At 50.0% G+C, this 60,948-nt stretch overlaps 1 protein-coding gene across 1 annotated transcript; it reads right to left on the bottom strand.

Moving 5' to 3' along the window:
- Positions 1-519: 519 nt before the first annotated feature.
- Positions 520-30,753, bottom strand: LOC144095436 (uncharacterized). The gene is made up of 3 exons (XM_077629176.1): positions 29,223-30,753; positions 15,896-16,176; positions 520-672 (listed from the first exon to the last, which is right to left on the bottom strand). The coding sequence occupies exons 1-3, from the start codon at positions 30,751-30,753 to the stop codon at positions 520-522; spliced, it is 1,965 nt and encodes a 654-aa protein (XP_077485302.1).
- Positions 30,754-60,948: the final 30,195 nt, after the last annotated feature.

Here is a 60,948-nt window from a genome sequence, read left to right as displayed (position 1 = left end):
GCAAAGCCCATTTCTTCCTATTGATTTCGACTAGGATGTCATTAATCCGCCAATTGGGTGAACTGAAGGAAACGTCCTCTACAGGCTATTCTGCTGGCTGCCGGCACAGTAGTCTTGTCCATTACAAAATACGATACCAGCAGCAAGGCTCCTATGCCATGTTGGAACGAGGCATTCGTGAAAGACCTTATGTACACTTTTCTCAGTTTAACTGCTTCAATGATAGTACAGTGCAATCATACCTTAGAATTCATTTGAAATTCAAATACGAGCAATGTGCTGTCGTAGAAGTAGTGGAAAAAGTGTGCACTGATTCTCGCCGTGGCATGCGCTCCTCGTACCGCACCAGCTCCTCGTGTGACGCTATGAGCGAGCTATCGTGCTTGTTGCAGCTCCGCCCAGCATCCTGCTCGTCGCCGCTGCCTTTCACCCACGTTCCGCTGCCGCAGGGGAAGCTCCGCAGGTCGGCAAGCTGTTCCCTCCGGTCTGCAGCCATGGTCATTGTCCCAGCGGCTTCGGTCATTCGGACCCGGAACTACTCCACCGCCGAGACGGCGCGACGCCTATGCCCCTCCTGCCGGACGCTTTGCGCCTATGATGCTGTGAGTCGGCCATCGAGTTCCGGGTCTCTGAGACGGGCTTTGTCACCTCTGCTCCGTGCGCGCACTCCACCTGCGAAGGGGCATTGCGGCAGTGTCACCACCACTGCTCTGTGGTCTGCATTCCTGGACGCCGTCGGAGCTGCTGCGGTCGCCCACCCCCGCGCCTACGCCACCACCCATGCAGGCAGCGTGACTCCGGTGGCCCTGTAGCTGACTCTGCAAAGAGGTACCTTACGAACTCCATTGCCTGAATTGGCTTCTATACCTTCACATAGGAAACGATGCAAGATATGAGATCGAGGACACCGCTTCTCAGTACCCCGCCTCGTTCGCCGTCGCGAGAACTCGTCGCCAATTTTCAGTAGCAAGCGATTCAACGACCAGTTTTAGGCTACCATTTTACCGCCACACGGGGAACAAGCTCCGCTAATCGAGTACTGCACTCGCATAGCGCACGTGCTATCAGCTGAAATACACAGGTGACGAGATTTATCCTTAGGGTCCTCATTGTTCTGTGTTTTTCCAACCCTTTTTAGGAGATGGCTTTATATTTACCCAAATAGGCTGGATACGGCGAAATTACCACTGGGTCTCTTCAGTGGAATTCAATAACGACTTCATCATGACTAAGGGCGACTGTATAGGCCCAGTATGAGTGATTAGCAGTCGGATTTGTCAGTATTTCTTTGTCATAGCGAAGCTACGCAGCTCACAGTGCAATGAACCGCTTAGTGTGTTTTTTTTTCTCTCCGCGTTTTGACATGATCCCTCAGAATTACTCATGGGACACTTAAACTCTTCGTCAGGGGTATGACGCGATAAATAATAGGTTAATTCCCATATATCAAGAATTGGTCTTTTTCGTCTTAACATTAATAGATTCGCGGGAGTCCTCATAGTGTTCCTGGCGCAGTTTGCTCACAATCCGATTGGCAGGTTGCGATGACGCCACAAAGTCACGTGACCTAGGTGGCCAACCTAACTCCTGCGCTGTTTCTCTGGAGATTTTTCGTGGAATTTCCCTCAAGGTCAACAACGCCGACGACGACGCCGGGTTTTCTGCCACACGAGCTCCTTAACGCTATCGAGTTTAAGCGCGGCAAATGCGCTGCCGTTACACAAGACGCCATAGCTATCTCTCGCCGCTATACGCCCATCGAAATGTCTGCTGAAATGCTCGTTTTTAAAACCTAGGCAAGCTGTCTCTTTCATACATTTTTCAGCGGTATCTGTATCCCAGTGCACGCTGGAAACGACTTCACTGTTTCTGGGAAAGCCTTCCTGTTAAAGCTGCAGATCTGTGTTGTGCTGTTTTTTGCCGCATAATTGATTTAAGGTTATGTGCCAAACGCAGTGCAGAATTTGTGCGCTCTTTGAGAAGGAACAAATTTGTTTACAATTCCCGAGTTGTAGTTTTTAAGCTGCGTATACACCGAGACTTCTATCTACCTGAGTACTCTACAAGTGGTGTAGAGTTGGCACATTAGCACTCAATCACGAATCAAAGAAGCTAGAACACAAAAAATGGCTGCAGTTTAGCTCTGGGTAAACCTGGAGCGACGCGATAGCTACAGATGACCGAGAGGAACACGCTCAGTCGAATTGCCAAGTCAGTCTTTCGCCGCTCCGTTTTGCTGGGCGTTCCTCCTTCATCTTCGTCCCTGGCCGCGGATTCAATCCCCCCCGCTCCCCCCTCTCCACTCCTCCCCACTCGGTTTCGTCGGCGCGCCACGCCGCCGCCACGGTGAAGGCTCGAAATGCTAGCGCAATGTACGAGCGCGGCGCGTACACCAGCTGCGTGCTTTGACGTCACTCTGCGCATGCGCACAACTTACGAGGCGGGCGGGGTCTGCTCTGCCGTCGGCGCAGCGGCAAGGCGCGCGGTGCGCACACCAGCTGCGGGCTTTGACGTCACTCCACGCATGCGCACAACTGACGAGGCGGGCGGGGTCTGCTCTGCCGTCGGTGCAGCGGTAGGGTGGCCTAGCAGCGGCAAGGCGCGCGGCGCGCACACCAGCTGGGGGCTATGACGTCACTCTACGCATACGCACAGCTTTCGGAGCGGTGGTGCCACGGCTCTGCGCGCAGCCACGCTGACCTCGTGAAGTGGCAGCCGTAATGTAGCTATCGATACAAAACATAACTGCCCTTTCTGTTATGTTATGTACGCAGCCGGCGAATGCGGCCAATAGATGCTTGTTTGCACAAAGCAGATAACATGGACCACTAGGGAACGATTGATATGCCCATTCTTTCTCGTAGCGGGGCGGGTGCTTCTAGCAGTGGTGAAGATACAGTTAAACTAAGACTCGCGCCGCAATGAAAAGGCACAGTTGTTATCATTCCCCGGCCGTTGTTCAAGTGCTATTTTTGTCTGGCTTGCTAGGAACAAAAGCCGAATAGTCGTAGCTAAACTCATTGTTGAGCCCGTAGCCCATTACTTTCCTGAAACACAAGCGCTTGCTTCGTCTTCAAAGGCTTTGTATTAAGGAGCCTGAAATACTTGTTTACTAGACTGCCTGATCCTAGCCTACCGTAAACAAAAAACGTTTGTTTCCTTGGAACAAACTGAACATACAGTTTTCAGCAATTTATGACGCTATCGACGTAGCGTTAGCAGTTATAAGACTAACAGTGATAGTACAAGCACTGCTGTATGCAGGCACTACTGCTGCAAAATCTCGTTTGAAGTCGCATCATTTGCAATTCCTGTTAATTCTAACTAGCACTATGGTGCGGAACCATAGCCGTGTCCTTGAAACTCAGTCCTTGCACGGTAATGTGTGGGCATCATCTCTGTGTTCGACCTCACATCTGTGAGAAAGAGGCTTCAGATTGATGTCAAGTGGCTTGTTGACTGTGCTGCGGATTGGATTTCTTGGTCGTTCAGTTTGGTTTTTGCTGATGTTTTGTACGCTTGGTGGTAGTGTAGTTATCCAGCTTCGCACGAAGTTGTTGAGATCCGAAGCGTCCCAAGGCTCGGGAAGTGAGCTGGTCCCAGTGACTGGTGCGTGGTAGGCCAGATGTTCGTTTTCACATCGCTTGGAGCCATTTGCTTTCCGAGCTGGCTTTGTGCGGCATAAGCCTGTGCTAACTATGTATTGAAAATTGATAGAAGGGAAGAATGTTTTTGGCGAATTAAGGACTGAGCAGTCTGCTGCTGTGACGATTCTGCATATTTCTCATAGGACAAATCTTTTAAAAGCGCAAGGTACTTCGACAAGCGTATCCTAGGTTAACCGAGCTAAAAGCCGCGGATTGCGTTTGTTTCATTTAGAAGACTGGTGGCGACCGTGCATTGGATGCAGCAACGACTTCTAGCTCATGAATTATTTCACGCAGATACACGCATGTTGCACTTGTAAGCATAAATACAGCCGTCACTTATGGAGAGGAACTTCCGCTCCCGAATTCATGTTTTTATCTTGGCAATATCTGCAAGCGCAGAGCCAGAACACGGTCAGAGTCGGCAGTTAGCGCATACAAACTAGTTTCTAATAGAAAATCGAGGGATTGGGAGTTTCTCATGCCACGAACTATTGCCCATTCAAAAGCATGGGGCGTGAACCCACAGAGTGGGCGACACCAATGAAACACTTGAGAATGGATGTTTCTACAGCACTATTTTAAGCGTTAAGAATTATTTTAAAAGAATATTTGCGCTGAAAAGTGCGTCTTTTAAACGCACAAAATTGTTTTCGATGGCTAGATATGTTTGGCGGCATGAAGAGAGCGCCCTCTCTCACCATGGGCAAATTCGGCGCTCGTTTACGCCTATCCGCTTTTCTGCTCATTTATTGCAATATACAGTAATCATATATATATATATATATATATATATATATATATATATATATATATATATATATATATATATATATATATATATACATAATGAAATATACAGTAATCAATACACATGATATATTGATAGTAAAAAAAATGTTTTCTTGCATAATATGTTTTCGAAAATTTGTCGTTCGCAGTCGTAGTTAAGTTGTAGGGATACACTAGCCAAGCCAAGTACGATACCGCTGTGTCCTTGACATTTCCCGGTGGATGAGGTGCCATTTAAGAAACTGGCATAAAGGGTGGCGATAGCTTCTATGTATATAGCAACTAGGACTTCTATGGGGCGACCCACAAGCGCACGAAAACTCTCAGGCTCTGAAGGCACGTCTCCAGTGCGGTTATGTTCCCAACCATGCGCATCAGCCACTCGTTGCGCTCGCGTTGCCTTAGTTCGAACTCCAACTGGTTCGTACTGATGTTCTTTTTCCGTCCACTCTGAATTTAGACCCTTCGCTTTTAACGTGATAGCAGTAAAATCCGGTGTCGAAGTTGTCAGCGCCGGCGCTGTGAGCGAAACATCATGGGCATAAATCTGGCAGGTAGTCTCCAGATGGCAACCTAGGAGGCAGGTGGGCCAGCTACGCCAGGTGACCTTGCGACGTCATCACTCACAAGATAGTAAACTGCCCACCGTGGCAGGTGGCAGTTAAATTAACGGCTGGCCGCTCGGGAAGTGCATCTTGGACCCCATGCCCACCGCCGGGAGAACGTACCATCGCAGGGAAGAGGCGCATCGCTTCACCACTGCCACACTGCGCCAATAGTAGCATGAGGACCCGCCCTCATATATTGCTTGGACGAAGGGGCCGCATAACCGCTCCCTCCTCGCCTTCATTCGATCGGCTCACCTTTTTTGATTCATTTAACAATCTGTTTTTTTTTTGTAGCGATAGCTAAATTACTGTAGCATTCCGAACCTTCAGCGTGGCGGCGCCGCCACCTTGTGGATGCCACGCTGTCACGTGGTTGGTCACATTGTGCGGAGCAGCTGCCGGCGGCGCGGCTAATCACTTGCTCGGTCACGTGACCAGCCACGTGGTGCGGAGCAGCTGCTAATGCCGGCGGCGCGGCGCGATGGCGAACCGAGCTGCCACAGCTGTGTCAAGACACAGCTGTGCCACAGCTGTTGCTGTGTCAACCGAGCTGCCATGCGCCGTGTCAAGTGGGACGAATATGAAGAAGGAACGCGCAGCGAAACGGAGCGGCGAAAGACACACTTTATAATTCAACTGAGCAAGTTGAAAGCTCCCCCTTTAAATTTTAAGGAACATAATTCTCTGATTCCTCAGGTAGAAACTGTTCGTATTCTTGGTCTTCTCCTCCATACATCTGGGACTGGCACCCCGTGGCTGGCAGCCACCCGTAAATCGGCTCATGCTACTCTAGGTCTGATTCGTCGCATAGCTATGCGCTCTGGTGGCGCACGTGCTCATACGGCCCGCCAGCTTGTGCGCTCTATCCTTCAGCCACGGATAGTATATCAGGCACAATTTCAACGTCTCACCCGCAGACAGTGGGACTCCCTTAAAGCTATCAATAGTGAGGCTATGCGCGTCATAACATAGCTGCCTCGTTTAGCACCAATACCTGTGCTACAGGAGTTCGCACAACTTAATACACTCAGTGAAATCATCGACCAACGGGTGGCAAATAGAGCTCGAAAACAGTCTCTCCAACTTCATCGTTTAAAGACACTTCCACCGTGGTCCTATTGCCAGCTCACTGACAATCGCCCCGCCGTTTCCCCGTCGGTATCAGCAGCGTATCTGCCTGAAGGGTGCATATTATACACGGATGCATCGCATTCTGCAGAGAGGGGAGTTACTGCTGTGTATAGTCCATCTCATCCGCATCTCAACTCTCGCGCGACGTATACTGCGGATACGTGCACTCCCCTGGCATTGGAACTTCAAGCCATTTACAATGTCATTGCTTCCCTTCCTCTCGTTCCAACATTCAATACAGTTCATATTTACACCGACTCCCGCGCCGCCCTTAAACAGCTTAAAGCTGTTCGATGAACGTTCCAGATTTCACAATCAATTCATGTGCTCTGCGCAAAGTATCCATGTCCTGTGCGCATACACTGGATTCGCGGCCATGCCCAGGATCCACATAACATTCAAGCGGATGCTATGACTCATCTTCATACATTAGACGATCCGCCACCTTCCCCTCTTCCCCCAGATCCGTTCCTGTCCCATGTTTCCGATTCCGAAGTTCTGTGCCACGAACACGCGCTCTAATTCCTCCGTGTTCGCACCCTCTCCCCCGTAGTCTTACTCGGCAGGAGGAGGTATCCGTGCGCCGGATTCGGGCAGGGGCGGCTCTGACACCATCTGTCCGTCATCGGTGGCGTGCCAAAGATCTGCCAGCACCTGACAGGTGTCCTCACTGTAGCGCTGCACCGGACATTTGTGATGTGCGGCACTTGTTATGGACGTGCCCAGCGACGGCTGCTATCAGAAAACGCCTACTCAGGGAGGTGGGCCTGCGGTGGAACCGCGAAAGTGACTACGTGAAGTGGACTATGGACAACCGTTTCATTAGCAACCTGTGCGACTACCTCAGCGCAACGGTTCTTCACTCCTTCTTTTAACTTTCAATCCCGTGCATTCCCCCCCCCCCTTCCTTCCTTTTTTAACTTATGCCTCATGGCACACTTCTCGAATAAAAAAAAAAAACTGAGCAAGTCCCACCCGGCCAGCTGTAGCTATCGCGTCACTCCAAGCTTAACCAACGCTAAACCACCGCCAATTTTTTTTCTTTCTGTACTCCCACGCACGTTAAGCCCTGAGGCAATAACGTTATGCAAAAATGTGCCATTATGCCGCGAAAATTGGTTTCGACGAAAACAAAGCTGCGCCATTCCTTGATGGGCACCATCGTAAGGGAAGGACTTAACGAGGGAGAGAAAAATTAGAGAAATAAATGCCGTAGTTGGGGGTTTGGTAACAATTTGGAGCACCTGGGGATCTTTAAATTGCACCGATATCGCATGAAACACGAGCGCCTTTTGGAGCGAAAGCTTCATTACGCTAGGTACAGCTGCAAGGCTATAAGTTGCACCACAGCTAAGCCCCTCAGCCTAACCTTGTGGACCGTCATGGTGTCGCACCACATGGACACGACCTCTTACCTTGGACGCTGGCTTCTGACCTTTGATCTTGACCTTTCGATTCGCCGGTAGACGGTGGTAGAATAGTCACGTGACAATCGCGTGATGTCATGCGGTTGAAGCTGCCGTTGTGACATCAGTCTGGGGAGATTATAAGCCGGATGCGTGAGCTGACAGACCCCATGGAGGAGCGCGGCGAGGAGAGCACGTATAGCGTTCATTGCGTGACAGACCTCTCACGATCAACCCTTAATTGCCACCTGCCAGGGTGGCCTGGTGAGAGCGCTGCCTATCCCGTGTGCGGAACGCACTCAGTGCTATTGCCGCCAAGCCGCGTCTAGTTGCGTGATACACCACAGCTTTCGCTCTATAACGAGGTTGAGCAGTAGTTGAACTGTAGCTAATTTTTGCGTTTCGCCTGAGTCGCAAACATTTCGTCCCATAGTTGAGATGTGTTGCCTGTGGGACTGGCACTGGGCCTTCCAGGTTGGCAGGCGGGATGCGGACAGCTACGGCATTCCTCTTCCCTGTAACGGAAGGACGGGATATGTGTGGTTGCTTTTGCAACTCTCTTCTAATTATAGGTCGTTTTTATGCAAGCTCCCTTTGTCTAACCGTAGCGATATCGCTGCTCATCTTCAGAGAATTTAACTCATCGTGGAAACCAATTCTAACACAGGAATGCTGCCGGGCCACCAAGGTGGGCTCCGCGCCGGGAAAGCGGCTCCAGCGACTGGGACCCAGACCTCAGGTCCCGCAGCACGCAGACAGAGCCCGTTGCAGAGAGCAGTACTCAGACAGAAGGACTGCAATGGGCCACCGGCAATGGGCTGCCGGACATTGTGTTCGCTGCTGGCGCCATTCGTGGCGCGCATGAACATTGAAGATTTTTATTTTGGATTCAGTGCGTGAACATTGAATGAGATATGGCTTCTGTGTCGGGTAAGCCAGAAAAAATAAAAATAAAATCACAACGAAAGAAATCCAGTGCCGGATAAAAGAAAAAATGTCACTTTCTAAGTCCTTCCGTACGTGGTGTAGGTGCAGTATAGAAAAAAAATATTGAACCTGGAGTTACGCGATAGCTACAGCTGGCCGAGTGGAACTTGCTCAGTTGAACTGCAAATTAATGAAATGGCAGCGCACAACAAACACAGAAAGAAGGGGACAAGAGCTCAACACGCAACTGCAAAGTCAAAAAATTTCAGTCAGTCTTTAGCCACTCCGTTTCTCTGGGCGTTCCTTCATCTTCGTCCCACTTCACAGGGCGCATGCGCACAGCTGTGGCAGCTCGGTTTTGCCGGCGCGGCCGGCAGCAGCAGCTGGTCTGCACCACGTGGCAGGTCCCATGACCAACCACTTGACGAGCCACGCGATCAGCCACGGCGCCGCGCCGCCGGCAGCTGCTCCGCACCACCTGACCAACCATGTGACAGCGTGGCGGCGCAGCCGCAGGATGCCGGCGTCGCCACTCTGAAGGCTTGAAATGCTATCGTAATGTAGCTATCGCTACAAAATATTCCTTAGATATGCACGCGAGCACCAGGGTGTTTTGACTTATGGCCGGTGGTTGGGCTGGAAAGCACTACTGATGCTTCTTCTCACCCTAGAAATCTACTGCGGACGGCACTCCATACTGAGGTGCTCAGGTTTAAACATGAAGGTCATTACCAATTCATTACCCAGTCATTACAAATATGTGTCATTACCCGCAGTGCAACCTCTGCACAACTGTCAACGCCCCAGATGGAATCTCCTGATTTTTCTAGTCCTAGCGGGTAAAAGCTAACGTGCACGAAACCATGACAGCAAACTTGTGTTAAAAAATTGGCGGTGGTTTAGCGTTAAACCTGGAGTGGCTCGATAGCTACAGCTGGACGAGTGGAATTTGGTAACGTGACGAACCACATGACCAGCCACGGCACCGCGCGCAGCCGGCAGCTGCTCAGCACGACGTGACCAACCACGTGACAGCGTGGCGGCGTAGCCACGGGGTGGCTCTTTTACTAGGCTCTTGTACTAGAAAGAGTTTGTGTACACTGACTTGTGGTCAGTCTGGTGGGATGCATCGCCTCGGGGAAAAGTCACCGCAGAACGTCACTTCACATCGCAAGAAGTCGTCGTCCGGGCCAACTGATTTCTTGTTTGACCCTTAATAACACACCTCGGTATATAAAGGCAGTCAGTTTAATTCAGCGAAATTTAATATGTCCCGGTATTATTCGTTCCCTTGAAAGGCGTTTATAAAATTCGGCGGATCTGTGATGCAATGCCTTAGCCCGCGGCTGCTCGTGACATAAACTGCATATGACCCTCACACTGCGGCAGCTCTGGTGGCATTGCGCAGGTATTACTTCAGAAATCTAATCGCGATGGTCAGTTGAATCGAACTTATCTGACGTGCAACATACGAACCCGTAATGAGTGATGGATTATCAGGCTTTGCGTTCCCGAAACCGAACTTTCGAAAGGAGGCAGCTCTGCGGATGCGCCCTTGGCGTATGCAGCGAAGCTTGCACCTTTTTGAAAAGAAACTAGAGCTTGGTGATTCACTGAAGGAATGTGTTTAGCGGGGAATTTCTTGTTTAAAAATATATAGAGTGCAACTTAAAAGTGACAAACACAAAGACGAGACCAGACACACGAGCGCTTACTCTCAACTGACCTTAATTGACAGGAACAGTTACTTGTATGCTAAACACCAAAAAGCAAAAAAAAGATAAGAGACATACGGTCCCTAACTCTTCAAAAATTGCAACTCAGCTTCTGTCAGGGCAATCGAAGGCGCACTAAAAGAGGAATCTTGCATTTTTTGAAGAGTTAAGTTTCGTATGTCTGTTATCCTTTTTTTTTGCTTTTCTGGTTTAGCATAAAAGTAACTGTTTCTGTCAATAAACGTCAGTTGGAAGTAAGTGCTCGTGTGTCTGCCCTCTTCTTTCTCTTGTCGCTTTTGAGTTGCACTCTATATATATTTTAATCGTGGATTATCGACTAGCCCGCACCCTTTCCCTAGGATTTTCCTGGCTAGCTGAGTAGAATGCCCTCGCTGTCAGCCGATAGTTTGGCCGCCGCTTTCATCACAAGCGGCCACCGTTCCGAAGCACAGCGTTACAGCCTTCGACAACGCCACGTCGAAGATACCACCGGCGACCGTGTCTGGGTCTCGACTCAGTCCGTCAGCGAGGACTTGGCGAAAAGCTGAGCAGGTATTACGCACCGCATCCAGTTGTGCGCCACCTGTGTGACTATCAGTTACGGCCGTCAGAAAAGGACAACTGCGAAACGCCCACACCCCGACGCTGTACGTGCACTCAGACTGGAAAAGCTCTTTAACTGTGTGTGCATGCTGTACGACTCAAACGGAGTTACGAGAGGCAGGGTTACCGCGCCGCTACTCAAGTGATAACATGCTAACCGCAGCAGCAGAGCGCGACGCTCGGCACTGCTCTTAAGAACACGCCGATATCAGATGCGCCAGGTGTGTTCGCAAAGCACGGTGCCGCGCCAGCCGCGCGATGCAATTTTCGTCCCTTCAGTTACGTAATTGTGCTAATCTCTTACTCGCGACTGCACACATTAATGCGGAAGAGTTTCTCCTGTGATGAATGGCGTGTACAGAACCTGTCAGCAGAGCGGGTCGGCAGAGCGTGTCATCACAACTGCACTCATGATGATGACCATGCGGGAAAAGAAATCGCCGGTATTGCGGTTGGAAGCCATGCCCACTATGTGTCAGGTAGCTACGGAAAACATACGACACGAAGTCTTTTTCTTTTCTACACGGAAAAAGGGCCGAAAAGAAAATTTCAAGCATGCTTACGCCACAAGACACCAGGCCACCACACCCCTGCACGATGCCACCTTCCAAAACATCAAAAGTCTGGGAGGCACACACATGCATCCAGATAGGGGAGCCAGATAGGCGGCTCTTATAGGACTGCATATACCCCCCGAACCTAAGCGCATTGCTCACGAAATAAAGGTTTCGACGACCGCGGTGATTCCGCGTGGCCGTCTATCATGCGGCTTTTCAAGAGACTAAATAGTCCCAGCAACATGAAGAGATCATATGGCATAAAGCTGTTTTTCTCCACAGGCAAAAAACATAATCTAGGCTGTGACGTCAATGTCCTTCTTAATTGTTCGTTGTAATATGTCCCAGATGAACATAAAATCAATCCACAGAATAAAACAAAGGTCAATAGTCTCTGGTGTATTGCAGAGGTGCCAAATCACCGTCCATGGCGCAAGAATCTGCTTAGCATGAAGCCGTACCTTCACACGCAGCGTGGATGTGTGCAGTTTAAAGAAGTATGTTTCTTAATCAGAAGAAATGCACATTCGCCCAACACATTTTAAAACACTGGTGTCAAGCAACATCAGAAAAGCTTGTCGATACCACGGTACAGGAAACAAATACTCTAAGTGCCTGAGTCATCGGCCTTCTGGAGAGGCTATACAGGTAGCCTAAAGGAAAGCACACAGAGACGAAATAGAAGGTGTCAGCAACTTCCTTAAGGAATCCCCATAAAGGCCCCTCACGAGTGTGTCCCGCCGGTGCGAATAGGAAAGGCAAATGAGCACTGATGCGCCGGAAAAAGGGTGGTTTGCCGATTTGAAAAACAAAGAAATGCGAAAGAAATTGATACACAAATAATTGAACAAGGCCGATTCCACCAGACTCTAGAGAAAGAAATAGGTTATCGCGACGCATGGGTTGCCATTGGGAACGCCATACGAAGGTAGCAAATATTCAGTGCATCAGCTGCACTTTCTTCCTCGAACAGTGGATAACCTGCAGTACATAGGCAAGATATGCGATTAAAAAAATGTTGCAGACTTGAGCCCGTGGAAAGAGTGACAGGTCCCTACCCATCCAAGCCTGGGTTTGTCGCCTCATGGAAATTATATGTGAAGGTGAGCGAACTTTGCGAAGAGGAACCCCTAGGTACATAAGGGTCCCGCAGACCCAGCTTATGCCACCAAAATGACTTGGCGTTGTACCCCAGTGATCCAAGCAAAACCTCCTAGATTTATGTAAATTAAAAGCCGCGCCTGATTCCTCATAAAGCTGTTCAGTCAAATGTAATGCCTCAGATACACTCTATTTGTGAGAACAAAAGAGGGCCACATCATTTGCATAGGCTGAAGTCTTAATTTAACATTGCGCCGAAGAAACCACGGATAGTTGCACTGTCAATAATACTGAGGTTCAAGATAAAGGGCAAACAACAAAGGCGCCACTGGACAGCCTTGGCGAACAGATAATTTCAGTGGAATAGGTTTGGTTGGCTCTTGGCTCCCAATGGGCCTTGTATAGGACTACTTATAGCACACTCTTACTCCACTAAGTAAAACATCTCCAATATTTGCATGCTCCAAGACAGTGAAAGAGAAATCGTGACGATCTTTATCAAATGTCTTGGCAAGGTCAGTCTGAATTACAGCAACTTCTACGGTCTCATCTGATACTCTCTCCAATACTTAACGTGCAATATGAATATGGGTTTGGACGGTATGGCCTCTGATACCGCAGACCTGATGCGTGCCTATTAAGTCAGCGACAACTAGCTGCAGACGATTGCGAAGAACCTTTGCAAAAAGACTGTAATCTACACTGCAGGGAGAAATTTTACGATATACCTCAACTGTTTTCAACCTATTTGTATTTGTGCTTTTTGGAATTAATATAGTATGACCAGTACAGAACGTGGAAGGGAAAGAACCAACAACATAAGAAGCCTGAAAAACCTCCATCAAAATCGGAGCTAGGTAATTTGAAAACGTTTTTATAGAACTGGCTAGCAATGCCGTCTGGCCCAGGAGATTTCTGAGCCGTCAGGTCAGAAATTGCAGATTTAATTCCGTCCAAAGTGATGGGCCCCTCCACTACAGCACGCCGCTCATCGTCAAGTCGAGGAAATGCTTCGAATAAGTGACGGTAATATGATCTAATATTTATGTCCATACAACCACCAAACAGCTTCCGATAATACTAAAATAAAGCATCAGTAATATCAGGACCATCGGTGTATGTGCAACCACCATACGTAATCCCAATTTTTCTTTAGCAAGACTAGTCTGCCGTTCATCACTCAGGGCCCGACGAGATGGTTGCTCACCCAGAAACCTATGGGACCTAGACCTTATCAAGGCCCCAGTAAAGGTTTGCCGGTGGTGTTGGTCCGGTGATTTCCACAAACTGGATGCACCATTTGAAGGCTTCTCGATGATATGACTTGCAGGCGAAGCGATTTAGTGAGAAACGAACTTTTATACAGGCTATTTACAGATGGGTACAAACAAAAGTAAGTATACGGCCACAACTATCCGCGGCCGGCCTAGCCGACCGCCTGCACAGAGGCGAGGGACACCACGTCCCGACAGTCAAACTGGCGCGCCCTGCACCAGCTCTCAACAGTCACTCCCTCCGCACTCGGCCAGAACGAGCGCCTGCCAGCTAGGAGTTGCTAGAGACCAAAACACACGGGCCGGCTCCCTTCGCGGGTACACCCCGAAGATGCCCGCGCCCCTTTCCACACGTAAAAATAAACTGCTAACTGCGGCTCATCAGTTTTGACGAATAGGGAAGCTCAGAACTGTTGTCAGCGTTTTCCCTTACCCCCGAGGCCTCTCTAGGTGGTCTCGCAATCCTTTGCCAAGGGGACAGGGGTTCAAGGTCGAGGCCGGCAGATAGCCCCGCCGTCCGGAGCGACGAAGGAAACCGCAAGGACGAATGGGGAGACTAACCAAAAAGGCATGAGTCCCCTTCTAACGGCGTGCACCAAAGCAAAACAAAATAAAACAAAACCGGACGCGCAGCCTAGGTCACTGCCCTCTCGCGGAATATTCGCAACACATGTACAAAAAGATGCGACAGCGCACCGAACCCTACAGCGCCCTAGTACCTTTCGATTTCAAACTGCCGAACCTCTGCTTTTCCGGCAGTGATATCTTCTACACAGGCACCTGGGCTAATGCTCTCTATCTCATGCAGCTAAACCAAAGTACGGCCGAACTCTACACGTTTACTTCTCTTCAAAAACGCGATAGTTGCTTTAATAGTTGTTTTAATAGCCAATTTTTTGGTTTCTTGTTTCAATAAGTCGCATTTTTTTGCAAAACTGAGACGTCACCGCGTGACAACGTGTCCTTCAAGCAATTAGATACAGCCCGTTTTTCACCTGAGAGCAGGCAGCTATTCAGCTTCCACAGCTCCCATCATCGGTGGGGTATGCGCCGACTGTAGCTCCCTGTCTGTAGAGACACCGTGCAGTGATCACTGAAGAGTATGGGTCGCACCCAGTAACCAATAACGCTGGCTGACATGTCTGCTGAAAAGTAAATCTGGTCAAGCCGAGCATAGAGGAGCACTGAAAACTAGTGAAATGAATACTTTGTCCCTTATATTGCTCAACATCCACCAGGCTATATTCGCATGCCAAATCAAAAAGTAAAGAAGCACTAGGGTCATCACGTGTACTTAACACTGCTGGGCCTTCATCCCTAAAAACATGATTGAAATCACCCAACACCATATGTTCGCGATTCGTGCATAAATGGTCGACTTGTGGCAGGAAAAATAGCCTTCTATCACGCTGCTTTACAGGGGCATAAACACAAATAATTCGCCACTGTACACCCGAAATTACAAGGTCACAGCAGATAAGTGGCCCTTCACCATCTGTGCGATGCGACACGGCCGTAATCTCCAGTGAATTCACCAGGAATAGCATGCACCCTCCTGGTAAGCCTCTAAAGTGATTAGCGATAACATTGAATTCTGACAGAAAAGGCTCGAGTGCAGCTTCAGCCTCCTCATCACAGGAGAGCTTGGTTTCCTCGCTGGCTGCCACGCTCACACCCCATTTAAAAGATGCCGTAACTGTTGTTGCCTTCAACGGTTACGCAAACCACTAATGTTAAGGGTAGCGATCACAAATGCTGCGACGCAAGCCATTTTTGATGCTTGTCTTATGGAACGCTATCCCCTGTACTGGGGTGGCCCGCCTGCAAATCGAAGGCATGTAGGGCAGACATCGCCCTTCGTTTTGAGGTGACCCTTCCCAATGCCGCCACACCAGGTGCCTTCCGGTCATCGTCACTGACACACACCTCACCATGTGCAGGACGCTTCAAAGGTGCGCTGTTGTCCATCGCCTCTTCCGAGACAGCCAAGGCCGTGGATCGAGTGGACCACGCCGCTCGCAACCACGCTGAGAGCCGACGGGGCGCCAAACACATTAGAGGCTGACACTTCAGGCGACACACTGCTCCACTCCGGCGACGAAGGGGCATCGCTGGCGAAGAAGGCATGTCGCACATTCACTGGCAGTAGCGGCCCCATTGACTCTACAGAAGTAGTGTTCAGTTCTTGTGATCGCTGGGTGACAGATGGCTCCTGAGCAGTAAACACGGGACTAAATGTAGCAGGCCCACGCAGTCCCGGGTCCGGTGGCTTTGGGTCCGGAGACGGGGACTCCTGTTTGTCCGTACTTGCAGCTGGTCTCTTGCCGTTATTTGGCGAAGTCTTTGGTTCATCTCCTGTTGGAAGCACATGACTCAGCTCACCCGACGCCTCCACAACATCGACACATCCATAATCTGCTCAGACACCACTTCATCCACATGTGTCCAGTTGCCCTGGAGTAACCTGTCAACATAACTCATGACACAGTTGTCTACTGTGTGCCCAAAGCGTCGGAACTTGGTGCATCGAGGCGTACGACACTGACGCCGTACATGGATCACACGGCTACAACGAAGACACAGCGTAGGTCAGGCTGGAACGACAACTAAAGCTTGTGCCCCGAAAACGTTGAGCGTGTGAGGAATTGTACTTGCTGACAGTCCGTCCTTAAGCGTGAGCGAGATTTCACGGTTCGCTGTTTCCATGTGCTGCATTAAGGTCAGCAATCAGAAAGAGGCTGTTGAGGACACAACATTACTGGTAGGAAGTTGAGGGAGGACAACTTTGTACGAGCCCGTGGAAACTTAAGGTGTCGGGAGACCTCGGACAACGGCCGATGCGCTGTTTCCAGCTAGAGGCATTTCGAGACACTACCGTTCAGAACTTCTTCCTCTTCCTCTTCCACAAAGGCGCCACGAAGAGTCTTTACTTTTTAATTGCCTGTTCCGAGAGTTTTGCAACAGGTCACAAACAGATTATGCATGGACTGCACTCATAAACTTCAGGAGCGGGCATCCGTTCCGCTCACAGAAACTCACAACCGTTAAAAAAAACACTGCCCCATCAAATTGATAACTTATCTGTAAAACATAGCTCCGTGTGCACTTCACGCAGCTTAAATACGTGTTCTTTGAAGTAATCGCGGGTAGACAGCGCATCTTCACCGTAGTGTCGTATAGCCATTCTGCTTCTCCAAATATTTTGCAGGCCAAGGAGGAAGAATACAAAGGGTCGTTGGTTAATGGGTATTGAGGGGCACGAAATGAGCGCGTTGTCGTGTGTAGAACAGTAAAGTATGATGGGGATGGGTACTCGTGCTAGACAACGATTACTTGAGAAAAACTTGCTGACGTCATTCAGTGTTCACGCGATAAGTGTCACTTGACAGCGATGGCTTGCAAAATTTGCCGACGTAATCCAAGGGTAACGTGATAAGTGTTACGTGACAACGATAACTTGCAAAAAAAAAGGTGGTGACGTTCAAACGCAAATGTTTTCGCATTTATCGAATGCAGGGGACTGCAGTGCTATAGATTTTTCATAAACTGGTCGTAAAGCGAAATCTCTCTCGAAAGCAGAAAAGCACGCCATATGAAAAACATCTTGTCATTTCGCCAAGGAAAATGAAAGGAAATGTGTGTATTTCCCAGCAAGGCCCAATAAGCAATAATTATAGATTTCGGTTGAGAAGAGGAATCCGAGAAACAAATTCGACATATAGACGAAGCAAGTGAAAGGGACTCAGCAATGGCCCTATTTACTCGAGGACAACGGAGGGAAGTATTCGGTTTCCTCAATGCAGTTTTAAACTAGTTTATTCAGAGTGTAGTAACCCGCCGCGGTGGCTTAGCGGTTAGAGCGCTCGGCTAATGATCCGGAGTAGCCGGGTTCGAACTCGACCGCGGCGGCTGTGTTTCGATGCAGACGAAACGCAAAGTCGCCCCTGTGCTGTGCGATGTCAGTGACGTTAAAGATCCCCAGATGCTTGCTCGAAATTATTACGGAGCCCTCCACTACGGCACCTCTTTCTTCCTTTCTTCTCTTACTCCCTCCTTTATCCCTTCCCTTACGTCGCGGTTCAGGTGTCACATGTACTGCGCCCTTTCCTTTCCCCAACAGCCAATTCATTTCAGAATGTAGTACCATTTGTGAGAATACAAAGCAAGCATGAAGACAGAATGCATTTTCGTAATTCAGTCAGCATTACCGAATTCTTCAAACGTAGGATAGTATTTCTGACTCGCAATGAAAACTACGATCTCTCCCATCCGCGGCTTTCGCTGTCCCATGGCTTAAGCGATGGCGTAAATGCGAAATGATAAGAGAATGGGAGCTAACCGTCGTCTGGTTACCTTCCTCATGTGCCCGGAGGCGACAACAACAGATGCGTGTATATTGACGGGATTTTTTGTCTTGTGGAGAGTAAGCATTATTCCGTAAACTTCCTGCTTGCGGTAACTGTAGTTTCTGAATGCTTGAAGCGACGCCTCGTGGGTGTCGTGCATGAGTCGAATCCTAGGATTCGCCATATAAAAGGGAAGCTGCTGGATCTTTTCTGTTGGCCCCGCTTGGAAAAGAAAGCCGGAGACGTTTACGGACATGAGTCGTATACATGCCATGCAAAGAGTTGTCTACTCCGGCTGCAGCTTCACTGTAACCTATCCCTTGGCGAGAGAAGATTTGGGTTGCCTTTGAGACAAAGAACGAGGCCTTGTGATCAATCTTTTCGAGAATTTCGCTCTTAGGGACTATTGCACTAAGTGGCCGCAGAGGTAATTCAGATGGGGCATGTACGTGTTTAGGGCGAAGGGTATGGCCTGTCTTCAGCTGCTGATGCAGGCCAGCTTCTCTCCAGACGGGGGGGGGGGGGGGGGGGGGGGAGTAAACGCAGGTAGACCTTGCACCGCATGCGTAATATAGTCCTCGAAAGGCGTGTGCGCCGTGAGCCCCTGCTTCACATTTAGAGCGGTGCCCCTAAGTGCCCCCGAGCAAACCTTGATTCGTTGTTTGCTGGCAAGCTAGTATGTGCGCTTTTTTCCAGGGCGTAGGTGAGTCCGCTAGTAGTAGTACAGTGCGGTAGCAGCAAGCGTAAGTTTAAAGTTCAGAGGATGAGCTGATTCCATCCCTCAAATAACCGATATGCTCCACCGCAGCGTTGATGAACTAAACCGGCTGGATTAAACGAAGCTTCATAAATGAGTCATACCTACCACCACACCAATTGTCGACTCAACCAAGTGACATCAGATTTTTTTCAAATCCGTGACTGCTCTATGCGAAGCGACTGCACGTTTCGTGGGGGCTGTTGATGGCGATTAGCCGTTGTTAAGTATATGTGGCACCTGATAAGCTTGCGGCATAGTATGTGACTGTAGCTTTAGCAAGCTCGTCGACGTAAAGGGTTGTGGTAACCTTTTGTTCAGCGGCGATTGGTGCCGGCGAATTATCCGTGCTGGCCACTACAGTGATTCCACTCCTGTGCCCTTGGATCGCAGACCTTTTCCACATTACGCATGCTGAGGCCATGTCTCCATCATTGCTGCTCCTGTGGTGATGCAAGCTGCGCAGAGTTGTTTTCGCGGCTTGCTGTCTTTCTGGCTGCACATTTTGTGGGCATGAGTGCGACGCAGTTCCACGAAGACCGTCATTAGTGGCTCAAAATACGCGATCACCGGCTATCAAAGGGGCACAGTGGGTAAATTCACCGCGTCCCTACTCAGAAATTACACACCTCCATCCACCATCAACCCTGTATGGGTGCCGGCCCACTCCGGCTGCTCACGAAACGAGAAGGCGGACGAATATGCCCGAGGGCTAACCAACCGGGCCGTCTGCACGAATGAGCCACCGGCGGAGCCACCCACCATATGCAACGAGGTTACAAACATATATAGTGAAAACAGACGCCTTTACCCACGCCCACACCCAGAGCGTACCAGGGCACAAGGCACGGCTCTCCGAAGAGCTGAGACAAGAAGTCTTATGAGCCCATATCGATTGGCCTTACTTACAAAAGGTGAAGTTATCCTATTTGCCGAATTTGTGACAAAAGCCTCAGCGAAGATGATGATCATATTCTTTGGGGATGCGAGGAAAATTAATCCACCAAAAAGCTCCTGCCTTATCCCTCAGCTCACAGCTCGGAAAAGATCATACGCAGTGAAGACAAACAAGTAAAAGCCAACATCGCAGATTGGATCCTCGTCGTCGCCCCTTCATGGAGGCCACCTGAGGCGAAAGTAGGATAACGACGACCGAAAAGCCTAAAAAAGTTTATCCCTCTTCCTCCGGGATTGTAAGTAATGGAAGTCACCATCTGGAAATAAGTGAACCATCATAGCGACCAACCACCAGACCCGTTACGCCGAGGCAAAAGCCCTACCGAATCAAACAGCAGCAGAAGTAGCCAAATTTTTCGTAGAGTGGAATATTCTGCGACACAGCGCCCCCGATGGGCTCATCACGGACAGAGGAACAGCATTCACGGCGGAACTGACGCAATCCATGTTGCAAGCCATCCTGGACTACAACTGGATACCATCCGGCGGCGGCCGCAGCAGCAGCACCAATCATACCCTACCGTTCATTTTCTCCTCGATACAAGCAATGTGAACGTCTCGTAAAAGATGTGAAAGAAGTGCGCACTGATTCTCGCCGCTGCACGCGCTCCTTGTTCCGCACCTGCTCCTCGTGAGACGCCATGAGCGAGCTGTCGTGCTTGGTGCAGCTCCGCCCAGCATCTTGCTCATCGCCGCTGCCTTTCACCCAGTTTCCGCTGCCTCAGTGGGAGCTCCGCAGAGCGGCAATCTCTTCTCTCCTGTCTCCAGCCATGGTCGTGGCCCGAGCTGCTTCGGTCATCCCGACCCGCAGCTACGTCACTGCCCAGACAGCGCTACACCAATGTCCTTTCTGCCGGACGCCTTGCGCCTATGATGCTGTGAGCCAGCCATCGAGTTCCGGGTCTCTGCGACGGGCTTTGTCACCGCTGCTCTTGGCACGCATTTCACCTGCGAAGGGGCGTTTCGGCAGGGTCACCATCACTGCACTGTGGTCTGCAGTCCTGGACGCCGTCGGAGCTGCTGCGGTCGCCCACCCTCGCGCCTACGCCACCATCCATGCAGGCAGCGTGACTCCGGTGACCTCGTAGCTGACTCTGAAAAGAGGTACGTTACGAACGCCATGGGCTGAATTGGCTTCCGTAGCTTCACATAGGAAACGGCGCAAGATATGAGACAGCGATCGAGGACATCTCTGCTCACTACCCCGCCTCGTTCGCCGTCGCGACAACTCGCCGCCAATTTTCAGTAGCAAGCGCTTTAACGACGATCCAGTTTCAGGCTGTCGTTCTCCCACCACACGGAGAAGGAGCTCCGTTAATCAAGTGCTGCCCTCGCCTAGCGAACGTGCTATCAGCTGAAATACGCAGGTGACGAGGAGATATTTCCTTATGGCCCCCAGGGCAACTGCGTTTTCGCAACCCTGTTTAGGAGATGGCTTTATATTTACGCAAATTGGCCGGATACGGCGAATTTACTACTGGGTCCCTTAGGTGGAATTTAATAACGACTTCATGAGTAAGGGCGACTGTGTAGGCCCAGTATGAGTTATTAGTAGCCGGATTTGTGTGTATTCTTTTTTCATAGCGAAGCTACGCAGCTCACGGTGCAATGAACCGCTAAGTGTGTTTTTTTTCTCCACGTTTTCACACGGTCCCTGAGGATAAGTCGTATGATGCTCCTCGCAGAAAACTTGCAGGGGACACATAAGCTCTGCGTTAAGGGTATGACGCGATAACTAATAGGCTAATGCCCATATATGCAGAATTGGTCTTTCTCTTAACATCATTAGATCCGAGGGAGTTTTCGTACCACTCCTGGCGCAGTGGTGTAGCGGTTAAGCTATGAGCCGCTGCCCTGCGATGGCAGGTGCCGCCGTTGGCGGGACTTTTACGAACCAGTTTGCTCTTGCGAGCAGCCTCGCGCGACCAATTCTTAATTTGTGTGCGAACTGCGATGGTGCGCACTTTGCTCACAATCAGTTGGCAGGTTGTGATGACTCCACAAGGTCACGCTACCTAGATGGCTCAGCTGCCACCCATGTTGCTTCTCTGAGAATTGTTAGTGTATTTTCGCTCACGGTCAACGACACCGATGACGCGGATGACGGCACTGGATTCTCCGCGACACGAGCTCCTTAACGCTATCGCTTTATAACGCAGCGAATGTGCTGCCGTTACACAAGACGGCATAGCTATCTCTCGCCGCTGTACGCCTACGTTTTGTAAGAGTTCCCATTTTTACGGCATTGTTTAGCGATCATTAACTGTCTGTGGGAACGCTCGTGTTTAAAACCTAGGCAAGCTATCTCTTTCATATATTTTTCAGCTGTATCTGCATCCACCTGCAAACTTGAAACGACGTATGTGCTTCTGGGAAAGGCTTCCTGTTAAAGCTGCAGATCTGTGTGCTGCTGTTTTTTGCCGCATAATTGACTTAAGGCTAATGTGCGCCATACGCAGTGTTGATTTAATACTGTTTCTGGGAAAGAGCAAAATGGTTAATAATTTCAAAGCCTAGCCTTTTATGTCGAAGGGGCCGCACAACCGCTACCTCCTCGCTTTCATTAGATCGCCTCACCATTTTTCATTCATTTAACAATCTGTCTTTTTCTTCTTTCTATACTCTCACTCACATTTAGCCCTGAGTAGCCGCCGTGGTGGCTGATTGGTTATGGTGCTCGGCTGCTGGCCCGAAAGACGTGGGTTCGATCCCGGCCGCGGCGGTCGCATTGCTATGGAGGCGGGATGCTAGAGGCCCGTGTACTGTGCGTGTTCAGTGCACATTAAAGAACCCCAGGTGGTCGAAATTTCCAGAGCCCTTCACTAAGGCGTCTGACATACCCTGAATTGCTGTGGGACGTTAAACCCCCCATAAACCACAAACCATTTAGCCCTGAGGCAATAAGGTTATGAAAGAAAATCGGCGGTGTTCAGCTCTGGTTAAACCTGGAGAAACGCCATAGCTAGAGCTGGCCGAGTCGAACTTACTCAGTTGAATTGCTAAGTCAGTCTTTCGCCGCTCCGTTTCGCTGGGCGTTCCTCCTTCATCTTCGCCCCACTTCACACGGCGCATGCGCACAGCTGTGCCAGCTCGGCTGGTGGTGGTGGTGGTGGTTGCTATGATGGTGAGGGGGGGGGGATACTGGCCCCGACGTATGTTGGCCCTGTGGGCATCACTCTTGGGGCTCAGGGGAGGAGAATGGGATGTAGGGGGGGGGGATTGGGATGATGGCAAGGGAAGGGGGTCACTGTCCGCAGGGTCACTAATGGCACGGTACGCAATCCACGCACGTAATCCAGGAGCGCGGCGGGAGATGGACCTCGGCATTCCTGGGAGGCAGGTCACCGCAGCAGCACCAGTCTCGACAGGGAAGGGGAGGATGAACGGCGCGTGCTGGGAGTGGTGCGCGCGCGTCGGGGCTTGCGGGAGGCAAGCAGCCGTGGCCCCGGATCAGCCGGAAAGCTGACCAGAGGCGGGCGAGGGCTGCAGGGTAGCCGGGGCTGCCGGCAGGGAGCCATCACGTGGCGGCCGGTAGGAACCGCGAAGAAACTGCTGGGAGGCAGCGCGGCGGGGTACGCTGAAGACTGCCGTTTCCGGCGGCGCGTAGGAGCTGTTTCAACAGCTGGGGCGCCAGTGGGCTGGCGCACAAGGACCGGCGGCCGTGTCCAGGATCGCGGGATGCAGGCCTAGCCGTGCCGCCGGTGGCTGCGTCAGGATGGTAGCAGGGCAAAAACGCTGGAGACCGCCGTGGAAGGCGGCGCGTCGGGGCCCCGCGCGCAACAGGGAAGCCGCGCTTTCGCCCAGGACAGCACAGCAGGCGTCGGGGCGATGGTTGAGCCGCCGCCATCGTAGTCAGCTGTGCCGGCTGCAGGGGGTTTTCAGGAACATGGGCCGTCGCCGCTGCAGCTGACGACGACGGCCCGAAGAGGCTCTCCCGGCGGGCGAGGGTTACCTGACCGCCGAAGCGGCCGCCGGGTAGGAAGGCCTACTAGGAGTAGGGCGAGGGGCGCCTGCGCGGGCGACGGGTCGGCGGGGCGCCGGACGGCGCTGGGCGCGAGCGGTGCTCCTGGCGAACGTCCAAAGGGCGGGTAGGAGGGTGCACCAGGCGCGGCAGAGGCAAGACAGCGTCGTCGACGAACACGTGTCGGTAGGCGAGGCAGAAATTATCCTCAAATCTCGGGGGTCCCGACAGAACGGGGAAGCTAGCGACCGAGGTCCGCTCCTTTCGAATGCTCCGGAGAGACGAGCTCGACTCCGCCGGCGCGCCGAGCCGCTAGCAGCAGCAGCTGCTCCACACCACGTGGCTGGTCACGTGACCAATTAAGTGATCGGCCACGGAGCCGCGCCGCCGGCAGCTGCTGCACACCACGTGACCAATCACGTGACAGCATGGCGGCGCAGCGACCTGGTGGCTGAAGGCGGGAAATGCTACCGTAACGTAGCTTTCGCTACAATAGAAATGTGCCGTTATGCCATGAAAATTGGTTTCGAGGAAAGCAAAGCTGTGTCACTCCTCCATGGGCACCATCGTAAGGTACGGACTAAAAGAGGGAAGAAAAGAAAGAGATAAATGCCGTAGCGTGGGGGCTTAGTAACAATTTTGACCGCCTGGGGATCTTTAGCGGGCGCTGACATCGCATGAAACACGAGCGACTTTTGGAGCAAAAGCTTCACTACGCTAGGTACAGCGGCGTTTCGCGTGGCACTAAATTTGACCTTCACCGAGTAGGAGGTCATGCAAGGCTATAACTTGCACCACAACTAAGCTCCTGAGCCTAACCTTGTGGACCGTCACGGTGCCGCACCACATGGTCCTGACCTGTTGCATTTGTCGTTGACCTGTGACCTCTGACCTTTGACCCTCATCGTTGACTTTGACCTTTTGATTCGCCGGTAGATGTTAGTAGAATAGCCACGTTCCAATCGCTTGATGTCATGCGATTGAAACTACCGTTGTGACATCAGTATGGGGGGATTAGAAGCCGGATGCGCGCGCTCACTTAGACTTCATGGAGGAGCGCGGCGAAGAGCGCACGTATAGCGTTCATTGCGTGACAGACCTCTGACGATCAACCCTTAATTGCCACCTGCCAGGGTGGTGTAGTGAGAGCGCTGCCTATCCTGTGTGCGGTACGCACTGTTAGATGCGGGCCCCTGGTTCGCCTGTGCCGTCTCTCGCCAAGGTCGGTGTCCCCGGGTTCCGGATCGGGAGACTGCTGTAGTGGGGTTGACGAAGAGATGAGAGGGTCTTCGAGGTGAAGGAGAGACTGAAGGGTTTATTTACATTTATACAAAGATTGAAAGAGTGAATCGGGAGCTGGCGAACACACGCCAGATCGCTGCTTAAATAGGGTCCGCTGTCCCCAGGTCCCTAGTTGGGGAATCTAGTTCATTAAAAATGCGTCGAATCACTGTGATGTAGATCACGTGTCCAGTCTTCCGGGTCCGCCCCCAGCCACACACTCTTGCCACTTCTGGCAGATTGGGGTCCGCGCTGTCCAGGCTTCAGTGATGAATAGCCCGAAGGGGGTCCCACTGAGAGCGTCGAAGGTCAGTCACCTGCACTTCACAGCGGTAGCGTGGGGGCGAATGGATCCCACCGCAGTTCGCAGAAGCTTTCACGTAGAGCGTGGGAAAGCACAGTCCAAGTCGAAGTTGTTTTCGAAGCACGAAGATTCCAGAGACGTTGGCTTAGTTAAACCCGGCCGCATTTGTCACGGCTGATTTGCAGTTCCGCCGCTCGCCGGCTCCCCCGCCGTCCCCTCCGGGAGAAAAATGTCCCGGGTGGGTCCGGTGTTGAGAACAAAAGACGAGTTCACCAAAGCCTTTCTCAAACAGCAGGGGGGGGGGGGGGGGAAGGACCCTTGTAGACGCCACCACCTGCACTCGTAGCGCTGCAACCACATCGACGGCCCTTTGAAGCCTCGGTAGATTGATGATTCCCAGTGGCTTTAATATTCTTGGCATGTTGGCGTCTCCAAACGTAACAGCTCCTCCGCGGCCAGGACAATCTCGATCGGCCAGTGGTCACAATCACTGGTCGAGGAGAGATGACTTGAGTTGTAGCGTGGGAGGCCCTTCTTCATCTTGTCTGCAAGCACAGAGTAGAGTCCTAAACCTCGGACAACGGAGGCATTAGTCGAAATCAGCCACTCAACATGGCGCCACTCCCCAGGCAGTGCACGAAATTCACCCGAGAGCCGCCAGGCTGTTTTGCAATACTACTGCATTGTCAATGTAAACGTAAGCACAAAATTTTGTAGCTGACAGCAGTAATCTCGGCTACTAAGAACAGCTTCCATGTCTGCCAAATTCGCTGCCAAAGCCCGATTCGCCGAACACGGCTTGAAGAGAGGTGGCAAATTTGGAAGCAAAAGAGAAAGGATAATAGGACACCACGCCAAACAAAGCTAACTAGCACCTAAAAAAAATACGAAAAGGCACCGAATTGCCACCGAACGGATACCTCAATTATGGGAATAACCTGCTCAATCCGTCGGCATTGCCATGACATTTGCCCCTTTTGTATCGCACAGAAAAGTTATATTGCTGGAGGGCTAGACTCCATCGAAGCAAGCGGCCATTCTTGGGCGACATTTGACGCAGCCATGTAAGCGGACAATGATCTGTCTCGAAAGTAAATTTCGCCCCGTAAACATAACAGGCTAGCTTCTGTGCGGCCCAAACCAGACAAGCGCATTCCTTTTCCGAAGCGCCGTAGGCTTCTTCCCTTACGGTTAACTTCCTGCTGGCATAAAGGATAGGGTGCTCCTCATTGTCGTCTCCGACTTGGCTTAATACGACCCCCATACCCCGGTCGCTGGCGTCACACTGGACCACGAATTCCTTGCTGTAGTCCGGCGCGCGTAACACGGGCCGCGAAACCAGCACGCTCTTCAAGCTCTGAAACGAAATTTCTTTTGCTGCGTCCCAGATAACGCTATTCGGCTTTTCTTTGCGAAGCGCATCGGTCAAAGGACTTGCTAGCTGTGAATAGTTGGGTATGTACCTTTGGTAGTACCCCACCAGACCGAGAAATGACCGTACATCCGTCTTAGTTCGGGGCTGCGGGAATTCAGCGATAGGGGCTATCTTGAGGTCTGACGGTCTCCTCGTCCCTCTACCGACAACATGACCAAGATAGGTGACATGCGAGCAGCCAAAACTACATTTTTCGGCCTTAATGGTTAGCCCAGCGTCCCTCAAACTCGTCAGTACCCTCCTGAGATGGGAAACATGGTCTTCCCAAGAGTTAGAAAAAATGGCCACATCGTCAAGGTAAGGCAGCGCGAAATCCTGCATGTCCTTGAGGATGATGTCCATTAGCTTTGAAAAGCTAAAAGGTGCATTCTTTAGCCCAAAACTGAGCACCAAAGGTCGGAATACCCCCATGGGAGAAATAAATGCTGCATACCGACTCGCGCTTTCCGAGAGGGGGACTTGCCAGTACCCTCTCACCAGGTCAAGGGTGGAGATGTACTGTGCCGCGCTAACTGTCTCGATCCTTTCTTCGATGTTCGGTATCGGGTATAGCTGGTCCTTTGTTATGGTATTCAGCTTCCTGTAGTCCACGCAAGGTCGCGGATCTTTGCCTGGTGCCTCCACGAGTATCAGCGGGGAGGTGTAGTCGCTCTCTGCTGGCTCTATCACGCCAAGTTCCAGCATGTGTTTTATCTCCGCCTCAATTATTTCTTTCTGCCTTGGAGAAACTCTGTAGGCTTTTGATCTTACTGGATCGGTCGAAGTTAGCTCTATCTCATGCGTGATGAGATTTGTCTTCCCCGGCCGGTCGCTAAAACTCTCCCGGAATTCGCACAGCAGTTGCCTCAATTCTTGGAGTTGCTTTTGTTCTAGATCCATGGTGCTCGCGGATCGGGACACGATTTCCTCTATGCTGTTGGTAGCATTTTCTTTCATGCTGCCTTTCCACTCAGGGTTTTCGGTTTGTAGCTCTTCGGGGATATTTACGGCCATGTTTACAACCCCGCTCCTTTCTACATAGGGCTTCATTAAATTGCAGTGATAGATCTTTATCTGCTGTCCTCTCCCTGGCATTTTCAAAGTGTAGTTGGTTTCTGAAATCTGATCCAAAACTTCCACTGGCCCGTCCCAGTGAACTTCCATCTTATTTTTGCGTGCGGACCTGAGAATAAGCACACGATCCCCCGTCTTGAAGGTTCTCAGTCTAGCATTCTTGTCGTAGTACTTCTTCGCCGTGTCCTGAGCTGTTTTGAGATTTCGATCCACTAGTTCTCGTGTGGCACTCAGCCGGTTTAGTAACTGCAACACATACTCCACTACTGACTGACTCTCTCCTGTCCCCTCCCACATTTCTCTAAGCATCCTAAGCGGGGAACGAAGAGCCCTTCCGTACACTAGTTCTGCAGGAGTGAAGCCCGTCGCTTCGTGCGGTACTGTTCTCAGGGCGAACAGCGTTGCCGGGAGGCAACTTTCCCAATCGTCTTTGTGCTCATAGCAGGAAGCACGTAGCACTCTTTTGAGCACTGAGTGCCACTTCTCGACGCTGTTCGATTGAGGGTGGTAAACGGAGCTATGAATCAACCTCACCCCACACCTCTGTAAGAACGTGGTTGTGAGTGCGCTCGTGAAAACTGTCCCCTGATCAGCCTGAATTTCTGCCGGAAAGCCAATTCGAGCGAAAACGGACAGGAGACCGTCCACTATCTCTGCCGAGCTAAGCTCCTTTAGCGGCACCGCCTCCGGGAACTTGGTAGCAGGGCATATCATAGTGAGTACGTACTTATAGCCTGACTTAGTTCTGGGTAGTGGCTCGACGGTGTCAATGACCAGACGTCGAAAAGGCTCCGAGATAAGCGGCACCAGCTTTAGCGGGGCCTTCCATCTTTCTCCTGGTTTTCCGGTGCGCTGACACGCGTCGCATGACTGCACGTAGCGTTCAGCATCTCGGAAACATCCCGGCCAGTAGTATTCCCCAAGCAGCCTTTCCTTCGTTTTGTTTACACCTAAGTGCCCTGACCAACTGTTTCCGTGACAGAGGCCTAAAAGGTCAGAGCGGTACTTTTCAGGCACGACCAGCTGATCAAGCGTCTTCCCCTTTTTGTCCCTGTAATGGCGATACAGCAATCCGCCTTTGTGGTGCAATGTCACGTTACGCCTAGCAATACCCTCCTTGGCTATGAAGTGTAACTTTGACAAGCTCGGGTCTCTTTCCTGTTCTGTGATTAAGGAGTCTCTGTCAACGCGCAACAAGCGATCCATGCACAGGGAGGTGGGCAATAACATGGAGTCTGGACTGCACGCTTCTTGTAGGCTGGCATCGATGGGGCTACCTTCGGTAACAGGTTCCTGCTGCTGTTCATGTGCTCGAACTGCATTTTCTTTGCTTGGTTCCGCAATCTCGGGAATTCCCCCCCTCTCACCAGTTGCCTCTGATTCCTGGCTGTACCTAAGCTTGGAAGCAAGCTCGCGTGATTTGGACCTAGTCAGGGCTTTCACTGTCCCCTCAGCCAGCTTCTGACCTCGATCGCAAAGCAGCTGATTTGACTTATTGGAGAATAGATACGGGTACTGCAATGAAACAGCCGACGAGACGGCGGCTTCTGTCGCTAGCTCGCCGAACGGGCCGGAAATCACCACCCTTGCCATAGGGAGGCACACACTCTGATTTTCTAGTACCTGTCTTATCCATGCTACTTCCCCAGTAAAGTCTTCCTCCTTGACATATGAGGGGTGAACAATGTCCATTGTTGCCCCGCTGTCCCGAAGGACCCTGCACAATTTTCCATTTACTTGGAGTTCGTGAATATATGGACGCAGAAGTTCCAAATTCTCATCACTGTCGTTGGCATATGAGAAAGCTAATCGCGTCTTCGTACACCTTGCTGCAATATGTCCAGTTTCCTGACAGTTGAAACAAGGGAACGGCTTCCTGGCCTCGAACTCCTTCGTCAATGCTTTCTGAGCTCCGGCCTGCTTGGCACGATCCTCAGTTTTTTCTGGGGCCTGTTTAATGCCCTCAACTGTCTCGCGATTCCTAAATTGCGATCGATTTTTGGGAATGAAACGCTTCCTTAAACCGAACGCTTTCTTTTCAGACTCGCTTGACTCGGAACTCAGCTTTCTCCGTGTTGCATATTCGTCCGCTAGTTCTGCAGCTTTCTCCACTGTGCTCACATTTTCTCTGTCTTGCACCCATAACTTAACGGCCTCAGGGATACTGTTATAGACCTGCTCGAGGCCTACACATTCGACAACCTTATCTTTGGTGTCATATGCCTCCGCGCCCTTCAACCACTCTGTAAGGTTGGCCTTCAAACTGAAGGCGAATTCTGCATAGCTCTCGCTACTTTTCTTGCTGGCACCTCTGAACCGCTGTCGGAATTCTTCCGCCGAAAGCCGGTACTTTCTTAGCAAACTCGCTTTCACCTTCTCGTAATCATCGGCCTCTTTCGCATTAAGCCTCGCGACTATAGTGGCCGCCTCACAGGGCAACACCGTTAGTAGCCTTTGTGGCCATGTCTCCTTAGCGTAACCCCGTTTCTCACACGTCCTCTCGAAATTCACGAGGTAATAACCAAGATCCTCGCCAATCTTATACGGCTGCATCAATCTGTCCATCTGAAACGATTCGGCCTGACTCGCTCTCTCTAGGGTTGTGCTTCTCGAGCTCTCATATTCCAGTTTCTTTTGTTCATTCGTAAGCTGCAACCTTCTGAGCTCCCGTTCCTCTTGCTCGGCCGCTAGCCGTTGCTCCTCAATTTTTTTTTGCTCATTTTCCTTTTTCTTTCGCTCCGCTTTGATGAGTTCCCACGTATTGCTAACTGTTTCTTCCTCGGCGGATTCTAAGAGCAATGTGCAAATGTCTGACTTTTTCATCTTCTCCTCTACCTCTACACCCAACTCTTCGTACAGTGCCACCAAATCTGCCCTTAGCAACTTCATTAGATCCATGTTTGCTGTATTGAGCCTTGACTTTGCTGAACAACTGTTGACGTGAGCTACACACACTCGTCTCACTGATCAACTTCCCACGATTCCCAGCAGTTCAAAGTTTTAACCCAAACAATTGAAGCCTGGCGAATCTCAAGCAAAGTTCAAGCACTCACCCACGGAAGCAACACCACGCCGCATGGTCGATCCAACCGCTGCCAACCAGTTGTTAGATGCGGGCCCCTGGTTCGCCTGTGCCGTCTCTCGCCAAGGTCGGTGTCCCCGGGTTCCGGATCGGGAGACTGCTGTAGTGGGGTTGACGAAGAGATGAGAGGGTCTTCGAGGTGAAGGAGAGACTGAAGGGTTTATTTACATTTATACAAAGATTGAAAGAGTGAATCGGGAGCTGGCGAACACACGCCAGATCGCTGCTTAAATAGGGTCCGCTGTCCCCAGGTCCCTAGTTGGGGAATCTAGTTCATTAAAAATGCGTCGAATCACTGTGATGTAGATCACGTGTCCAGTCTTCCGGGTCCGCCCCCAGCCACACACTCTTGCCACTTCTGGCAGATTGGGGTCCGCGCTGTCCAGGCTTCAGTGATGAATAGCCCGAAGGGGGTCCCACTGAGAGCGTCGAAGGTCAGTCACCTGCACTTCACAGCGGTAGCGTGGGGGCGAATGTATCCCACCGCAGTTCGCAGAAGCTTTCACGTAGAGCGTGGGAAAGCACAGTCCAAGTCGAAGTTGTTTTCGAAGCACGAAGATTCCAGAGACGTTGGCTTAGTTAAACCCGGCCGCATTTGTCACGGCTGATTTGCAGTTCCGCCGCTCGCCGGCTGCCCCGCCGTCCCCTCCGGGAGAAAAATGTCCCGGGTGGGTCCGGTGTTGAGAACAAAAGACGAGTTCACCAAAGCCTTTCTCAAACAGCAGGGGGGGGGGGAAAGGACCCTTGTAGACGCCACCACCTGCACTCGTAGCGCTGCAACCACATCGACGGCCCTTTGAAGCCTCGGTAGATTGATGATTCCCAGTGGCTTTAATATTCTTGGCATGTTGGCGTCTCCAAACGTAACAGCACTAAGTGCTACTGATGCCAAGCTGCGTCTAGTTGCGTGATAAACCACAGCTTTCGCTCTCTAACCAGGTTCAGCAGCGGTTAAACCGCAGCTAATTTTTGCATTTCTCCTGAGGCGGAAAATTTCGTCCCGTAGTCGAGATGTGTTGCCAGTGGACTTGGCAATGGGCCCTCCAGGTAGGCAGGCGGGATGCGCACAGCTACGGCATTCCTCTTCCCTGTAACGGAAGGACGGGATATGTGTGGTTGCTTTTGCAACTCTCTTTTTTATAATAGGTCGTATTTATGCAAGCTCCCTTTGTCTAACCGCAGCGATATCGCTGCTCATCTTCAGGGAATTTAACTGATCGTGGATGCTTATTCTAACACAGGGAGGCTGCCGGGGCACCAAGGTGGGCTCTGCGCTCGGAAAGCGGCTCCAGCGACTGGGGCCCAGACCTCATGTCCCGCAGCACGGAGACTGAGCCCGTTGCAGAGAGCAGTACTCAGACCGACAGCCTGCAATGGGGCACCGGATATGGGCTCCCGGATCTTGTGCTGTGTGCTGGTGCCATTCCTGGCGTGCATCAACAATGACGATTTTTTATTTTGGATTCAGTGCGTGAACATTGAAGCAGATGTTGCTTCTGTGGCTGGTAAGCCAGAAATTATTAAGATAAAACTACGGCGAAAGAAACCCAGTGCCGGATAAAAGAAAAAAAAATGTCGTTTTCTCACTCTTCCGTTGGTGGTGTAGGTGCGGTATAGAAAAAAAAAATATTCCTTAGATATGCACGCGATCACCACGGTGTTCTGACTTATGGCCGGTGGTTGTGCTGGACAGCACTGCTGACGCTCTTTCTGCACCTAGAAATCTATTGTGGACGGCAATCCGTACTGAGGTGCTCAGGTTTAAAGATGAAGGTTTAATGTGTCATTAGCCGCAGTGTAACCTCTGCACAATAGTGAACACCTGAAATGGAGACACCCATACAATTTCTTACTATTAACTAGAGTTCCGGAAACCTGGTGGCGCTGCACCTGAACAATCATGGGCGCTCAAAGCCTCATGAGGCGACGAGCTACTTGGTACGGGACAATTTTTTTCAGGAACGCAGACTGACGTCACTGACATGTCCCATTCCGTATCCACGGCGCGCTCCGCGCGCAGACGACTTCGGCCTAAAAGTAGTGCGCAAAAGCCACAGTAGCGAAAACGCAAACGCACATGACGCCAATAAAAGGTTTCTGTTTGCCAAAATGCCTTGAGAAAACCTCTTAAATTCTTGAAGAAATTTTTTAAACATGTTTCTTTTTAGAAGTGCGCCTGTTAAGCACGAAATATTGATTTTTGTGGTCTGCAATACTTGTCCATGAGGAGAGCAAGCCATCGCTTATTTTTGGCAAACGTTCGATGCTTTTCTTCTCGTTTGCTGCAATTCATAGACCGTATGTTGAATGTTAGGACGTGTTTAATTATCGAACAACGTTCGTTTTTTCATTATTTTTTGGCCAAAGGTTGTGGTTCTGCAGTCGGTAGCTCTCCGCCCCATGACGCTTAGAGCGCCGAGGGTGGCTTAGGTGGTCTCGAGGAAGCTCCATGCAAACTGCCATGGGCGGGGAGCCAGCTTTCCGTCTAGTTAATAGTAAGAAACTCTATGGAGACACCAGATTTTTCTTCTTAGCGACTTATAAGATGCTTCCGAAATTGAGATGAAAAAAGCTAACCCGCAGGAAACCTTTAGACAGCAAACTTGGTGTTAAGTAACGTAAGCGTAGTCTTAAAATATGTCTGTAAAACCACTGAATTACTTTTACGCTATCAGACATTGGCTTCTATGCTCTCTGCGTATTTATGCACTCAAACTTGCCGCCGCTTCCCCCACGCTGTAAAAACTGCAACTGTTCAAATCTCGACGCAAAGGCAGCACTGCTTCTGAACAGAATACATTACATGAAAAAATGTACCCCTTAGCACTAGAACGAGTCCGATTGTGTACACTGATTTGTGGTAACTCTGGTGGCATGCATCGACTCTGTGAAAATTTCACCGCGGAAAGTCGGTTCACAAAGCATGAAGTCGTCGTCAGTGCCAACTGATTTCTTGTCTGACCCTTAATAATACGCTTAGTATGTAAACTTTAGGCAGTCAGTTTAATTCAGCGAAATCTGGCATATGCCGGTACTACTCGTTCTCTTAAAAGGCGTTTATAAAAATCTGCTGATCTACTTAGCCCGTGGCTGCTCGTGAGACAAACCTCATATGACCCTCACTCACACTGCGGCAGTTCTGGCGGCATTCCGCAGGAATTACTTCAGGCCTCTAACCGCGATGAACAGTTGAATCGAACTTATCTAACCTGTAATGTACAAACACGTAATGAGTGATGGATTATCAGGCTTTGTGTTCCCAAAACCAAGCTTTCGAAAGGTGGCAGCCCTTCGGATGCGCCCTTGCCATATGCAGTGAAGCTTGCGCCTTCTTGAAAAGAAATTGGAGCTTGGCGATTCACTGAAAGAATGTGTTTAGCGGGGAATTTCTTTAAATAAAAATATATAGAGCGTAACTTAAAAGTGATAAAACACAAAGACGAAAGCAGAAACACGAGCGCTCATTTCCAACTGATGTTTATTGACAGTAACAGTCACTTATATGCTAAAACAAGAAAAAAATGATAAGAGACACACGGGCATTGACTCTTGAAATATTGCAATTCAGCTTCTGTCAGGGCAACCGAGGGCGCACTAATAGAGGAATGTTGCAGCATGGCTGTCTCAGCAGTCTCTACGATCTCTCGCTCTATCTGGTCTGCCAATACACCACAGAACAGATTCCTTTATTAGTGCGCCTTCGGTTGACCTGACAGAACCTGAATTGCAATTTTTGAAGACTTAAGGCCTGTATGTCTGTTATCTCTTGTTTTTTCTTTTTCTGTTTTAGCATATAAGTAACTGTTCCAGTCAGTGAACGTCAGTTGGAAGTAAGCGTTCCTTTTGTCTTTCTTGAGTTGCGCTCTATATGTTTTTAATCATGGATTACGAACTAGCCCGCACCCTGGCCCTAAGAATTTCCAGGCTAGCGGAGTAGACTGCCCTCGCTGACAGCCAATAGTTTGGCCGCCGCTTTCATCACAAGCGGTCACCGTTCCGATCCATAGCGTGACAGCCTTCGACAACGCCACGTCGAAGATACCACCGCCGACCGTGCCTGGGTCTGGACTCATTCCGTCAGCGAGGATTTGGCGAACAGCTGACCAGGTATTGCGCACTGCATCCAGTTGTGCGCCACCTGTGTGACTATCAGTCACGGCCGACAGAACAGGACAACTGCGAAACGCCCACGCCCCGACGCTATGCGTGCACTCAGACTGGAAAAGCTCTTGATCTGTAGGTGCATGGTGCACGACTCAAACAGAGTTACGAGAGGCAGGATTACCGCGCCGCTACTCAAGTGCTAATCTGCTAATTACCGCCGTAGACCCTTGTGTGACCAAGGGGATAGACCGTTTGAAGGTAGAGCAAGTGCTGTCGCACACTTTGCGCTGTCAGCTGTGGTGTACAAATTGCCTGATTCATGTTTCTGGGTCAAAGCTCTGCAGAGTACAATCGCGATTAAAAGTGATTAGCACTAGTGACGTGCCACCGCAGGAGCAGAGAGCGACGCTCGGCACTGCTCTTAAGAACACGCCGATATCAGATGTGCCTGGTGTGTTCGGAATGCACGGCGACGAGCCAGCGGCGCGATGCAATTTTCGCCCCTTCAGTTATGTGCTAATATCTTTTACTCGCGGCTGCACATTATAATGCGGAAGAGTTTCTGGTGTGATGAATGGCGTGTACAGAACCTGTCAGCAGAGCGGGTCGGCAGAGCGTGTCATCACAACTGCACTCATGATGATGACCATGCGGAAAAAAAAAACGCCGGTATTGCGGTTGGAAGCCATGCCCACTATGTGTCAGGCGGCTACGGAAAGCATACGACACGAAGTCTTTCTTTCTTTATTGCACGGAAAAAGGGCCGAAAAGAAAATTTCAAGCATGCTTCCGCCACAGGGCATCAGACCACCACAACTCTGGACGACGCCACCTTCCAAAACATCATAAGTCTGGGAGGCACACACATGCATCCAGATAGGGGAGCCAGCTAGGCGGCTCTTCCAGGACAGCATATACTCCACGCACCAAAGCGCATTGCTCACGAAATAAAGATTTCGACGACTGTGGTGATTCTGCGTGGCGGTCTATCATGCGGCTTTTCAGGAGACTAAATAGTCCCAGCAACATAAAGAGGTCACATGGTACAACACAGTTTTTCTCCACATGCAAAAAACGAATACTGTAGGGTGTGATGTCAATGTCCTTCTTAATTGTTCGTTGTAATATGTCCTAGAAGTCAATGCACAGAATAAAACAAAGGTCAATACTCTCTGGTGTATTGCACAGGCGGCAAATCACCGTCCATAGCGCAGGAATCCCCTTAGCATGAAGCCATGCCTTCACAGGCAGCGTGAATGTGTGCAGTTTAAAGAAGAATGTTTTTTTCGCCAGAAGAAATGCACATCCGCCCAACACATTTTAAAGCACTGGTGTCAAGCAACACATGAAAAGCTTGCCGATACAACAGTACAGGAAACAAATACTCCGTAAGGTCCTGAGTCATCTACCTTCCGGAGAGGCTATACAGGTAGCCTGAAGAAAAGTGCACAGAGATGAAATAGAAGGTGGTAGAAACTGCCTTAAGGAATCCCCAGAAAAGCTCCTCACGAGTGTGTGCAGTCGGTGCGAATAGGAAAGGCAAATGAGCACTGATGCGGCTAATAAAGGGTGGTTTGCCGATTTCAAAGACGAAGAAACGCGAAAGAAAGTGATACACGAATAAGTGAACAATGCCTATTCTACCAGACTCTAGAGAAAGAAATAGGTTATCGCGACGCATGGCTTGGCATTGGGAACGCCATACGAAGGTAGCAAATATTCTGTGCATCAGCTGCACTTCCTTCCTAGTACAGTGGAGAACCTACAGTACATAGGCAAGATTTGCGAATAAAAAAATGTTGCAGACTTGAGCCCGTAAAAACAGTGACAGGTCCATACCCATCAAAGCCTCATGGAGACTACCTGAGAATCCTTCTAGGCACCACTGTTGCGAATTTAGTCAAGAGGAACCCAGAGGTAGGGAGGGGCCCGCAGTCCCAGCTTATGCCAGCAAAATGACTTGGCGTTGTACCCCAGTGATCCATTCAAAACCCCCTGGACTTATCTAAATTAAAAGCCGCGCCTGATTCCGTACAAAACTGTTCAGTCAAATGCAATGCCCCAAGCACACTCTTTTTGTGAGAACAAAAGAGGGTGACATCATTCGCATAGGCTAAAATCTTAATTTTACATTGCGCCAATGAAACCACGGATAGCTGCATTCTCAATAATACTGATGTTCAATATAAAGGGCAAACAACAAAGGCGACACTGGACAGCCTTGGCGAACAGATAATTTCAATGGAATAGGTTTGGCTGGCTCTTGGTTCACTCTTTATAGCACACTCTTACTCCTCTAAGTAAAACATCTCCAATATTTGCATGCTCTAAGACCATCAAAGAGAAATCGAGACGAACTCTGTCAAATGCCCTGGCAAAGTCAATCTAAATTACAGTAACTTCTACGGTCTCATCTGATACTGTCTCCAATACTGAACGTGCAATATGAATATGGGTTTGGACGGTGCGGCCTGTGATACCGCAGACCTGATGCGTGCCTACTAAGTCAGCGACAACTAGCTGCAGACGATTGCAAAGAACCTTTGCAAAAAGACTGTAATCTACACTGCAGAGGGAAATTGGACGATATACCTCAACTGTTTTTAACCAATTTGTATCTGGGCTTTTTGGAATTAATATAGTATGACAAGTATAGAAAGAGGGAGGCAAAGAACCAACATCATAAGAAGCCTGGAAAACCTCCATCAAAACCGGAGCTAGGTACTTTGAAAACGTTTTTATAGAACTCGCTAGTAATACCGTCTGGCCTAGGAGATTTCTGAGCCGTCAGGTCAGAAATGACAGATTTAATTCCGTCCAAAGTGATGGGCCCCTCCACTACAGCACGCCGCTCATCGTCAAGTCGAGGAAATGCTTCGAATAAGTGACTGTAATATGATTTAATATTTATGCCCACACAACCACCAAACAGCTTCTCATAATAGTAAAATAAAGCATCAGTAATACCAGGACCATCGGTGTATGTGCAACCACCATACGTAATTCCCAATTTTTCTTTAGCAAGACTAGTCTGCCGTTCATCACTCAGGGCCCGACGAGATGATTGCTCACCCAGAAACCTATGGGACCTAGACCTTATCAAAGCTCCCAATACCTTTCGATTTCAAACTGCGGAACGTCTGATTTTACGACAGTGATATCTTCTGCATAGGCACCTGGGCTAATGATACCTATCTCATGCAGCTAAACCATAGTACGGCCGAGCTCTCGACATTGATGTCTATTAAAAAGCGCGATAGTTGCTGAGGTTTTAATAGCCAATTTTTTGGTTTCTTGTTTAAATAAGTCGCATTTTTTTTGCAAAACTGAGAGGTCACTATGTGACCACGTGTCCTTCAAGCAATTAGATACAGCACGTTTTTCACCTGAGAGCAGGCAGCTATTCAGCTTCCACAGCTCCCATCATCGGTGGGGTATGCGCCGACTGTGCCTCCCTATCTGTAGAGACACCGTGCAGTGATCACTGAAGAATATGGGTCGCACCCAGTAACCAATAACGCTGCCTGGCATGTCTGCTGAAAAGTAAATCTGGTCAAGCCGAGCATAGAGGAGCACAGAAATCTAGTGAAATGAATATTATGTCCCTTATCTTGCCCAACATCCACCAGGCTGTATTCGCATGCAAAATCAATACGTAAAGCAGCACTAGGATCATCACGTGTACTTAACACTGCTGGGTCTTCATCCCTAAAAACATGATTCAAATTACCCAACAGCATATGTTTGCGATTCGTGCATAAATGGTCGACTTGTGGCAGGAAAAATAGCCTTCTATCACCCTGCTTTACAGGGGCATAAACACAAATAATTCGCCACTGTACACCCGAAATTACAAGGTCACAGCAGATAAGTGGCCCGTCACCATCTGTGCGATACGACACGGCCGTAATCTCCAGTGAATTCACCAGGAATAGCATGCACCCTCCTGGTAAGCCTCCCAAATGATTAGCGATAACATTGAATTCTGACACAAAAGGCTCGAGAGCAACTTCAGCCTCTTCATCAGAGGAGAGCTTGGTTTCCTCGCTGGCTGCCACGATCACACCCCATTTAAAAGATGCGTAACTGTTGTTGCCTTCAACGGTTACGCAAACCCCTAATGTTAAGGGTAGCGGCCTGAAATGCTGCGACGCCATCCATTTTTGGTGCTTGTCTTATGGAGCGCCATCCCCTGTACTGGGGTGGCCCGCCTGCAAATCGGCGGCATGTAGACCAGACATCGCCCTTCGTTTTGAGGTTACCCTTCCCAATGCCACCACACCAAGAGCGTTCCGCTCATCGCCACCGACACACACCTCACCATGGGCAGGACGCTTCAAAGGTGCCCTGTTGTCCATCGCCGCTTCCGAGACAGCCATGCAAGGCCGCGGACTGAGTGGACCACGCCGCTCGCAACCACGCTGACAGCCGACGGGGCACCAAACACATTAGAGGCTGACACTTCAGGCGACACACTGCTCCACTTCGGCGACGAAGGGGCATCGCTGGCGAAGAAGGTATGTCGCACATTCTCTGGCAGTAGCGTCCCCATTGACTCTACAGAAGTAGTGTTCAGCTCTTGTGATCGCTGGGTAACAGATGGCTCCTGAGCAGCAAACAAAGGGCTTTTAAAAGTAGCAGGCCCACTCAGTCCCGGGTCCGGTGGCTTTGGGTCCGGAGACGGGGACTCCTGTTTGTCCGTACTTGCAGCCGGTCTCTTGCCGTTATTTGGCGAAGTCTTTGGTTCATCTTCTGTTGGAAGCTCATGACTCAACTCACCCGACGCCTCCACAACCTCGACACATCCACAATCTGCACAGACACCACTTCATCCACATGTGTCCAGTTGCCCTGGCGTAACCTGTCAATATAACTCATGACACAGTTGTCTACTGTGTGCCCAAAGCGTCGGCACTGGGTGCATCGAGGCGTAGGACACTGACGCCGTACATGGCCCATACGGCTACAACTAAGACACAGCGTAGGTCAGGCTGGAACGACAACTAAAGCTTGTGCCCCGAAAACGTTGAGCGAGTGAGGAATTGTAGTTGCTGACAGTCCGTCCTTAAGCGTGAGCGAGATTTCACGGTTCGCTGTTTCCATGTGCTGCATTAAGGTCAGCAATCAGAAAGAGGGTGTTGAGGACAACATTACTGGTAGGAAGTTGAGGGAGGACAACTTTGTACGTGCATTGAATGAACATCAAGATCATCTTCCTCAGTTAAAGCCGAATATCTGTTTTGCAGCGCTATCCTAAACTCCTGTGCTTTCCCTCTAACCGCTTACTGGTTAATGGTCTTCTTCTTCACTAACTTCTTCCGTTCCCTCTTCACGTCTAAGCTAATTCTAGACCTTACCATTCTGTGGTCGCTACAACGCACCTTTCCGAGGACGGCCACATCCTGAATGATGCCAGGTTTAGCGCATAGTATGAAGTCGATTTAATTTTTAATCTCACCATTGGGGCTCTTCGAGGTCCACTTCCTGTTTTTTCGTTTGGCGGAAGAAGGTGTTCATGATCCGTAAATTATTTCTATCCGCGAATTCGACTAATAACTCTCCCCTGCTATTTCTAGAGCCTATCCCATAGTCACCTACCGCGTGGTCGTCAGCCTGCTTCTTGCCCACCTTCGTATTGAAGTCGCCCATTGGTACAGTGTACTGCGATTTTACTTTATTCAATGCCGATTCTATGTCCTCATAGAAACTTTCAACGGTCTGGTCATCATGGCTGGATGTGGGTGCGTCGGCCTGCACCACTTTCAGCTTGTACCTCCTATTCAGCCTAATTACTATTGCTGCTACCCTCTCGTTAATACTGTAGAGCTCCTCTACGTTGCCAGCTATATCCTTATTAATGAGGAATCCCACACCTAGTTCTCGTCTATCCTCTAACCCGCAATAGCACAGTATGTGCCCGTCCTTTAGTACTGTATATGCCTCACCTGTCCTCCTAACTTGGCTAAGCCCTATCACATCCCATTTAATTCCCGCTAGTTCCTCAAACAGCACTGCTAGGCTAGCCTCACTAGCTAAAGTTCTAGCGTTAAACGTTGCCAGGTTCAGATTCCAATGGCGGCCTGTCCGGAGCCATAGATTCTTGGCACCCTCCGCTGCGTCACAGGTCTGACCGCCGCCGTGGTCAGTTGCTTTGCAGCCGCTGGGGACTGAGGGCCGAGGGTTAATTGGTTTGATAATAGAAGGTTACGATTATTACAGAGTGCGCAGTAGAAGTAGGCGGTAGGACAGTTCGAAAAGATATCAGGAAGCTATCTCAGGTGACGAAAGATCTGATTAAGAAGCGCCAAAACATGAAGGCATCTAACCCTACCGATAGAATAGAACTAACGGAGCTATGAAAGTTAATAAATAAGCGCAAGGTAGCCGATATAAGGAAGTTTAATATGGAGAGAATCGAGCATGCTCTAACGAACGGAGGTAGTCTAAAAGCAGTGAAGAGGATACTAGGCTTAGGTAAATCCAGATGTATGCATTATGAGACAAGCAGGGCAATGTCATTAGCAATATGGATAAGATAGTTAACGTAGCCGAAGAGTCCTGCATAGACCTGTACAGTAGCCAATGTAATCAGAGCATTGATGAGAACGACAGCAGTGCACAGCAATGCGTCATCCCACCAGTAACAAAAGATGAAGTAAATAAAGCCTTAGAAGCAATGAAAAGGGAAAGGCAGCTGTGGAGGATCAGGTAACAGCATATCTGTTGAAGGATGGAGGGGACATCGTGCTAGAAAAACTAGCCACCCTGTATACGAAATGCCTTATGACCGCGACGGTACCAGAAGCTTGGAAGAATGCAAACATTATTTTAATTAATAAGAAGGGAGACGCCAAGGACTTGAAAAATTACAGGCCAGTCAGCTTACTACCCGTTGCCTACAAAGTATTTACTAAGGTAATCGCTAATAGAGTCAGGGCAACGTTAGACTTTAATCAACCAAATGATCAGGCAGGCTTTCGTAAATGATATTCAACAATAGATCATATTCACACTATCAATAAGGTGATAGAGAAATGCGCAGAATATAACCAACCTCTATATATAGCTTTCATTGATTACGAGAAAGCATTCGACTCAGTGGAAACCTCAGCAGTCATACAGGCATTGCGTAATCAGGGGGTAGAAGAGCTTTATGTCAAAATACTGGAAGATATATATAGCAACTGCACAGCTACTATAGTCCTCCATAAAGTCAGCAATAAAATCCCAATAAGGAAGGGCGTCCGGCAAGGAGACACGATCTCGCCAATGCTGTTCACCGCATGTTTATAGGAGGTATTGCGAAGCCTGAATTGGGAACAGTTGGGAATAAGAATAAATGGAGAATACCTAAATAATCTGCGATTTGCTGATGACATTGCCTTGCTGAGTCACTCAGGAGGTGAACTGCAAATCATGATCAATGAGTTAGACAGGCAGAGCAGATCGATGGGTCTAAAAATTAACATGCAGAAAACCAAGGTAATGTCCAACAGCCTAGCAAGGGAACAACAGTTCACAATTGGCAGCGAGAGCCTAGAAATTGTGACGGAATACGTCTACTTAGGGCAGGTAGTGACAGCTGATCCGGATCATGAGAGGGAGATAACTAGAAGGATAAGAATGGGGTGGAGCGCATATGGCAAATTCTCACAGATCATGAGTGGCAGTTTACCAATTTCCCTCAAGAGGAAAGTGTACAACAGCATAATCTTACCGGTACTCACCTACGGGGCAGAAACGTGGAGGCTAACGAAAAGAGTTCAGCTTAAGTTACGAACAACGCAGCGAGCCATTGAAAGAAAAATGATAGGTGTAACATTAAGAGATCGGAAGCGGGCAGAGTGGGTGAGGGAACAAACACGGGTTAATGACATCCTAGTCGAAATCAAGAGGAAGAAATGGGCTTGGGCAGGGCATGTAATGTGAAGGCAAGATAACCGCTTGTCCTTAAGGGTAACGGAGTGGATTCCAAGAGAAAGTAAGCGTAGCAGGGGGCGGCAGAAGGTTAGGTGGGCGGATGAGATTACGAAGTTTGCAGGCAAAGGGTGGATGCAGCTGGCAAAGGATAGGGTTAATTGGAGAGACATGGGAGAGGCCTTTGCCCTGCAGTGGGTGTAGTAAGGCTGATGACGATGATGAACTTTGTACGAGCCCGTGGCAACTTCAGGTGTCGGGAGACCTCGGACAACGGCCGATGCGCTGTTTCCAGCTGGAGGCATTTCAAGACACAACCGTTCAGAACGACTTCCTCTTCCTCTTCCAAAAAGACGACACGAAGAGTTTTTACTTTTTTAATGGCTGTTTCGGGAGTTCTGCAACAGGTCACAAACAGATTATGCATGCACTGCGCTCATAAACATCATGAGCAGGCGTCCGTTGCGCTCACAGAAACTCATAACCGTTAAAAAAAACACTGCCCCATCAAATTGATAACTTATCTGTAAAACATAGCTCCTTGTGCACTTCACGCAGCTTAAATACGTGTTCTTTGAAGTAATCGCGGGTAGACAGCGCATCTTCACCGTAGTGTCGTATAGCCATTCTGCTTCTCCAAGTATTTTGCAGGCCAAGGAGGAAGAATACAAAGGGTCGTTGGTTAATGGGTATTGAGGGGCACGAAATGAGCGCGTTGTCGTGTGTAGAACAGTAAAGTATGATGGGGATGTGTACTCGTGCTAGACAACGATTACTTGAGAAAAACTTGCTGACGTCATTCAGTGTTCACGCGATAAGTGTCACTTGACAGCGATGGCTTGCAAAATTTGCCGACGTAATCCAAGGGCAACGTGATAAGTGTTACGTGACAACGATAACTTGCAAAAAAAAAGGTGCTGACGTTCAAACGCAAATGTTTTCGCATTTATCGAATGCAGGGGACTGCAGTGCTATAGATTTTTCATAAACTGGTCGTAAAGCGAAATCTCTCTCTAAAGCAGAAAAGCACGCCATATGAAAAACATCTTGTCATTTCGCCAAGGAAAATTAAAGGAAATGTGTGTATTTCCCAGCAAGGCACAAAAAGCAATAATTATAGATTTCGGTTGAGAAGAGGAATCCGAGAAACAAATTCGACATATAGACGAAGAACACTACTCGAGGACAACGAAGAGAAGTATTCGGTTTCCTCAAAGCAGTACAAAAATTGATTTTTTAGAGTGTAGTAGCCCGCCACTGTGCCTCAGTGGTTAGAGCGCTCGTTCATTATTACAGCGCATCCCCTTCTTGTTCGGTGCCGTCTTTGCGCTGTAATAATGAATGTAGGTAACCAACTCGCCCAAAATGTTGTATTATAGAGCGCTCGGATACTGATCCGGAGTAGCCGTGTTCGAACCCGACCGCGGCGGCTGTGTTTCGATGGAGTCAAAACGCTAAGGCGCCCGTGTGCTGCGCAATGTCAGTGCACGCTGAAGATCCCCAGGTGTTCGAAATTATTACGGAGCCCTCCACTATGGCACCTCTTTCTTCCTTTCTTCTCTCATTCCCTCTTTTATTCCTCCCCTTACGGCGCGGCTCAGGTGTCCGCCGATATTTGAGTCAGATATTGCGCCATTTACATTCCCGAACAGCCAATTCATTTCAGAGTGTAGTACCCTTAGTGAGAATACAAAGTAAGCATGAAAACAGAATGCATTTTCGTAAGTCACTCAACACTACGAAATTTCAGAGCCGTAGGATAGCATTTCTGACTCGCAATGAAAACTACGATCTCTCCCATCCGCGGCTTTCGCTGTCCCATGGCTTAAGCGATGGCGTAAATGCGAAATGATAAGAGAATGGGAGCTAACCGTCGTCTGGTTACCTTCCTCGTGTGCCCGGAGGCGGCAACAGCAGATGCGTGTATATTGACGGGATTTTTTTGTCTTGCGGAGAGTAAGCATTATTCCGTAAACTTCCTGCTTGCGGTAACTGTAGTTTCTGAATGTTTGAGGCGACGCCTCGTGGGTGTTGCACGTGAATCTAATCCTGGGATTCGCCGTATAAAAGGGAAGCTGCTGGACCTCTTCTGTTGGCCCCGCTTGGAAAAGAAAGCCCGAAACTTTTACGGACATGAGTCGTATACATGTCATGCAAAGAGTTGGCTACTCCGGCTGCAGATTCATTGTAACCTATCCTTTACCGAGAGAAGATTTGGATTCCCTTTGAGACCAAGAACGAGGCCTTTTGATCAATCTTTTCGAGAATTTCGCTCTTAAGGACTAATGCACTAAGTGGCCGCAGAAGTAATTCAGATGGGGCATGTACGTGTTTAGGGCGAAGGGTATGGCCTGTCTTCAGCTGCTGATGCAGGCCAGCTTCTCTCCAGACGGGGGGGGGGGGGGGGGGGGGGGAGTAAACGCAGGTAGACCTTGCACCGCATGCGTAATATAGTCCTCGAAAGGCGTGTGCGCCGTGAGCCCCTGCTTCACATTTAGAGCGGTGCCCCTAAGTGCCCCCGAGCAAACCTTGTTTCGTTGTTTGCTGGCAAGCTAGTATGTGCGCTTTTTTCCAGGGCGTAGTTGAGTCCGCTAGTAGTAGTACAGTGCAGTAGCAGCAGGCGGAAGTTTAAAGTTCAGCGGATGAGTTGATTCCATCCCTCAAATAACCGATATGCTCCACCGCATCGTTGATGAACTAAACCGGGTGGATTAAACGAAGCTTCATAAATGAGTCATACCTACCACCACACCAATTGTCGACTCAACCAAGTGGCATCAGATTTTTTTCCAATCCCTGACTGCTCTATGGGAAGCGACTGCACGTTTCGTGAGGGGTGTTGATGGCGATTAGCTGTTGTTAAGTATTACTGGCACCTGAGAAGCTTGCGGCATAGTATGTGACGGTAGGTTTAGAAAGCTCGTCGACATAAGCGGTTGTGGTAACCTTTTTCTCAGCGGCGACTGGTGCCGGCGAATTATCCGTCCTGGCCACTACAGTGATTCCACTCCTGTGCCCTTGTATCGGAGACCTTTTCCACATTACGCATGCTGAGGCCCATGTCTCCATCATTGCTCCTGCTGTGGTGATGCAAGATGCGCAGGGTTTTTTACATCGCTTGCTGTCTTTCTGGCTGCATATTTTGTGGCATGGGTGCGACGCCGTTACAGGAAGACAGTCAATTTAGTGATACAAAATATGTGATCACCGGCTATCAGAGGGGCAGTGTGGGTAAACTCACTGATTTCCTTCTCAGAAATTACACACCTCCATCCACCATCAACCTTGTATGGGCGCCGGCCCACTCCGGCTGCTCAGGAAACGAGAAGGCGGACGAATATTCCCGAGGGCTAACCAACCGGGCCGTCTGCACGAATGAGCCACCGGCGGAGCCACCCACCATATGCAACGAGGTTACAACCATAAATAGTGAAAACAGACGCCTTTACCCACTCCCACACCCACAGCGTACCAGGGCACAAGGCACGGCTCTCCGAAGAGCTGATACAAAAAGTCTTATGAGCCCATATTGATTGGCCTTACTTACAAAAGGTGAAGTTAATCCTATTTGCCGAATTTGTGACAAAAACCTAACCGCAGACGATGATAATATTGCTACGGTTGTGCTTGTGCTTGGAACGCTCGTGCTTGGTGCGCTCGCGCTCGTACATTGCGAGCCAGTCCTCCACGTCGACGCCGTCCGTTCCGTTGAAGGTCCCAGGATCTCTCGGATGGGCAATGATGAACGCCGGGTTGGCGGACGCCGACGGAGCGGCCCCTTCGCTGGTCATGGTTGAAGAGCCGGCGAGCTGACGACCGCTGCGAAGTTCCGTGCTTGCTGTGGCTGTACCCAGCACCTCACACCAATAATGTAACGTGAAGATGTGCACACCAAAAGGGAAAATATATTTACAGGGAAACAGCTTACAGCCACGCAGCCGAACAACCGGGCACGCGAAGCCCAGCAGCAGAAACGCACTTCGTCCTCTTCGCGTTCCAAGCGCGAGCGCACCAAGCACGAGCGTTCCAAGCACAAGCACAACCGTAGCATACCCTGCGCCACAAGCATCGTTCAACTCGCTCTACCTGTTCCTTCAGAGCCACCGGATCCAATTGTTCACCGACTGTGCACCGCCGACTTTGTCCGCCTGGACCCCGATGCCGCCACTTATGTCCGTTTCTCCTCGGTCCCGCCAGTTCCCGATGGTGACTACATCATTACTCCGGTTCCTGATGTGCCCTTTACACGCAGTGTTGCCCTTGCGCATACAGTTGTCACCATGTCGGCAAATCAAGCGTCCCTTCCGGTTCTCAACTTTGCCTCTTACGTTCAGCCGCTCCCACAAGGTATGTCGCTCGCCACGCTGTGCCCTGCTGCCGAATGCGTCGTATCGGCGGTGAGAAGCGTCCCACCCTCGTCGAACTGCCGCGACTCTGACGTCCCACCACCTGAAGAATATGCAAAAATGATTGCTGCTGACCTCTTACCAGGGCAAGCTCACGACCTTCGGTATCTTCTGTCGTCTTTTCGCGACATCTTTGACTTCGATGACCGCCCTTTGGCTCGAACATCTGTGGTCACGCATCGCATCAACACCGGTGACGCAGCTCCTATTCACAGACGACCCTACAGAGTGTCCAGTACAGATCGCACCATCATACAGCAAGAGGTGGACAAGATGCTCAGTAAAGACATCATAGAGCCCTCGTCGAGCCCTTGGGCCTCACCAGTTGTGCTGGTTAAAAAGAAGGACGGCAGCTGGCGCTTTTGCGTTGATTACCGGCACCTAAACAACATAACAAAAAAGACGTCTATCCACTCCCAAGAATAGACGATGCTTTGGACTGCCTTCACGGAGCCAAATTTTTCTCTTCCATTGACCTTCGGTCCGGGTATTGGCAAATCTCTGTTGATGACAATGACCGCGAAAAGACGGCATTCGTCACACCGGACGGCTTATATCAGTTTAAAGTTATGCCATTCGGTCTCTGTAATGCGCCAGCTACCTTCGAAAGAATGATGGACTCCTTGCTTCGCGGCTTTAAATGGTCCACATGTCTATGTTACCTCGACGATGTTGTGGTTTTTTCGCCCACGTTTACCACGCACCTCGAAAGACTGGCGAGCATTCTTTCTGTCTTCCGTCGAGCCGGGCTACAGCTCAATTCGTCGAAATGTCAATTCGGTCGCCGCCAACTCACCATTCTCGGACATCTAGTCGACGCTTCTGGTGTCCGCCCGGATCCTGTTAAAGTTAAAGCCGTCAAGGACTTCCCTATTCCCCAGTCGTCTACGGATGTGCGCAGCTTCGCCGGCCTCTGCTCGTACTTCCGCCGTTTCATCAAAAATTTTGCCGGCACCGCTCGCCCCCTGACCGACCTTCTAAAGAAAGACACCCCTTTTACCTGGGGCCCTGCCCAAGAGGAGGCCTTTTCTTCGCTAGTCGACTTACTCACCTCCCCACCTATTCTGGCCCATTTTGATCCGTCGGCTCCGACTGAAGTTCGCACAGACGCCTGCGGTTATGGGATTGGCGCCGTGCTAGCCCAACGTCACCAAGGGCAAGAACGCGTTATTGCATATGCCAGCCGCCTCCTTTCTACAGCTGAGCGAAATTACTCAATTACAGAGCGCGAGTGTCTAGCTCTTGTTTGGGCCGTAGCTAAGTTCCGACCGTACCTGTTTGGCCGTCCATTCTCCGTAGTGACCGATCACCACGCCCTTTGTTGGCTGTCTTCACTGAAAGACCCCACAGGCCGGCTCGGACGTTGGACGTTGCGCCTCCAAGAGTATTCTTACATTGTTCATTACAAGTCAGGGCGTCTCCATCAAGACGCCGACTGCCTGTCTCGGCACCCTGTAGAGCCGCCTGATCCTGGAGACAACGACCTCGGCCCGTGCCTCTTCGCTATCTCCGATCTGGTTAACATCGCGGACGAGCAGCGACAAGACTCTTCCTTGCGTATTCTCATTGATCGCCTCAACTGTGCCAGCCGAGATCCTTCATTGCAACTGTTCGTCATTCAGGATGGCGTCCTATACCGCCGCAACCTTCGTCCTGACGGACCTCCGCTCCTGCTAGTCGTTCCCCAGCGTCTCCGTTCATCTGTCCTAGCGGAACTACACGACCTACCGACCGCAGGCCACCTCGGCGTCTCCCGCACATACGATCGGGTCCGACGCCGCTTCTTTTGGCCTGGTCTGTACCGCTCTGTTCGGCGTTACGTTGCCTCCTGCGACCTCTGTCAACGCAGGAAGAGACCATCAACGTTGCCTGCTGGCCTTCTACAGCCTATTGACGTACCTCTCGAACCATTCTACCGTGTTGGACTCGACCTTCTCGGACCTTTCCCGACGTCCTGCTCCGGCAACCGTTGGATTGCTGTCGCGACCGACTATGCGACCCGGTACGCTATCACGCGTGCGTTACCAACAAGTTGCGCAACCGACGTCGGCGACTTCCTATTGCAGAACGTAATCCTTCACCACGGCGCTCCACACCAATTGCTGACGGACCGCGGCCGCTACTTTTTGTCCCGAGTAGTTGACGATATCCTCCGGTCCTGTGGCACGCAGCATAAGCTCACTACAGCTTACCATCCCCAGACGAACGGGCTTACCGAGCGCCTCAACAGGACTCTGACCGATATGCTATCCATGTATGTCTCGCCCGACCACCGCGATTGGGACGTTGCCTTGCCTTATGTAACATTTGCTTATAATTCGTCGCGGCATGATACCACCGGCTATTCTCCTTTCTACCTTCTGTTTGGTCGGCATCCTGCGCTGCCATTGGATACATTACTACCGAGTTCTACTGCCTCGACCACAGAGTATGCACGTGACGCCATCTCCCGAGCAACTATGGCCCGTGAAATCGCCCGAGACCGGCTCACCGCATCTCAGACCTACCAGAAGTCAGTTTACGACCGCCGGCATCGCCCAGTACACTATCCGCCGGGCTCACTCGTCCTCCTTTGGTCTCCTTCTCGCCATGTCGGTCTCTCTGAGAAACTTCTACGTCAGTACAGTGGCCCTTATCGAGTTCTCCGTCAGGTGACCGACGTGACCTACGAGATTACACCTCTTCATGCTCCGACGTCGTCCACTAGCCCTTTGACTGACGTCGTTCATGTAGTCCGTCTCAAACCGTACCACACGCCTGCTACATCATCCACTTAGCACCGGGACGGTGCTTTTGCCGCCGGGAGTTATGCTACGGTTGTGCTTGTGCTTGGAACGCTCGTGCTTGGTGCGCTCGCGCTTGGAACGCGAAGAGGAAGAAGTGCGTTTCTGCTGCTGGGCTTCGCGTGCCCGGTTGTTCGGCTGCGTGGCTGTAAGCTGTTTCCCTGTAAATATATTTTTCCCTTTTGGTGTGCACATCTTCACGTTACAATATTCTTTGGGGATGCGAGGAAAATTAATCCCCCCAAAAGCTCCTGCCTTATCCCTCAGCTCATAGCTCGGAAAAGATCATACGCAGTGAAGACAAACAAGTACAAGCCAACATCGCAGATTGGATCCTCGACGTCGCCCCTTCATGGAGGCCACCTGGGGCGAAAGTAGGCTAGCGACCACAGAAAAGCCTAATAAAGTTTATTCCTTTTTCTCCGGGATTGTAAGTAATGGAAGTCAGCATCTGGAAATAAGTGAACCATCATAGCGACCAACTACCAGACCCGTTACGCCGAGGCAAAAGCCCTACCGAATCAAACAGCAGCAGAAGTCGCCAAATTTTTCGTAGAGTGGATTCTTCTGCGACACAGCGCCCCCGATCAGTGCTCATCACGGACAGAGGAAGAGCATTCATGGCGGAACTGACGCAAGCCATCCTGCGTTACAGCTAAACCAGCCACCGGACTACAACTGCGTACCATCCGCAGAGCCACGGACTGATAGAGCGCCTGAACAAAACCATCGCAGATATGCTCGCCATGTATGTCGATGCCGAAAATAAGAAGGTAGGAAGGCCTCAGACCGGGGATGTGATCCTGCCTTACGTCGTCTTCACCTACAACACATCAGTGCAGGAGACCACCGACAATACGACTTTTAGGCTCGTCCATGGCAGGGAGGCCACGACCACGCTAGACGCCATGCTGCCAACGTTGCAGAAGAAGAGAACGTCGACGTTGCCGCCTACATTCAACGTGCAGAAGAAGCTCGAAGGCTTGCCCGATTACGAATAAAGGCCAGGAGCGGACCGACGCCAGACGCTACAAGCTGCGAAGACGCAATGCGGAATACAAGGAGACTGAGTCCGGGTTTGGACACCTATTCGCCGCCGAGGTATGTTTTGCGCCGCTATTTCGGCCCGTACAAGGTTCTTCGTCGGCTAGGTGAACTGGACTATGAAGTCGTCTCTGACGTAATGACTGCATCCCGACCAGAAGTACGACCAGCAGCTGTCCATGTCATTCGTCTAAAGCCCTATTACGCGTCTAAAATCGAGGACACTGTGTTTCCACATTCGGTGTGTATTTTGGACAAGTCATTTTGTTTCTAGTCGCTTTATGTTTTAAAGCATCGGGTCGATGCTTCTTAAACAGGGGAGAAATGCTTCGAACCTTTGTAGTGTTTATCTGCCCCTTTTTCAAAGCTGCCGCCAGGACTCTTAATGGCTTTATTTGCGAGTCAAGATGGGACCAGATTTATCCCGATTGATCGCATCCAGGTTGAGCCGATTCCACGTTGTTCCAAATTGCAGCAGTAACTTTGCACGCTTTACTAGAAAGTTCGCTATCAGCTTTAAACTGAGCACGGCCGAGAGTGGCGGGCATTCTGTTGGACGACCCTCTATCACACTTGTTGCTACGCCGCCGCCGAGTGATCCAGTCCATTGTACGCGCAAGCAGGCCCAAATAAAGTTTTTGGTTTAGGCGCCATTTTGGCTGTCTTTCTGCTCTCCGGATTGCAGTTCCTACTTCATGACAGTATGCTGCATGTGTGATTTTGAATCTTGTTCTAGTTCAGTGGAATGCATAGTTTTGTCTTAGTGTCTGCTTTCTAATTATATTATATATCTGTCATGTTACCTAAGGGTATGAATATTGGTGCACTCGTTTTAAAAAGGGTATTTCGTTTACCACTAGATCAGTGAGCCTCGTCTCCGTCCCTTCAGATGCTTTCGCCCCGGCCAACGGCCAAGGAGCGCTATGATCGACCCTTGCCTGTGTAAGCATGGTGGCTGCATCATAGGTTTCATTTTCATCACAAAATGATGAAGTGAACAAAACTTGCAGTAGAAAGATGTGGTGTTCCAGGTTCCGTTCAGCTGCTGATTGGATGCGAAGATATTCATGGGGAAAGCAAACTTATTTGGCATGGGTAGGGGCTTTGCGGTTGATTAGTCGAGTAGGAAAGAGAAAGGTGTCCACTTGAACCCTTACAGATATAGTGCGCGCGAAGAGCCTATTGGAAAGTGAAATCTGGAGATGGTACTGGCAAAACTTTTTTTAAAGGGCGGAAACAGTGCTGCTCAAGGGGGTGAGAAGTTCCTCTGAAAAAAGTACACGGCAATTAAGTTATTCCTCGCCATGTACTTATATACAACACCGTTTTCATCGTTAAGGCATTAAAACATGGCAGCGGCGGCGGCCGTCGCAGGAGCACCAATCATACCCTATCGTTTATTTTCTCCTCGATAGGAGCAATCTGAACTTCTCGTAAAAGATGTGAAAGAAGTGCGCAGTGATTCTCGCCGCTGCACGCGCTCCTCGTTCCGCACCAGCTCCTCGTGAGACGCCATGAGCGAGCTGTCGTGCTTGGCAGAGCTCCGCCCAGCATCTTGCTCATCGCCGCTGCCTTTCACCCAGTTTCCGCCGCCTCAGAGGGAGCTCCGCAGAGCGGCAATATATTCTCTCCTGTCTCCAGCCATGGTCATGGCCCGAGCTGCTTCGGTCATCCCTACCCCCAGCTACGTCACTGCCAAGACAGCGCGACACCAATGTCCTTTCTGCCGGACGCCTTGCGCCTATAACGCTGTGAGCCAGCCATCGAGTTCCGGGTCTTTGCGACGGGCTTTGTCACCGCTGCTCTTGGCACGCTCTCCACTTGCGAAGGGGCATTGTGGCACGGTCACCACCACTGCTCTGTGGTCTGCAGTCCTGGACGCCGTCGGAGCTGCTGCGGTCGCCCGCCCCCGCGCCTACGCCACCGCCCAGGCAAGGCGACGCCGGTGGCCTCGCAGCTGACTCTGAAAAGAGGTACGATAGGAAGGCCATGGCCTGAATTCGCTTCCGTAGCTTCACATAGGAAAGGGCGCAAGATATGAGACAGCGATCGAGGACATCGCTTCTCAGTACCCCGCCTCGTTTGCCGTCGCGTTCCTCCAACTCGCCGCCAATTTTCAGTAGCAAGCGCTTTAACGAGGATCCAGTTTTACGCTACCGTTCTCCCGCCACACTTGGAAGCAGCTCCGTTAATCAAGTACCGCACTCGTCTTGCGCACGTGCAATCAGCTGAAATACACAAGTGCCGTGGAGATTTTTCATTATGGCCCCCAGGGCGACTGCGTTTTCGCAACCATGTTTAGGAGATGGCTTTATATATACGCAAATTGGCTGGATACGGTAAATTTACTACTGGGTCCTTAGATGGAATTTAATAACGATTTCGTGAGTAAAGGCGACTGTGTAGGCCCAGTATGTGTCATTAGTAGCCGGATTTGTGTGTATTCCTTTGTCATAGCGAAGCTACGCAGCTCACGGTGCAATGAACCGCTAAGTGTGTTTTTTTCTACACGTTTTCACATGGTCCCTCAGAATAAATCATACGATGCTGCTGGCAGAAGACTGGCAGGGGACACTTAAGGTCTGCGTTAAGGGTATGACGCGATAACTAATAGGCTAATGCCCATATATGCAGAATTGGTCTTTCTCTTCTTAACATCAATAGATCCGCGGGAGTCTTCGTACCACTCCTGTCGCAATGGTGTAGCGGTTAAGCTATGCGCCACTGCCCTGCGGTGGCAGGCGCCGCCGTCGGCGGGACTTTTGCGATCCAGTGTGCTCTTCCGAGTAGCCTGGTGCGACTAATTCCTAATTTCTCTGCCAAGTACCAAGCTGTGAGCAAACTGCCATGGTGCGCAGTTTTCTCACAATCAGTTGGCACGTTGTGATGGCTCCGCAAGGTCACGCTACCTAGATGGCTCACCTGCTCCCATGTTGCTTCTCTAGGAATGTTTAGTGGATTTTCGCTCATGGTGAACGACACCGATGGCGCGGATTAGGCGGATTACGGCGCTGGATTTTCCGCGACCCGAGCTCCTTAACGCTATCGCGTTATAACGCAGCAAATGTTCTGCCGTTACACAAGACGACATAGCTATCTCTTGCGGCTATACGCCTGAGGTTTGTTGGAGTTCCGATTTTTAACGCATTCATGAGCGATCATTGAACTGCCTGCGGGAACGCTGATGTTTAAAACCTAGGCAAGCTATCTCTCTCATATATTTTTCAGCTTTATCTGCATCCCACTGCAAACTTGAAACGACCTCTGTGCTTCTGGGAAAGCCTTCCTGTTCACGCTGCTGATCTGTGTAGTGCTGTTTTTTGCCGCATGAGTAACTTAAGGCTACCGTGTGCCAAACGCAGTGTTGATTTTGCACTCTTTCTGGGAAAGAGCAAAATGGTTAATAATTTCAAAGCATAGCCTACTATGTCGAAGGGGCCGCATAATCGCACCCTCCTCGGCTTCAGTAGATCGGCTGACTCTTTTTCATTCATTGAACAATCTGTCTTTTTTTTCTTCTTTCTATACTCTCGCTCACATTTAGCCCTGAGTATCCACCGCGGTGGCTGAGTGGTTATGGCGCTCGGCTGCTGGCCGGAAAGACGCGGGTTCGATCCCGGCCGCGGCGGTCGAATTTCGATGGAGGCGAAATTCTAGAGGCTCGTGTACTGTGCGATGTCAGTGCACGTTAAGAAAAAACTCCGGTGGTCGAAATTTCCGGAAACCTTCACTACGGCGTCCATCATAGCCTGAGTCGCTTTGGGACGTTAATCCCCCCATAAACCACAAACCATTTAGCCCTGAGGCAAAAGAAAATCGGCGGTTGTTTAGCTCCGGTTAAATCTGGAGAGACGCCTTAGCTACAGCTGGCGGAGTGGAACTTGCTCAGTTGGAGTGCAAAGTCAGTCTTTCACAGCTCCGTTTCGCTGCGCGTTCCTTCATCTTCGCCCCACTTGACACGGCGCATGCGCACAGCTGTGGCAGCTCGTCTCCGCCGGCGCGCCGAGCCGCTAGCAGCAGCAGCTGCTGCGCACCACGTGGCTGGTAACGTGACGAACCACATGATCGGCCACGCAGTCGCGCCGCTGTCAGCTGCTGCACACCACGTGACCAATCACGTGAGAGCATGGCGGCGCAGCGACAGGGTGGCTTCCCCGCCGCACTGAAGGCTGGAAATGCTACCGTAACGTGGCTTTCGCTACAAGAGAAATGTGCCATTATGCCATGAACATTGCTTTCGAGGAAAGCAAAGCTGTGTCACTCCTCCACGGGTACCATCGTAAAGTAAGGACTGAAAGAGGGAAGGAAAAAAGAAAGAGATAAATGGCAGAGTGTGGGGGCTTAGTAACAATTTAGACCGCCTGAGGATCTTTAGCGGGCACTGACATCGCATGAAACACGAGCGACTTTTGGAGCGAAATATTCACTACGCTGGGTACAGCGGCGCTTCGCGTGGCACTAAATTTGACCTTCACCGAGTGAGGTCATGCAAGGCTAAAAGTAGCACCACAGCTAAGTCCCTGAGCCTAACCTAGTGAGCCGTCATGGTGTCGCACCACATGGTCCTGACCTCTTGCCTTTGACGTTGACCTTTGACCTTTTACCTTTGACCTTGATCTTTCGATTCGCCGGCAGATGTTAGTAGAATAGCCACGTTCCAATCGCATTATGTCATGCGATTGAAACTTTCGTTGTGACATCGGTCCGGGGGGATTATAAGCCGGATGCGTTCGCCGACTTAGACCCCATGGAGGAGCGCGGCGAGCAGCGCACGCATAGCGTTCATTGCGTGACAGACTTCTCGCGATCAACCCTTAATTGCCACCTGCCAGGGTGGCAGGGTGAGAGCGCTGTCTATCCTGTGTGCGGAATGCACAAAGTGCTACTGACGCCAAGCCGCGTCTAGTTCCATGATACACCACAGCTTTCGCTTTATAACCAGGTTCAGCAGTAGTTGGACTGCAGCTAATTTTTGCGTTTCGCCTGAGTCGGAAAATTTTGTCCCGCAGTCGAGATGTGTTGCTTGTGGACCTGGCAATGGGCCCTCCAGGTAGGCAGGCGGGATGCGCACAGCTACGGCATTCCTCTTCCCTGTAATGAAAGGACGAGATATGTTGTTTTTTTCTCCTCTCTTCTAATTATAGGTCGTTTTTATGCAAGCTCTCTTTGTATATTCGTTGTGATATTCGTGCTCATCTTCAGAGAATTGAACTGATCGTGGAAACCAATCCTTACACAGGGATGCTACCGGGGCACAAAGGTGGGCTCTGCGCTGAGAAGACGGCTCCAGCGACTGGGACCCAGACCTCATGTCCCAAAGCACACAGACTGAGCCCGTTGCAGAGAGCAGTACTCAGACCGACAGCCTGCAATGGGGCACCGGATATGGGCTCCCGGATCTTGTGCTGTGTGCTGGTGCCATTCCTGGCGTGCATCAACAATGACGATTTTTTATTTTGGATTCAGTGCGTGATCATTGAAGCAGATGTTGCTTCTGTGGCTGGTAAGCCAGAAATTATTAAAATAAAACTACGGCGAAAGGAACCCAGTGCCGGATAAAAGAAAAAAAATGTTTTCTCACTCCTTCCGTTGGTGGTGTAGGTGCGGTACAGAAAAAAAAAACAATATTCCTTAGATATGCACGCGATCACCACGGTGTTCTGACTTATGGCCGGTGGTTGTGCTGGACAGCACATCTGATGCTCTTTCTGACCCTAAAAATCTATTGTGGAAGGCAATCCGTACTGATATTCTCAGGTTTAAAGATTAAGGTTTCAAGGGTCATTAGCCGCAGTGAAACCTCTGCACAATAGTGAACACCCGAAATGGAGACACCCATACAATTTCTTACTATTAACTAGAGTTCCGGAAACCTGGCGGCGCTGCACCTGAACCATCATGGGTGCTCAAAGCATCATGAGGCGACGAGCTACTTGGTGCGGGACAGTGTTTTTTTCAGGAACGCAGACTGACGTCACTGACATGTCCCATTCCGTAACCACGGCGCGCTACGCGCGCAGACGACTTCGGCGTAAAAGTAGTGGGCAAAAGCCACAGTAGCGAAAACGCAAACGCATATGACGGCAATAAAAGGTTTCTGTTTGCCAAAATGCCCTGAGAAAACCTCTTAAATTCTTGAAGGAATTTTTTAAACATATTTCTTTTAATTTAAAAGTGCGCCTGTTAAGCACGAAATATTGATTTTTTTGGTCTGCAATACTTGTCCATGAGGAGAGCAAGCCATCGCTTATTTTGGGCAAACGTTACGTTCTTTTCTTCTCTTTGCTGCAATTCATAGACCGTATGTTGAATTTTAGGACGTGTTTAATTATCGAACAACGTTCGTTTTTTCATTATTTTTTGGCCAAAGGTTGTGGTTCTGCAGTCGGTAGCTCTCCGCCCCATGACGCTTAGAGCGCCGATGGTGGCTGAGGTGGTCTCGCGGAAGCTCCATGCACACTGCCATGGGCGGGGAGCCAGCTTTCCGTCTAGTTAATAGTAAGAAACTCTATGGAGACACCAGATTTTTCTTCTCCTAGCGACTTATAAGATGCTTCCGATATTGGGATGATAAAAGCTATCCCGCAGGAAACCTTTAGACAGCAAACTTGGTGTTAAGTAACGTAAGCGTAGTCTTAAAATATGTCTGTAAAACCACTGAATTACTTTTACGCTATCAGACATTGACTTCTATGCTCTCTGCGTATTTATGCACGCAAACTTGCCGCCACTTCCCCCATGCTGTAACAACTTCAACTGTTCAATTCTCGACGCAAAGGCAGCACTGCTTCTGAACAGAATACATTACATGAAAAAATGTACCCCTTAGCACTAGAACGAGTCCGATTGTGTACACTGATTTGTGGTAACTCTGGTGTCATGCATCGACTCTGGGAAAATTTCACCGCGGAAAGTCAGTTCACAAAGCATGAAGTCGTCGTCAGTGCCAACTGATTTCTTGTCTGACCCTTAATAATACGCTCAGTATATAAACTTTAGGCAGTCAGTTTAATTAAGCGAAATCTGGCATATGCCGGTACTACTCGTTCTCTTAAAAGGCGTTTATAAAAATCTGCTGATCTACTTAGCCCGTGGCTGCTCGTGAGACAAACCTCATATGACCCTCACTCACACTGCGGCAGTTCTGGCGGCATTCCGCAGGAATTACTTCAGGCCTCTAACCGCGATGAACAGTTGAATCGAACTTATCTAACCTGTAATGTACAAACACGTAATGAGTGATGGATTATCAGGCTTTGTGTTCCCAAAACCAAGCTTTCGAAAGGTGGCAGCCCTTCGGATGCGCCCTTGCCATATGCAGTGAAGCTTGCGCCTTCTTGAAAAGAAATTGGAGCTTGGCGATTCACTGAAAGAATGTGTTTAGCGGGGAATTTCTTTAAATAAAAATATATAGAGCGTAACTTAAAAGTGATAAAACACAAAGACGAAAGCAGAAACACGAGCGCTCATTTCCAACTGATGTTTATTGACAGTAACAGTCACTTATATGCTAAAACAAGAAAAAAATGATAAGAGACACACGGGCATTGACTCTTGAAATATTGCAATTCAGCTTCTGTCAGGGCAACCGAGGGCGCACTAATAGAGGAATGTTGCAGCATGGCTGTCTCAGCAGTCTCTACGATCTCTCGCTCTATCTGGTCTGCCAATACACCACAGAACAGATTCCTTTTTTAGTGCGCCTTCGGTTGACCTGACAGAACCTGAATTGCAATTTTTGAAGACTTAAGGCCTGTATGTCTGTTATCTCTTGTTTTTTTTTCTCTTTCTGTTTTAGCACAAAAGTGACTGTTCCAGTCAATAAATGTCAGTTGGAAGTAAGCGTTCGTTTTGTATCCCTTGAGTTGAGCTCTATATATATTTTAATCATGGATTACGGACAAGCCTGCACCCTTACCCTAGGAATTTCCAGGCTAGCGGAGTAGACTGCCCTCCCTGACAGCCGATAATCTAGCCACCGCTTTCACCACAAGCGGTCACCGTTCCGATCCACAGCGTAACAGCCCTCGACAACGCCACGTCGAAGACATCACCGGCGACCGAGGTGGGTCTGGACTCAGTCCGTCAGCGAGGACTTGGCGAAAAGCTGAGCAAGTGTTACGAACCGCATCCAGTTGTGCGCCACCTGTGTGACTATCAGTTACGGCCGTCAGAACAGGACAACTGCGAAACAACCACGCCCCGACGCTGTACGTGCACTCAGACTGGAAAAGCTCTTTAACTGTGTGTGCATGCTGTACGACTCAAACGGAGTTACGAGAGGCAGGACTACCGTGCCTCTATTCAAGTGCTAACATGCTAACCGCAGCAGCAGAGAGCGGCGCTCGGCACTGATCTTAAGAACACGCAGATATCAGATGTGCCAGGTGTGTTCGGAAAGCACGGCGCCGCGCTAGCGGCGTGATGCAATTTTCGTCCCTTCAGTTACGTAATTGTGCTAATATTCTTTTACTCGCGGCTGCACATTATAATGCTGAATAGTTTCTCGTGTGATGAATGGCATGTACAGAACCTTTCAGTAGAGCGGGTCGGCAGAGCGTGTCATCACAACTGCACTCATGATGGTGACCATGCGGGAAAAAAAATCGCCGGTATTGCGGTTGGAAGCCATGCCCACCTTGTGTCAGGTGGCTACGGAAAACATACGACACGAAGTCTTTCTTTCTTTATTGCACGAAAAAAGGGCCGAAAAGAAAATTTCAAGCATGCTTACGCCACAGGACATCAGACCACCACACCCCTGCACGACGCCACCTTCCAAAACATCATAAGCCTGGGAGGCACACACATGCATCCAGATAGGGGAGCCAGCTAGGCGGCTCTTCCAGGACAGCATATACTCCACGCACCAAAGCGCACTGCTCACGAAATAAAGATTTCGACGACAGTGGTGATTCTGCGTGGCGGTCCATCATGCGGCTTTTCAGGAGACTAAATAGTCCCAGCAACATAAAGAGATCACATGGAACAGCACAGTTTTTCTCCACATGCAAAAACTGGATACTGTAGGGTGTGATATCAATGTCTTTCTTCATTGTTAGTTGTAATATGTCCTAGAAGAACATAAAGTCAATGCACAGAATAAAACAAAGGTCAATACTCCCTGGTGTATTGCACAGGCGGCAAATCACCGTCCATGGCGCAAGAATCTCCATAGCATGAAGCCATGTCTTCACGGGCAGCGTGGATGTGTGCAGTTTAAAGAAGAATGTTTTTTAACCAGAAGAAATGCACATTCGCCCAACACATTTTAAAACACTGGTGTCAAGCAACATGAGAAAAGCTTGCCGATACAACGGTGTAGGAGACAAATACTCTTTAAGTGCCTGAGTCATCGGCATTCTGGGGAGGCAATACAGGTAGCCTAAAGAAAACCGCACAGAGACGAAGTAGAAGGCGCTGGCAAGGAATGCCCATAAATGCTCCTCACGAGTGCGTCCAGTCGGTGCGAATAGGAAAGGCAAATGAGCACTGATACGCCTAAAAAAAGGATGCTTTGCCGATTTGAAAAACAAAGAAATGCGAAAGAAATTGATACATGAATAAGTGAACAAGGCCGATTCCACCAGACTCTAGAGAAAGAAATAGGTTATCGCGGCGCATGGGTTCCCATAGGCACCCGGGCTAATGATACCTATCTCATGCAACTAAACCATAGTACGGCCGAGCTCTCGACATTGATGTCTATTAAAAAGCGCTATAGTTGCTGAGGTTTTAATAGCCAATTTTTTGGTTT

This window comes from Amblyomma americanum, chromosome 6 (genome assembly GCF_052857255.1).
Source record: "Amblyomma americanum isolate KBUSLIRL-KWMA chromosome 6, ASM5285725v1, whole genome shotgun sequence".
NCBI classification, from domain to species: Eukaryota; Metazoa; Arthropoda; class Arachnida; order Ixodida; family Ixodidae; genus Amblyomma; species Amblyomma americanum.
The sequence above is the reverse complement of the archived record's forward strand: the minus strand, read 5'-3'. Positions and strand labels throughout refer to the sequence as shown.

Coding starts and splice junctions, on each gene's coding strand:
- LOC144095436 (XM_077629176.1), bottom strand. CDS start 30,753: ATGGATCTAATGAAGTTGCTAAGGGCAGATTTGGTGGCACTGTACGAA. Junction 16,177..29,222: donor CCAGGAATCAGAGGCAACTG/GTGAGAGGGGGG, acceptor GTGTCTGAGCAG/ATTATGGATGTGTCGATGTT. Junction 673..15,895: donor GGCCGCTACTGCCAGTGAAT/GTGCGACATGCC, acceptor GCCCCTTCGCAG/GTGGAGTGCGCGCACGGAGC.